The 60,948-nt window shown below is 38.0% G+C and overlaps 2 protein-coding genes across 4 annotated transcripts; one reads left to right on the forward strand and one right to left on the reverse strand.

Moving 5' to 3' along the window:
* Positions 1-14,156: 14,156 nt before the first annotated feature.
* LOC579804 (bifunctional coenzyme A synthase) lies at positions 14,157-32,219 on the reverse strand. The gene is made up of 10 exons (XM_030990857.1): positions 32,158-32,219; positions 30,214-30,533; positions 26,262-26,669; positions 25,426-25,646; positions 24,784-24,915; positions 23,743-23,929; positions 23,079-23,228; positions 16,950-17,047; positions 16,350-16,496; positions 14,157-14,469 (listed from the first exon to the last, which is right to left on the reverse strand). The coding sequence occupies exons 2-10, from the start codon at positions 30,500-30,502 to the stop codon at positions 14,398-14,400; spliced, it is 1,704 nt and encodes a 567-aa protein (XP_030846717.1). The 5' UTR covers positions 30,503-30,533; positions 32,158-32,219; the 3' UTR covers positions 14,157-14,397.
* Positions 32,220-34,835: 2,616 nt separating this feature from the next.
* On the forward strand, positions 34,836-60,689 carry LOC105438074 (sterol regulatory element-binding protein cleavage-activating protein). 3 transcript variants are annotated; one of them, XM_030990859.1, is made up of 24 exons: positions 34,836-34,937; positions 36,084-36,342; positions 37,309-37,462; positions 38,962-39,119; positions 39,756-39,949; positions 40,674-40,788; positions 46,337-46,442; positions 46,984-47,062; positions 47,851-47,977; positions 48,524-48,636; positions 49,037-49,131; positions 49,595-49,693; positions 50,229-50,435; positions 50,996-51,483; positions 52,460-52,615; positions 53,168-53,366; positions 54,035-54,150; positions 54,489-55,206; positions 55,610-55,775; positions 56,185-56,333; positions 57,029-57,109; positions 57,811-58,023; positions 58,473-58,535; positions 59,419-60,689. In XM_030990859.1, exons 2-24 carry the CDS (start codon positions 36,194-36,196, stop codon positions 59,596-59,598), a joined length of 4,125 nt encoding a protein of 1,374 aa, XP_030846719.1. In that variant the 5' UTR covers positions 34,836-34,937; positions 36,084-36,193; the 3' UTR covers positions 59,599-60,689. The 3 variants fall into 3 exon arrangements, with proteins under 3 accessions (XP_030846719.1, XP_030846720.1, XP_011663729.2); XM_030990860.1 differs by having other exon boundaries at positions 56,191-56,333; XM_011665427.2 differs by lacking the exons at positions 56,185-56,333; positions 57,029-57,109; positions 57,811-58,023; positions 58,473-58,535; positions 59,419-60,689 and adding an exon at positions 55,990-56,066.
* The last annotated feature ends 259 nt before the right edge of the window (positions 60,690-60,948 follow it).

A 60,948-nucleotide genomic window follows, 5' to 3' on the forward strand; every position in this document is an offset into this window, starting at 1 on the left:
GCCTACACTCAACTCGCTTCGATCTACCTGATCCCCCTCGCCCCCCCCCCCCCCCCCACACTTTGAAAAATGTTTTGTGGGGTCTGCATGTAACATGTAAGATGCAGATTTTTTTTGTAACATGTAAGATGCAAACAAAAATATTTTGCCCCCCCCCCCCCCCCCCAACGATCTTATGGCACTTCGGCCTGCCCGCTGTTGTGTTCACGTGTAGGCCTACTTCAATGAATGGATAGACATAAATAGTCGCATGGATGGATACATAATATAGCGTATAGTTGTCGAATATTGGCATGTTTGGCCCTTCATAGTCTCTTCGACTCTGAATAGCTAGCTCACTCACTCACTCAGCTCAGTCGAGCAGCCAGCGCAGCTGCACTGCACTACACACTGTATGCGTACGGCAGAGCTCTTGAAACTGAACGATGTTTTTCTCTGATTTTCTTGTGAAAACTTTCCTTTAATAAATGATAATCAAAACTGAGTAAACATGGCCAGAATAATCACAAAATAAGCTTTGATTTCATACCTCCACTCACGAAAACTATATAAAAATCCCGGCAATAATGATGGAAATAGGTCTCTAAGTTTGGACGTGGATATGGGAAGACATCTGTTGCGCTGATCATGAAATAAGCTAATAGTCTAGATTCTAAATATCAAATAAAGACTCAACTCATTTAAATTTTAAATATGAGGTCTACATTTTAATTAAAATTAAAAAAATGGTAAAGATTACAACATCTAAAATATACAAAACAAACACGGGGAAGAAAAAAAAACTTGCGACGGAGGCGGGATCGAACCCGTGCGTGCAAAAAGTGCAAGAGCTGCCGGCGAATCGAACGCAACCGGCGCCTCAGACCGCTCGTCCACTTCCGTTTCATGCTAAAGCATGAAATTCGTGACGGATAAGTAGGACGTGCGGACGCATCGACGACGTCGACGACGACCGGGACGTCGCACCGGGCCGGGACGTGGCCAATTCTGTAGATTGAAACCCCGTCCGTCCGCGGGACCGCCCGGCGGCGCCCGGGGGCGGGCGGGAGGGGAGATCTGGGCGCCGTAAAATGGAGCCCGGATACCCCCCTCGACGCCTTAGCGTATTATTATATGGATGTTTGAAAGTTAAAAAAATCAGTCCACTTCCCGAAAAGCACTTTTGGATTTAATCCTCGGTGAGAAAAAAGAAAAAAGCGATGAACGACGAAGGAAGGGGGGAATTTTTTTTATTCCTAAGTTGTAAATAAAAAATGATTACAAAATGTAAAGGAGGGCTAACATAATTAAGTATGTTGTGATACCCTTACATTACAAGGCTGTACCAATTAGAATTACGGTTCACCAGCTCATTCGTTACTATGAATATCGTTATACTTTTTTTTATTCAATCATTATCCATTTTACAAACCTGGTTTGTAAAAACGCGTCATATGACGCACGAAAACCAAGGTTTGTCGACAAACCTCCTTTGTGAATTCGGGCCTTAGACTTTGATCACTTATTGCTTTTTTAGCGTTCCTCATTTTCGTAAATTACCTTTTACAACATTGCATTATTCAGCTATATGTATAAAGAGCTACGGTCAAGGCTTAAGGGCACACTTCCTGTCACATACAAAAGAAGCTTACTCTGAATGTGGCCTGCCATTGACCCTCGCCGGGGACAAAGGCCGTTGCCCTAGCTACAGGCAGAGATCCTTACATAATACCTATTGTTCAGGGGGTTTCCCTTGAACATAGGATCCCCCTGAACAATAGGTATTACATGTACGTAAGTATGTAAGCCACTGGCTACAGAGTGTAGGGAACAGTTGCAAGCCGAGAATGAATAGAATAAGTGAATGGCCAACTGTCTTTGAGTTACGTTTAGCTAGCGGCACAGTGTCCCCCCACTTTTTCAAGTTCCCCCAAAGTGCCCCTTTGTATGTAGGAAAAGTACCTATTTTACTTTGACAAGTGTCCCTATTAATTTGTAAAAGTGCCCCTTCCCCTTTTCAACTCTGATAAGTGCTCCTTTTCTTTTGACACACACCCCTTTTCCTTCGACGAGTTCCTATTTTCCTTTACAATAAGTGTCCATTTTCCATTCTCATTAGTGTCCTTTTAATCTCTAGTAAGTATCCCTCTTTAAGTACGAGAAGTGCCCCTCTTCACTTTTGATAAATGCCCCCATCAACTCCGATAAATGCCCCTATTAAAATCTCATCGGTGCCCCTTTTCTTTCAACTAAAGCTTTTTTTTTTATCTCTCTCTCTCTCTCACTCTCTCTCTTTCTTTCAATATCTTTCCATTCCCCCATATCTTTCTCGCCTCTCTTCCCCTCATTATGTTCCCCTCTAACCTTATTAATTTGTCTCTTTTCCTCTCCGTTTCATAGCCTTCTCATTTCTGTTAATTTTACTAGGTTTCGCCCTTCTTTCTTTTTATCACTCTATTTCACTCTTTCTTTTCTTCCGGTCAACTTTTTAGTTTTCCCTTTTTTCTCTCTTTTTTTCTGTTTATCTTTATCGTCACGGTGCCTTTCAACCCTCATTTTCCTTTTATATGTTCCCTTCTCCTCGTAGCTATCTTTTTTCCTTTACTATTTCATCTATCATGTCTTCCTGTTTCTGACGTTTTCCTACCTTGTCTCACGGATTAGTATACGATACATGTTAGTGGAAAGTGCTGAGCTTTATACACGAATATAAAGTACAGTAATTAACTGATGTACACTGAAGGTAAGTTGTGTATAAAGCAATTGGTGTAAGCAGGATAAGATTTAACGATTGTTGCAGCTTGTCGCATCGTTCTACCAATGCCCTTATAACCCTAATAACTATTTACACGATTACACGATTCAAAGCGACATTCTTCAATCGTGTAAATTTACACGATTACACAGTTACACGATTGTTACATCTGGTCGAATCATCCGACCAATGCACTTAACTATTTACACGATTACACGATTCAGAGCGACATTCTTCAATCGTGTAAATTTACACGATTACACAGTTACACGATTCAGGTGAATCGTGTAAACCGTGTAATCCTAAAAATAAATCGTGTAATCGTGTTGCGGAGATTTTCGGCGTGTACTGTATGTCCCCTCCCCCCCTCCCCCCCCCCCCCCCCCCCCCCCCCCCCCCCCCCCCATCCCTCCTCTCCCCCAGGTACGAATATTGACAATGCTATCAGCTTTCGTTTACCATAAATGTTATTGTTTGCTTTAGAGTCATAGATTATTCATTCGAGGATATGAGACATGTTAGATATGAATCGCTCGTGGACGCATCAATTTGAGATGGGGACGCCGGTACGGAACTGTCATATGAATTATTGGATAACAAACATAGAGCTATGCCGTAGCCTATGACACAGAATAAGTTAATCAAAATGACAAGGTATTGTGTCTGTTATTCCCTTCCCACGTATATGTTTTGCTGGCATTCTTCTCCTTCTTCTTCTTCTCGTCCTACTGTTTTACTACTACTACTACTACTACTACTACTACTACTACTACTACTACTACTACTACTACTACTACTACTACTACTCCTACTACCACCACTACTACTCCTACTACTACTTCTACTACTACTACTAGGCTACTACTACTACTACTACTACTACTACTACTACTACTACTACTACCACTTCTTCTTCTTCTTCTTCTTCTTCTTCTTCTTCTTCTTCTTCTCCTTCTTCTTTTTCTTCTTCTTCTTCTCCTTCTTCTTCTTCTTCTTCTTCTCCTTCTCCTTCTCCTTCTTCTCCTTCTCCTCATTCTCCTTCCTCTACTTTATACTACTACTACTATTACTACTTCTACTACTACTACTACTACTACTACTACTACTACTACTCCTACTACTACTACGACTACTTCTTCTTCTACTCTTCGTCCATTTCTTCTTATTATTCTTTTTCTTTTTCTTCTTCTTCTTCTTTCGATCTGTATCTAGAATAATTGAGATTGATACGAAACGTTACAAGATACGAAATTGAGTACGCCGAATGTTCAACATTTTTCTCATTTCGTAAACCTCTTGTTTCAGAATGGCCAGTGGCTACGAAGAATATTCCTATTGTAGTAAGCTAAGACGAGATAACATCAAATTTCAAATTTATATTTGAAAATGTTGTATTTCATTTCCGTCCCCCTTCCATCAACTTTTTACATTTATAATAAAGTGATTTTATTACAAGAAAAGTGATCGGACAGTGACTTCAAATCAGGACAGATTGAGAAAGGAGACGAACAAAACTGGGGAAGATTTTTTTTTTAAAGAAAGAAGAAGAACAATATTTGTTTTAAGAAAGAAAGAAAAAGGCATAATGATGATGATGATGATGATTATGATAAAGAAGAAGGACAAGAAGGAGAGGAGAAGTAGAAGAAACAAGGTATCGAAGAAAGGAAGAACAAAAACACAATTGCTTTTCATTTGTAAAATTGTTTTATTTGTAAACCTGCTTTCCATCCTTAATGGCGAAAATAAAATATAAAGAATATTAGGATGGACCGAATAACAAAGGTAATCATGTATTAAGCGACTAAACATTCTGTTCAAATGATACATCTATATTGCATGACATAAGGTAAATGCGAGAAAAAAGGAATAAATAAGAATGAATAATAATAATAATAATAATAATAATAATAGGCATTTCTATAGCGCCGTCTATCTAGATAATTCTATTCCGAGACGCATGAATACTGGTCATCGTTACTGAAGACCAGTGCACCCCTCCCCCCTTGAAGCATGTGCCCCTTAATGGATCTACACTACGCCATTTGCTCAACGCTGAAATATGACCATGATGACGCTTCGAGTCAATGCGAGAAAAAATAATAAATAGAGAGAATGATGGTCATCCACAAATTAAGAGCAGGAACGTCCCTAGCTGCTCCCCCTCCTCCATTCCCCACCCCTCCATGACGCCCAAACCTCGCAATGGTTTGACCCACCCTATATCACCTGCCCACTGGACACAGCTGAGTTTGGCGTTTCGAGTCAATGCGAAGATAATGCTTGAATAAAGTGAATGCTGGTCACGGAATAAACCAATAAATATCAGCCTGGTCTGGATTAAATTGATTGATCTATATGATGATGGGTCCAGCGGACAGCCTACATTCAGTCATTGTCACCCCTGGGGGGATCAAGATGGTGGTGGGGTACGGGAGTGCGGAGTGGGGGGGGGGGGGGAGGGGGGCTCTCCTGTACCATTGCGGTGTATACTCTCTAAGAATGGGAAAGAGACAATTTCTCTGACGCTGGTCACAATACATGTACCACTGGCCTGGTTTCAATTGATTGATCCAATGTGATGCTGGGTCCTACAACCTACTTTCAGTCATTGTCACCCCCTGAGGGATCAAGATGGTGGTGGGATGCAGTGGGGGATCTCTTCTTTACCCTTGGGGTGTATTGGAGAATAAACTATAGAGGGACTTATATACTCTCTAATAATCCGGAAAGAGAACATTTCTCTGACGCTGGTCACGGAATTAACCAATGAAGTACCACTGGCCTGGTTTAAAATGATCGATCTAAAATGAGGATTCAAGCGGACAACCCACTTTCAGTCATTGTCAAGCCTGGGGGATCGAGATGATGGTGGGGGTGCGGTGGGGGATGGGACCTCTCCTGTACCATTGGGGTGTATTGGAGAATAAACTTAAAGGGGCTTATGTACTCTCTAAGAATCAGGAAAGAGACAATTTCTCTGACGATGGTCACGGATTAAAACCAATGAAGTACAACTGGCCTGGTTTAGAATGATTGATCGATGATTCAAGCGGACAAACCACTTTCAGTCATGATCACCCCCTGGGGGATCAAGATGGTGGTGGGGGCGCGAGGGGACCTTTCCTGTACCCCTGCATTCGTACGCATGGTAGGGGTTCCTCGGATAATAAACTAGAGGGACCTTTTATAAGATTTAAGAAAATACGTAACATTAATGGACTCTTTGAAAAAGTAAACCCAGGTCACGGAATAAACCAATAAAATACCATTGGCCTGCTTAAAATATTGATTGATCTAGTCTGCCGGGTCCGGTATATACTACCTGCTTTAATGCATCAGCTATACTGTCAGTGTCAACCCTGGGGGCGGGGGGGGGGGGGGGTGATATAAGGTGGTGGTCTGGTTAGGGGGATGCGGTGGGGTGCAAGTGGTGGTGGGATGCGGGGGGGGGGGATAATGGGGAATCGTACGGTTACAATGACGTGACAAGTTGCACCATCATGCACTCTCTAACGGCGCGTTCTATACAAGATATAAAAACATCGTTACTTTACCGTGTCCTGTGGAAACATGGCGTAAGAAAGTGACCATTTGGGTATACTCTCAATGACATGTAGTGACTTAAGTGTTAAACCGCTTATAGTCTTATTTTAGGTAATTTATTGCGTTTGTTCACGGAAAATGTATCATTTTCTTTCAACACCCTCAACCAAATGAAGAATACTCTGATAGAATATTGGAAGATATTCATTATAATTATTACAAAAGAAAACATAAAATCATAACTCAATTTCGCTCAATATAGCAAATCCCATAATATTCGGCATGCTTGAAATAGAAAACATTAACAAGTTTGAGGCATCTTCTTAAGATACAAATGTAAATCACTTTGCAAAATGATTTTTTTTTTGTATTTCAAGCGTTTAAGCGATAAATCAATCGGTGAAAAGTTATCAAGACACCTGATTGATTGATTGATTGATTTTTATTCGACAAGCTTCCAACATACAACAATATACAATAATAACAGATCAAAAATAAGTCAGCTAGAACAGGATAACCCACGAAAGCTCGAGAGCTTATTTCCAGTGGGGTCCCTTACAGACATGTATAAAAATTAATAAGTTAAAATAGTAATATTTACAGACAGATAAGAAAATTAAAAGAACTACTTATTAAAGATAATAATAATAATAACAACATTAAACTGATGATAGAAATGATATTAAGTACAAGATATTAAGTATTTCAATCGCTTTTTGAAAAATGTCGCCACAAAAGGCACTGTTATGTATTACGCCGGCATGATGTTTCTCAAATTCTGAGCAATGATGACGTTATCATTCCTTCTTCTTCTTCTCCTTCTTCTTCTTCTTTTATTATTGTTTATGTTATGTAGATCTCTAGATGTAGATCTAGCCGAGGTGTATAGACTAAACATTTTATGTGAACTTGAAGGTGGCACACAGAGAGCGCAAGCGCAATAAACATGTGACGCAACAAAGACGATGCCAGGCGCGGCAAGTGTATTTCGCGCACTGCATTGTGACGTAAGTGGTCACCCGCGTAACATGGATTTATACCAAAGATAAACATAATCAACTTGACTCGTCATAATAACACAGACGGCAGCAGCGGCTCAAAAAGCATCGCATTATAACATTTACTGGTTGAAACAGGGGTCGAATTAGCAATTTGTCAAGATGGCCTACCCCGGGGAAGGGCAGGGTATGTCAAACTATGGACCCAGCCAACAAACCTCCCAGCAACAAAAACTCCTTTGGGTTGAAATTGTGGGGGTGAGTCATCATTCATTTTTCTTTACCACCTTTGAAGATGTATTATACCCTCTCCTCTCCTTTTCTCTCGTTTCTCTTGGATCTTGGATTCTTTTCCTCCTAAATACTCCGAAGAAGACTGGAGGTGGTAGAGGGTGGACGATTACATTTTGGAAAACAAGTTCTTTCTGTATCAATTCTATCTCTTTTTATGTTCACACAAAGACGGCTCAAGAAAGCGGAGGAGGGATAGTTGTTTTGTTGTTTTGCTTTTTTTTTTTTGCTTTCTGTGTTCACTTTTTCGTATGAAATGTGTAAGAAATCAAATTTGAATTTAAAAATGGATAAGGCATGGTACGACAAATGAAGCAAATAAAGCACATGCACAACACTAAAAAGATAAGGAAGAGGTGGGAGGGAGTGTGCGAGCTAGAGAGGATGGGCGTCTTTTAAAGTATTATAATCTAAACTGATTTTGAGTCAATGGTATAGTTTCTATGAAATACTCTTTTGGGATTTGCCTCATGTTAGTTACGAGCCCCCTGAATGGACCTTAAACATAATCTACACCATACTAGTACTAGCAAAAATATAATTAAAATGTTTAATAAAACAAGAAACAACGTATAGGCATGTCTAACATCTATATTGATTTGATCGTCATAACAGAGGGAGCAGCGAATCAAGAAGTGTCATCTAGCGGTCAAGGGTGGTCTATCTGGGATATACAAAGAGAGCGAGGAGCAGCAAACATCCCAGAAGACAGGAGAGATGAAGGAAACCACTTACTTCAACAATAACAAAAAGGTTTTAATAAACTTTATGTTGCACATAATTCATAACTTTCACCACTTAAATTAATATCATGATCAGAACCCCCCCCCCCCCCCCCCCCCCCCACTCCGGGGTCGAAGGGACCGCATTCGTGTTCCCAAAATCTCCGGTTTGGGGGTTACTTTTCACGCAACAAAGTCCGGCCCGTATTGACTTATAGACACCGGAGATAGGGGGTGCTTTCAAAACTCCGGCCCGTATTGACTTTACACACCAGAGATAAGTGGGGTGCTTTCAAAGGGAGGGAACATGCATACGCGTACCCTAAATAACACTGATTGGGAGTGGGCCGGGATCTGAACATGATCGCTTACTAATTTCAAGGGAGAGGTGCTGTTTATAGTCTCTTGTCCGAAAATCAAGTTTTAGGGTCCAAACCCTTAGCTTAGTGAACGAACAATTTGTTTTGATAAGAAAATACAGCATATCATTAAAATATCAGATGCATCTGTCGTTCAAAATCAGTAAGATAATCATTAAAATCTTAAAGAGACCCTCGAGTTGAGGTGAAGATTGTGAAATTATTAATAATTCTTTCAGAATTATCAGGGTGCAGTAATGTATTTATACAGAAGTAGACCAAAAAAGAATTAAACACATGCGATTTCGACAGCGTTGATCTAGACGAGTTAGTGTGTCTTCATTTATCAGCAACTCTTGTTTATCGTCAGTAATAACCTTTTGTTCATTCTTTCCTTTTCATCAGCACGAGACGAACTCGACTTATGACCGACTCTTTCACGTCAAACATGGCTACCAGAATAAGTTACACCGGGATGATCGCGAACACACACGGGGGCTCAAAGTTTATGAGGAGGTAAGTGGTGATGATGGTAGTGGTGATGGTGGTGGTGGTTACGATGATGAAGATGGTGATGATAAAGGTTGCAAGGTAGTGATGGTGACGAACTGACGATGACGGCGATGAGGACGGTAGTGTTCGTGGTGATGATGATAGTGGTGGTGGTGATGATGATGATGATAGTGTTGATGGTGGTGGTGATGATGATGATGATGATGATGATTATGATGTTGATGGTAGTAATGATGATGACAACATTAATGATTAAAGGTGATGTTGACAATGATGTCGATAATGAGGATTACGATTATTGTGTTTCTACCCACAACAATAAAGATGACATTGGTTATGATCTTATTAATGACATGCTTAGGCCAGCCGGTCTACCATTTAATGAAGATGATTGCCGTCGGTCAATGATGACCAAAGTTAAGATTGCATTCATTTATTCTTTCCCAACATATCAATAATATCATTAATCTTTGTCAACTGATATAAAACCGACAACTATCTTCATCTAATCCTTTTTCTTAGGAATCGTCCAAAGCCGTCCCAGCTCTTTCCTCATCAGCCTACGGTCATCGCCCTCCGTTAGAGAAGACGACACGCGAGCACGCCCGCATCGAGCATGTCATGAAAGGTTTTTATCGTCATCGGGGAACTAATCTACCGGAGTACGGCACGGAGACCGATCTCGGCACCCATCATTAAAAACATTCTCAGTGACACCAGGATAAGAAGGATCAAAAAAAAATATCCTCTCCATGAAAGGAAACATGACAATGATACAAAGTTTTATATTTACAAAATGGATAACACTTCATTTCTTTTAAGTGAGAGGATAGAGCATGATGCATCCAAGAACTCTCAAGGGAAAAAAAGGATGATCTAAAGATTACTCAAATACATACGGGATGGTAATGATTCGATTAAAAATATGATATTGTTAAACGTGATTGAAAAGCTCAATTTAAAGAGTAAACGCACATGCCAAATTTTACGACGAATAATTTAGCTCAATGCCCATCAAGACTCTCCAGATGACGATTATTTAAACAAATAACTTCAGTGGCAGACTTGGCCGTAATGAATCAAGATTCTAGATGAGATACTAGACGACGATGTAAAAAATAACTTTCATCTCGAATTGATAACAATTCCTAGTACTTTATTTTATTTTTCTTCTGTTATGACAATATTATTATTTATAGTTGTCATAATCCAAGACTGTCATCGTCAAATTATTGTAAAACAAATTATCGATGGTTTTTCAAAGTGAGACGGAGCTTTGAATAATGAAAGCACATTTTCCCCAAAATAAACTTATCTGCGATCAAGAATGCTCTCTCTTGGGTAAAACAATCGGCTAGACAGCAAGGCACTTCCTACTGAGATTGAGTATGATGATATATTTGTCCAATTCTGTTTCAGTATCACATAACTGCAAATAAAAACGCTAGGCTAAAGTGACTTGATGGATGTGTTCTTTTTTACAAACAATACATAAGATTTTTCAAGATTGAAAAAAACTGTATGACGAGCAGGCTGTATCGTAACATGAAAATAATTTTCCTTGAGTTAATTAAATGTATGTGGCTTGAGAGAAAATGTTTGAGAATAAACATAAAAACGTGATTGAACTATTAGTTTGTCTATATGTTTATGTTTATGTTTATGTTTAAGTACAGGTACTAAATTAATTAAATATGCAGAGGAAAGGGTAAAGAGAAAATCGAGAAAGTACACAAACACAAACATATAAAACAGTATTATATATATATATATTTTATTTAATCATTTTAACACAATAATTTTTATCTAATAAAAATGCAATATCAAATTACATGAATTTAACTTTGTTCTTTGAGAACAAAATTCAAACTTTTACAAAAATTCAAAATTTATGAATACTACAATAATGTTGGTACCAGGCCTTGAATGACACCAAGATTCACATTTATTTTATTATAATGTCCCTTCTACAATGACAAAGTTAAAGGTAAATATATTTAGCCATGTCGATTTGATAACAATATATTGATTACTGTTTTCTAACTCTGTATAATACTGACAAATCAGAGACATGAAGTACTATACAATGTGGGCTGAATTTGGTATTCTCTCAGTGTTCATCAACACAAATAAAAATAGACCAGCAGGAAACATAAAGGTGAAACTTTACCTTGTTTGAAGCAGATTACATCTGATATGGATTATCAAGTTGTTGAAATCATATTGCACATTTTTTTGAAAAACCATTATCAATATCATGACAGATAAAATGAAAGGCAATGAATTACATTGTGCTGCGGCGATACTTGTGCTGTCTTAAAAGAAAAAAACCTGAATTTCATAAAAGATGCATTTTGTTCTCACAGAGGACAAAATACGAAATGTAGAATAAAGATGACGATGATGATGATTGTTTTACCCGACTGCTAAGAAAGCATGTATACATTTAAGTAAGTAACCAGGGGACCAATGGCAGTAAGTCCTCTCTGAGGGACTTGGTAATGGGGGTAAATGCAAAGAATGAGAAGAGAACTTTGTATTCTTAAGACAAAGTGAAGGAGCGAAAAATAGTTGGAGATGTATAGCATATTTGCCTGACATACAGTACAGTGTAGTACGAAGTTGAACAATTCCCAACACTAACAGACTACAAGTACGTAAATTATTAGGAATGCATAGGTATTAGGTACGATAATAATTATTCTATTGACAGCTTTTCATTGCTTTGTTTGTTTAAAAAAACGCATTCCACTGTGCATCAGGGCCCTGTTCCATAAAACTTGTTATCTATAACAAATGCTAAATATCTATGACAAATTTGCTCTCAGCCAATCAAATGCCACCATTTCAGTAACTTATAACAGGTATTGATAACAAGCTTATGAAATAGGGTCCAGATATTTGCAATCTTGCACAGGTCATTTTGAATAAAAAACAAATCAATTTGCAGGTATCAGTATGTAACACTTTCTAATAGTGATTATTTATGGATAACAATACAAAAATAACAAAGTACAAACAACCACCACCAGTACTAGAGTATAACTGACTTGTCAGCTTGGCCCTAATTAATTCATCTCTCCATCCATAACAGACAACATTAATATCATTGCATCATTGAATATACAATAATTACTTCCACCAGTCTCAACACAATCAGAGCAATTGCTTACATTTTGTGTATTGACAACAAATCTTCTGATTTACAACCCTAAAGAAAAATATCAAGGGCATGAGAAGACAAACCAGAAGTTTCTACATACCCTGTGTCTACTTTTTTTGTGTTACAATGAGGGTTGATACCAGTGATTTTAAACTTAAAATCAGTATGAAATTCCATTTAATTGGCAATGTGTGTATAGTGAGAAGTTCGAAATCATTTTTGTTCATACAAATTGTGATTTTTTTTTTTTTTCGCCACTGAAATGCAGCTGAAATTCTTCAAAATCTTAATATGAGTTAAGGGATTGCTCTGACATATGCTCCAGCTAAGAATGCTCAGGGCTTTGGTTCATAAAAAATACAGGCTTACAGGTAAGTATGGTGTTTAATCCAAGGTTAAAGTTGAGCATTAGTTTATTGTAGGATGACAGCATAGCAATAGGCCAATTTCGTAACGTAACCAAATTCATACTTAAGTGCCTCGATTCTAATTATTTCATTCACCTGTAACAGATAATTGTGTTTCAATATTCAAAATGCAAACTGCATATATATCACATGTTGTGAAGTAGGGCACCCCTACATAGCAGCGACTAATGTATGTAATTTGAATGTCATACAACAGTTAAGGCACATCACAGTAAAATACTATTTTCCATCACCATAAATATACATTTCTAATTCAATCAATATAACAGTAAAATAAAACACCAACCATTATACCTACAACATATGTCATTTTCATACATGTCAATGCGTTTACCGTAAGAGTGCACTGATTATATTCCCGATCATACTCATTACCGGTATCCAGAACTTATTGCATTTGTTCTAAATGCAGCTCTATAAAATTTGCATGAATTTTTTAAAAGCACCATATAATAATTTCAACATATTTACACATTCATTTAGAGTACTGGCAGTGCAGTTTCTTTTTGAGAAAACAAAATTCTACAGAAAATGTACCAAGAGCAGATGGGAAATCCTCAATGGGTCTGGCAATCAGGATAAGTAAAATTATAACTAGATTAGAAAATATTGCAGAAAAAAAAAATCATATTCATCAATAATCACAAACACAGTTATACCTATCTGGGACTAGCAGACAACATGATGGCCTTTTCATTTTTGTCAAAGGTGAATGATTTGTCATATGAGAAACCAAATGATAGATAATCTGCTGAGAGGTAGTAGGGTGTTACAGAGAAGGGTGAATTCTGATGTCAGATGAAAAATAATTTGTGAGCTTTCTCGTTATCTGTACATCAGTTGGAAGAACATCCTAAACAAACATCCCCTACAAAGGATTACCCTTCCTATCCTCTCATATTTGAAATATGACAAGGAATAGATTTTTTAAAAAGGGTTTCGACCAAATTCCCATGCCACATGAATGTGTAGTCCCAACTCATCCATTTCTGTGTGCGGAGCATGGGATTTTCAGCAAGATTGCACGAACGTCATTTTGATCATTCCTAACAGTATACATCAATTCTTATGCACTATATAATCAACCTTTTCCAAATGACTTCCAGACAGTTTCATTTAAAATGTATTTGCATGAGGAGTACTGAACTTAAAGAGAAGGTTGAGTTCTGGGAAGAGGTGACAAATAATTTATTAGCATTAATCATTGTATTATACAAGTGTGGAAGAACATCAGATAAAACATGTTCTCTGAAAAGCATGGCTTTTTACACCGCATGTTCGTGTAGTCCCATATACATCTTTCTGTGTACAGTGCTTGTAACTTTACCAAGATTGGGCCAAATTTCTTATCATTTTGATGATTCCAGAACCTTGCAGTACACACCAATACTTATATGCTAGATGATCAACCCTTTCTGATCGATTCAACAACGTTTCTTTCACAATGCAATCGCATGACCAGAACTCAACTTTATCTTTAAAGTTTGATCCTACCTAAATTCAAGTGAATTAATGCCCTTCTGGCCCTCAGCATCTTTGGTTTTGAGACATTACAGATTCAGTCTTATCTGAATAATCACTTTGTAGAACTTTCCATCATCTCAACTTAGATCAGACTGCAGGTGCTGGATAACAGTCTCCTTTCATAGCTTGGGTTGTTCAGGTTTACCAATGTTCTGGAGACGCCCCTGGAGACCAGACCACGCCTTCTCAACCTGAAAGAACAATCATAGCCTTACAATTATATCTTGGCTTTGAACAACATAAAGATTGGGTGTAGTAGAGACAGAGAATGCATGGTGTTTTTATCATAACAAACATATATGTGCCCCCCCCTCCCCCTAATCTGGCAATCCTTATGTACAAAATAATAATTTTATTGGGCTCTTCAGATATTTTTTTTTATTGTGCTCTACCCCCACCTTACAGAATCATGGAATACCTCAATGTTAAAGCTTATCTGCCATAGTTTACAGGAGGGATTACACCGGCCTGCAAGGTCACTGGACAGGTGGTTATCTCATCAACTCAGCTTTCAGTTAACATAAGAAAAAGAGGATCATGGGAGACCAATGGTCACCGATTAGGCATTGTTTGTTATATAGAGGGCGCAAGTAGCTACAAGTAGTGCAGTGGGCCTTTAAGCGATACAAATTTAATAATGCCCTTCTGGTTCTCAACAGATGATAAAAGACTAAAACCTACATCAAACCATTCTCAGTATATAGGAGATCTGGGGAGTGTTTCACAAAGACTAAGATTGACTTTAAGTTGGACTTAAGTACGGCAGGCTGTTCATGCCACTGTTTGCTCTTACCATTTACTGGCATTGGTCTCTCCAAGTGCCATACGAATCATGGTCACAAATTTATAGAATTTACATTTATTTGATAATTCATTATTAAGGAAAAAATATTATCTAAAGATCATAATGGTGAGAGCAAACAGTGGCATGAGTCCAACTTAAAGTTGATCAGAGTCTTTGTAAAACACTCCCCAGGTGCTCTGAAAATTGCTCCAGCGACCATTGCTAATGATTGTGATAATAATAATAATAATAACAATAATATTCAATTTTTATATAACGCTTAATACAAATGTCTCTAAGCGCTTTACAAATATACTATTACTCCGGTCATTGGATTCAGTGCATACCTGCCAACCTGAGACAAGAGAAATTAGGAGTAAATTTTTCTGGATGGACTACGAGGTCGCGAACCACCGAAGGATTGGGGTAGTAGCCCGTAGATTGGGGGGGGGGGGGGGGGGGTACACAGGACTTTAGGGTCTATTTTTTTTTCTCTCCATTTTAATGGTGCAAATGGGCCTTTTCCTTCAACCTTTTCGCCCCACACATAAACAATTTTTGAAATGTGAACACTCACAAAACTACATGTTTCACTACCCACCTCATTTAGGAGCCCTATTTTGCAAAGGTATATAGTAGTAGTAATCCAAAATAAATCCGAGGAAGTCCGGTAAATAACAAGCTTCCACTATCGCAGTCATCGCACAAGCATTGAAGAAAACACGCCAATGTATACAGTGTTTATGCACGGCGTATCAACTGCACATGTAATATAAATACACGTGGGCTGTACGCAGGTATGAATAAACATCCCCAAATTGCTGATGTGAGATGCTTGTAGGATACTTTACAGGACAGAATGGACATTTTTCCATTGAAAATGGCGGACGCACACATAACATATTAATTTTAAAAAAATTATTTAAAAAAAAAAAAAAAAAAAAAAAAAATTAAAATTAAAAAAAATCGGAGTTTTGAGGCATGCACTCGGAATTCGGAGTTGGTATGAAAAATGCGGAGAAACTCCGCCTAAATCGGGGTGGTTGGCAGGTATGTCAGTGCTTGGCCGCACACAATGTGTGCACAATCTCCACTCCCTGGGGAACATTCCAGCCGGGCGTTATCACATCAAAATTATAGGGTTAGTGTTAGGGTTGCAATAAGGTTTAAGTGAGGTTTAGTGCTGGGTCCTGGGTTAAAGTTAGGAATACAGTAAGGGTAGGAGATTATAAGCAAAGCAGTTCTTGAAGGAGTAACTGTTGTTGTATTACTAGCTGGTCAGCATACCTGTTTCTGTGTGATTTCTGGTTCCCATTTAGTACATAGAACCACATTACTCCTAGCAACCCTCTCCTCGTTGGTCATCTGGGATTCAATCCTCTGTAGAGCTCTCTCCTCTACTAATCCGTCTCTCTCCATGATGCGCTGTACTGCCTGCCAGACATAGCAACAATACAGAAATAAAATCTTGACATGTATTTCCATTTACAGAACTCAAGATAATTTTTACTGATAGAAATGACAAGCTCAGCTAGACTAAATGTTATTTCGGCAGCTGATTTGGTCTTTGACCAACAAAAGTTAATGCATCAAGAAAGAATTATTACAAGCACATTCATGACCTCGCCTACCGGTATTCTGAATTACCTGAAGGTATTATAATCTGAGTTATGACCCCTGTAGACATAGTAAAATGAACCTCTCACTTGCTTTCTCTCTTTCTTTCTCTTTCTCTCTCCCTTTCTTTCATTCTCTCTCTTTATCTCTTTCTGTCTCCGTCTCTCTGGGTCTCTCTCTCTCTCTCTGTCTCTCTTTCTCTCTCTCTCTCTCTCTCTCTCCCTTTCCCTCTCTCTGAATACACATTGAGATATTGTGTGAAAACTATACCTCTTTCTTTGGAATAATGCATGTCCATACTTCATGGGTGAACTGATCCCAGTTAGCTTCTAATAGAACTGCAGCATCTAGAATGCAGATTGTTTTACCTGCAGTAAGATATAAACAAATATTGAAACCCAATTCTAACCATATTATCCACACTGTATCTGTTATGCTTTCCATGGAAAGGGACATGACTGTGTGTATAGAAACTAAAATGAATCCGAATCCGACTGATATTTTTGTTGGTTTCCAGATACCTTAACCCTTACTGTACTGGGCTATTTTGAGCACTCTCTGACTGGGGGGGTCCTGGGAGGCCCCCCCCCCCTATGATCTCGGCCGTCAAATGTCCAATGAGCGCGAAAATTTGCACGTTTGTAGATATTTACATAAGGAACAAGATGGTATAATTAGTTTTTTCCTAATATGCAAATTTTTGTCGTTATAGCCTAATTAATTATGCAAAATGCTAATTTTATGCATTTTACAGAAAACTCTACATATTTGTCCGTAGACTTGTGAAGAATCTTGCAAATGTATTGAATAAATGTTTCCTTCATCTCAAATTCATGAGGTTTCATTATTTTTATGATATTTGAAAATGCATAGGTTAATTTGCATAAATTATGAATACGCATTCATGAATATCAAATCTGGTAATATATACAGGGAACTAGAATCATTACAAAAATTGTCAGACTCCACTATTTTAATGTTGAAACTCATTATTCATATGAAACTTCTGTTTTAACACAAAATAGTTAGTTGATGTAATTAATAATGATAATTTATGCAAATTTGATGCAATTTTCAACTATTTATTTTCTTATGTATTTTATTGATTTTTTTTTCTTATTAGGTGGTCTGTCAACGACAGATCACCTATTGTTTTCGTCAGAATTTTCTTTCTTCTTTATTATTATTCTTTATTTTTATTTATTGTTCCCACTTTTTTGTTCCGACGATAACTCACGATCAGTTTAGTCAATTTCGTTCAATTTTGGCACAGTCATAGGTCATTGTCATAAGACGTGACAGGAACATTTTCAAGGTCATCAAGTCTTCATGACGTCATCCAGGCGCCATTTTGTGTTTTTTGGGGTACTTTTTACTCATGATCATATCTTCATAACGGAAAGGCATTTCTCATTTATATTTATCATGATTAGGGTCAATATTCGTCCGGTCAGTTTCAGGTCAGAAAACGCGCGCGCATGCGTACGTCCGCGCGTTAGCGCGCGTGCAAAAAATAAAAATGCTTTAAATCGTCTCAAATTAATTTTGCATACGTTTCAGGCCATTTTAAGCATTTTAAGCAAAAACGCGCACACGCGCATGCGCGCGCATTTTTGTGCGTACTGGCATTTAGCAACATAAAATTGCCAATTTTTTTCAGTCATCATAATTGAATCATTTTTCCAAGCATTTTGATACCTTGTTCACCTTTTTCTGCCCATTAATAACGGAATGAGCATCCGTTAAGATACATGTCCGTGCGTGCGAGCTCTTGTAATACATAGCATATATGGGCAAAAACATCCCATTTTAAAAATCGAAATAGCTCTTCAGATATTCCATTGACCCCCAATTTGTATATCATGGTTGGAAAAAGCATGAGTTGGAGATATGATTTCATACCACCCTGACTCGTACAAAGTGAAACAAAGTCTTAATATTGGCATCTAAACTCCAAAAAATGTATTTTGTTGATGACGTCATTTTTGTCTTTGTTTAATTGAGATTATCTCACTTATCGGTGATCGATTTTCTTCCAGATTTTGATATGTTGTAGCTGAGATAATTCTCTATCACAAATATTCTTTTATTTTTTATTTAAATGACGTCATCATACTTTAATATTCGATTAAAGACGACAATGCATAATTTGTTATATTTGCGTGTTATGTCTATGGGAGGTCACTTTTTTCAAAACATGAATCTGCATGACAAGGTGTTTTGACCAGTATCTCGGTTGTTATTCAACAGTTTTCTCCCAAATTTTAGTATGTTGTAGCTGAGACTATTTGCTATCTAAATATTTTCTCATTTTTTTAATCAGTTGTCAGGATCATGCTTATGCTCATCATCATCATTAACATTATCGTTTTTATCGTCATATAACATTATCATTATCATCATCATCATCATCACCTTTACTATCATGATCATCACCATGTTCATCATGATCATCATTGTTTACATGTCTATATAACTTCTCCCATTCTCAAATCTATCATAAGACATAGACAGACCACCTTATTCGTCTTCGTGACGAATTAAATTCTAGTATTTTAATTGAATTTGTACAAAAACACAATTCAATTAAAATAAATTTGTGACCACTTTTTTGTGTGCACGATTACTCAAAATTGAACCGTCCAATTTCTTTCAAATTTAATACAGTCATAGGTCATCATCTTAAGACGTGACAGGAACATTTTCAAGTTCATCAAAATATCATGACGTCATCTAGGCGCCATTTTGTGAAGTGCTCTGAGAATCAACTCATGATCATATCTTTATAACCGTAAATCATTTCTCATTCATATTTATAACGATTATGGTCAATATCCGTCCAGTCAACTTAGGTAAATAAACGCGCGCGTACGTGTCCGTCCGCGTGTCGGTGCGCGCAAAAACAAAAAATGCTCATAATCACTTTTTGATCAAATTAGAGTACGTTTTAGGCCATTTCAAGCATTTCGAGAATTTTGCGTGCGCACACCTTTCCGCGCGCATAAATTTGCGCGCACGTTTTTGTTCGTAATGGTCGAACGCAACCTTAAATGGTCATTTTTTGTCTATCATAGTATTTCCCATTTTTTTCCGATCAATTCGATACCATGTTTTTCTCATTATGACCATTAATAAGGAAATGACCGTCCGTTTAAGGTAAATGTCTGTGCGTGCGAGGTCTTATAATACATAGCATATATGGTCAAAACATGCCTATACAAAATACATTATAGCTCTTTAGGATGCAAGTTGACCCCACAATTTTTTGCGTGTCAAACTCGTGAGAAATAATCGAGCCAGTTGTAAATAACATCGCGCACCAGCTGCTGGTGACAATGACAATGTATATTACGCGTATAACAAAATGCGCACCATACACAAACTCTATTGTGACGTCACAATCAGACCCATATCTCCGTCGTTTTATCTTTGTTTACGCTGAGCGTTGAGTATGTTGTAGCTGAGAAAATAAGCTATCGCAAGTGCGCCTTTTATTTTTCGATCAGATGCCGGGATCATGCTCATATATTTCACTTACAAAGTGGGATTTGATAATTCCATTTTACGTTTACGTGTAATCTCTAAGGGAAATGTTTTGGTATATCGGTAACGCACTTGACTTCCGACCTCGAGGTCCCTGGTTCGAGTCCGGGCGTCTCCAACAATTTTTTTTCTTCACTTTTTTTTCTTTTTGACCTTTCACTCTTCCATCTCCTTTGAATATTAAAACACGTACAATCGCAAATAATGTAATAAACAACCATATTTACTTTATTATTACCCTATTATCACTAGATCCATTACTTTTTGCATGTAATCCTTATGGAAGATGACTTTTTCCTCAAATCTGGATTCTACATTCTTGTCTTTTGCGAGCAATATCGCCGTTATTTCGGCTTGATTTTTGTTGATTTTTGAGTATGTTGTAGCTGAGACTATATACTATCTAAATGTTCTCTCATTTTTTTCAGTCTGTCATCGTAGTCTGTTGATGATAATCATCAACATCATCATAATCATCATGATAATCATCATCGTCATCACCATTACTACCAAGATCATCATCATCATGATCATCATGATGATCATCATTGTTTACATGTCTATATAACTTCTCCCATTCTCAAATCTATCATAAGACATAGACAGACCACCTTATTCGTCTTCGTGACGAATTAAATTTCTAGTTATATCTATTGTTTTATATCTAATGTATTCTTTTGTTCTGAAATACATCAAGTTACTTTGAGAAACATATAAAAGCAATTTGATATCAATTCATATCTTCACATTTCTGCTTGTACATGAATATATGCAATTATAGCACTTTTTTGATGACATGCGCATACTAATTGTTATGTAACACCTTACAGGTATATCCGATTTTGACGAAAATGGTATCAAAATGTGCGTAAGACTTGAGGGAAAAAAGTCATGAAACGACAATTCAAAATTTTGAGCGGTTGCGGCGCGATCTCTGAAAATGTCGAGGGGGGGGGGCCTCCCAGGCCCCCCCCCCCCCCCAGTACAGTAAGGGTTAACTCTTGTTATGTCAATGGAAAGTGACTCTCCTTCACACAGGCCCTCAAATCAATGCATTATCAAAATATGAATGTACTACAATCTTATGAAATAACATTTACTGCATGAACACATCTTAAATCTTTGCAAACTATTACAGGAAATAAATTTTGCATATTTGGTCTCTCACTGTACTTTTGCCGCATGTGTATAGACAAAAATAGCTGACAAGCTAACATTTATCTTCCAAACCATTTTTCTAGGGTACCTAGGTGTCCATGAGATATTTTTGGCTGATTCTGTATCATATGATCCATTATTGATAAATATGTGTAGGTCCTTCTGCTCTTGATTTCGATGGTCCACATTCTGAACATAAAAGAAACTGCTTTAGTCGACTTTGTCACACATGCAGTGTCTACGGAACACTATGAACAGGACCTATTTGACAGTCTAGGGCTTCATTTCCCATCAGAGTTATATGAAAATAAGATTCTCAAGGCAATCCAGTCAAACAAAAACGAGGGTGCTGTGACATATGCTCCAGCAACTCCAGGCTTTATTTTGTCAAGAATTATAGGGTAAGAGTTGCCGATGGGTTCTGGTTTGGTTCTGGTTAGGTTTGGGGTAATGGGTTAGGGTTATGGTCTAGGGTCAAAGTTAAGAAATCAGTTAGTATAGCATTTCGACCGCAGAGCAATTGTCACCAAAGCAAAGGTCGTACAAGTGGAAGGGCTTATAATGATAATAATACATTTATAGAGCGCAGAAACATTAAAGGTAATACAAAGTTTTGGGAAATTTTGAAAATTTGGTGAATAGTGATTCTTTACAATTTTGATATATTTGGATGCCCCTGCGGATGTATTTTAGCACTAGAAAATTTAGCCCCTAAAACACTTCTATTTTCGCGAACAATTGAATATAAAAATTTACCGGTGCTCCCGGTAAATTTTGATAAATTTCAAATAGCGCCTTTGGCCGTACAATGGTAGCTGCGACCATGAAACTCTCAGTATATGTAGTTGTGATATATCCTTTCCAAACGGGAATAGCTAATCGGTCGATTTTAGTCAAGAAACATTGTTTTATAGCTTAATTAATATCTTGACCTTGAGAGGGAGCTATACAACATAAAGAGTTTATTAATTAAAATTTCATTACTTTAGACTCGATTTCAACTGCGACAACGATCACTGAATATTGTAGGATTGCATAAGCTTAAAATATGTTGATTTGAACCAAATTCATGACCCCATACCAAAACTTTGTATTACCTTTAAGTATATATTCTACTGCACTACAAGAGCTCCTGATAAGCTTAGATTTGCAGTTAATTGAAAAGATGTATTTTCAGTTTTATTTACAGATATTCACAAATGGTGATTACCTGACTTCAAATGGAAAGTTATTCCAGAGTTTTGGGGCTGCACAAGCAAATGCTCGATCACCAAATGTTATTTTTGTTTTGATAGATCATGGAATCTGCAGCAACAAAGTATCTCAGGAACTGCACAAGTTGTGATTGTGTTGATTAAGTTTGAGATTCGACTGTTCTTTGATATAAGAGGGAGCTTGACCGAGAAGTGCTTTATATACAATCAGCAAGATTTTGAATGTTATTCTCTGGCGTATTGGTAACCAATGTAGATTTCTTAAAATTGGGGTGATCAGTGTGAATTTGGAACACCCACAGATGAGCCTTGCACAGGTGTTTTGAACTCGTTTCAATCTCACTTCTTACCCTGTACAGTGTAGTCATCAATCTGAGATTGAGCTAGTCTTTGGACTGAGGGCCAGACTATCTTGTTAAGGGCCTGCAGTCTAGCTGGATTAGAGAACACTTTGGGTCCTAGTACGACCTTAAGCCCTTCTTACCTTGTGTAGTGTATTCATCAATCTGGGATTGAGCCAGCCTTTGGATTGAGGGCCAGACTATCTTGTTCAGGGCCTGCAGTCTGGCTGGATTAGAGAACACTTTGGGTCCAAGTACTGCTCTGTTTATCCTCTCATCTTCACCAAGAACATCTGAAAATTGGTTTTAGAGAGAGAGAAAAAAATCTTATGAATCCAAAAGAAAATAATTCAGCTTTACGCTACCTAACTATGAAAAGAACAAATCTGGAACCATATATTGCCCTGAGATATGATGACAAAGCAATAGATCACATATATGATACAAATAAAAGTAGACGAACAAGAATCAAATGAAAATATAAATATGAAATATATATATATATATATATATATATATATATAATATCCACAAGAAGACACAATGATAAAATAAAGCATAAAATGGATTTCATTGGATAAATGAATAATCACTCTATTTTGAAGCGAAAGTATTTGAATTTCGATTTCTTTTTGTATATCTATATATGGCTGCCATGTGTACCAGACAATACATAAAAAACAGAGGATGAAAAAAGACCCTGATGTAATTCAATAACTGCCTGGTGCAAGGGACTAAGCAAGGATCTGCGCAATCTTCAAGGCCTTGAAGCAGCACTTTCCTTGGAAGAAGAAGCAGAAGTTTTACCTTGTCCAAACTCTTCAATGATCTGTTGATGTGCCAGCGTGCCCGGTTCGTACGCCCTATGACCTAGCTTATCACAGTCTATGATAGCAGCACCTAACCCTTCAAGCCTTCTACATACCGATGACTTCCCGCTGGCTATTCCACCTGTCAGGCCGATGATGTAAGGGGTGGGTTTCTCTCCTACTATCTGCAAGGTGACAAGGATAGGATTAAAGATTGCTCTTGCTATTCTTTGAGTAATGATGATTAACTTTTCTCCAAGCCACTTTTTTTATTCCTGCATATATTGCTTTCTACAGTATTTGTGCTAGAGGCACTGAGTCAATTACAATTTAGCACCTGTAAACCCATTAGGCATTTCAGTTAGTCACCATTTTACAGAATAATTGCATATCATATTCAATTACTCTGTAAAATGGCCACAATAGATAATGTCACATATGATATGTGGCATTATCTGTCGGCAGTAGATGGAGTAGCAGAATAGCATACTCTTTTTAAAAAAATTTCTTCTCATTCTACTTGATTTTAATTTTTCTCATTACTTTCTGTTTTTCTAATTTTTCCCCATCTTCTTCATTCCTCTCCTTCTCTTTGCATTTTACCTCGCCCTCCTCCTCATTCCCTAACCCTACCCACCCCCCCCCCCCCTCTTCCTTCTCATTCGCTCTTCTCAATTCTCATTCGCTCTTCTCAATCCTCCTTCCTCTTCATCTCCTCCATCCTATTTCATTTCGTTTCATCTTTCTTGATCCATGTTAATACACAGGAATTATGTTTCCAAGGTACGATAATTTTGCAATTACAATGCATATAGAACATAAAAAGAATCACACTAACGTTTTACAATTTTTTATATGTTTGCCTACATGCATATGATTATTTATTTACATATACGCAATGCATTTTATGAATGCATTATCATCATTCTTTAATGTATTTAATATACATATTGGTTTCAGAATATTTAAATAATAATGATATTTGCCTGGTATAGCTCTTTTATCATGGATGAATTAGATGAGAAGATAGATAACAAACCTTGGGTGGTTGTAGTAGCTTCCCCAGAAGTCTAGCTCTTGTGGAAGATGAACTGACTTTAGCTTCCTCATGTTGAGCATGGTTCTGATCAGGTACAATGTCTATTGAATGGACAGAAAGCTCCGTCATATTCTGAAATGAAAGGCGAGACAACATTGTATTGCAGACATGAAATGAGGTAAACATTCAGTCATCTCATGGAAAATGCTTTCAAAAGAGAGTGTGGATTTATATCCTAAGATCAAGCAAATTATTGATTTGAAATACACCAGGTATGAAAATGATATCAGTTGAATATCTTTTCTGTCTTATCAGTATTTTATGTAATCTGTTGGATTCTATACAAACAGCTCTATTCTATCATTCTATATAGAATTGTTCTTTTTTGTTTAAATCCACATCAGACAAAACATTTGCCTTTCTGCCTGCATACATCTCCCCACCTACAACGTTATATAGGTCGTATTGTTGCTCTGGTTGACAAATTTTACACAGATAAAAATAAAATTATTCCCAAAAGAACAAAACCTAAAAGGGCAAGGTTAGGGCAGTCAATAAAGCAAACTGTACACAGTCCTTTTGATACACTCCAGAAATTTACCAATTTCACTTCAAGGATGAAAATACAGAGAAGAATCCTACCTTTTCAAGCCTCCGCTTGTTGACGCTGTCACCTCCCTTCCTGGTCTCCTCGCTGACGACGATGCAATCTATATCAGGAACCACAATACTTGGTCCAAACGGATCAGTGATGGGTACGACTGCTTCGCTGTGCAGGAGGCAGGGCTTTACGTCCTGGATGAACTGAGTGACGCCTTCCAAGCGCTCTGCGAGAGGCAGGATCAGCTCCATCAAAGTCTTATCTAAGATTAAAACAAAGATGTGTCATTTGTGAATAACTTTTACTTTTTGATGAAATCTGCTAAAAGTTTGATTCATGATATTACGATCAGTAGAAAATCACTCGTTTTCAAGGCAATTAATAGTTAACTATCTAGTAGAGGCTATTTTTTTTTTACTACAACTTACAAGAGGGATTTCAAATGTAGGCTGCTCATTGCCGATTACCTGATTACCATGTAACACAATGAATTTTCATTGTTAAATGGATAATAAAGATGAGCCTTTCCTTATAAACCTTAAGTAATGAAGTTGATCTGAAGTGCATGCCATCTTATGTCACAACTGCACTTCTATTCTTGTCACTGTTTGGCGCTATAATCTCTCTGTAAATGTCCATGGCGCTAAATTTGTGTTCAATCATCATTCATCCTTGGATAAAAATCTAAATTGATTTTCATCACATTGTCGCTAATGTCATTTATTCTCTAGCATTTGGCCGATGAAATTATATTCCTAATGTTCATAGTACCATACAGCACAGTATATGGGTAAGTAAAGTGATAATTTATGACAGCAAAAAATGTTCTCTTTATCAAACATGCGCAAGTACTGCGAAAAAAAGAAACATTACTTACTTTCAAGCATGGGGCCATCAGTGACACCCACTGTGATCTTTTCCGTTGCTCTCAACGCTGAATCTGACAGCAGTATCTTGTGTCCTGCATGCAGCCTGTCAAAGGTCCCTCCGAGACAAACATGTCTGTATGTCTTCAAGACCCTGTCTCCTTGACCTTGCGTTGCTGCCGTTGATCCTGTTGCTGCTGCTGACTCTGTTCCTTTAGACGCTGTAGGTCCTGCAGTTGATCCTGCTGTGTTAGACCTTGTTTCATCCGTGGCAGGTGTGGTAAAGAGTTTCTCTACCCTTGGTTCCCGCTGGATGACTATCCACTGGGAGAGATGGCTTAGGATCTGATCTGAGGGCAGCAGACTGTCTGTCATCACCAGCTGAGGGGAGGAGCTCAAGATTTGGGGACGGCTGGGTACTGTATATGAACAAATGAGACGTGTCACACACAAACAAATCCTGGACAATGTCACAAGATATAATTTTCCCCTTTTTTGCATAATGTGTTATTTCTCAGCTTTATGTAAATACATGTATATGATATGTTTATGTTTGGAATGTACCTACCCTTATTTACCCTTATAAAGGTATGCGTATGCGGAGAGAGGAGGTTATTTGGAGAAAAAAATGGATCAATTAGGGAAGCAAAAATTATGACTCACAAACAATATGCCCTCCCTCAAAAAAACTAAGGTATCCACAACTGAGAAATGAAATCTTGAAAACCGTACTGTTTGGGTCGTATGTTATTTTTTACAGCCGGTCGGAACGCACCTGGCAATCACAATATCACTTGGGAGTGTAAGTGGTTTAACTACTTTGTATGACTTGCAATAGCGAGGCCTCTTTCTCTCCCTCTCCCTCTTTCTCTCTCTCTCTTCCTTTCCCTCTTTCTTTCTTTCTCTCTCTTCCCCTCTCTCTCTCTCTCTCTCTCTCTCTCTATCTCCCCCTCTCTCTATGGGGACAGGTTCTCGTGGTTTGATTACGCATGCTACTATATTGACAGATATGATGACGGTACCTGAATGTAAGGTGTGGCATAATTATGTAATTGGGAAAAGTAATATTTCAAAAGTATATTCTGTGGGTTTATATTGTTTTTTACAGCCTATCTGAACTCACTTGGAATCACTACAACACTTGGCGGTGTAATTGCTTTAAATTAGGATACGTATATAAATTGTTATAACGGGAACTCCCTCTCTATCTCTCCCTCTCTCTCTCTCTCTCTCTCTCTCCCCTTCTCTCTCTCTCTCTCTCTCTCTCTTTCGCTCTCTCCCCTTCTTCAACTCTCTCTCTCTCTCTCTCTCTCTATGGAGATAGGTTCCCGTGGTTCGTTCGTTCGTGTCTCCTTAGATCAAGATTACTGTAATCTTTGATCTTCGAACGGTATGTAAATGTATTATGAGGCATTGCTAACTAAGAAAGTAATAATTATTTTTGTTTTCGTTATTTTGTTAGGAATTATTAATGTTTTCATTTAAAACACTGACGTTATAATGTTCTCTTTTCCGTTTTGTTTTTGTGTATTGTAATTGTTCAACCCTGCATGAGATGCATTTAATGTAATACAAATCTCTGTCCTGGGTTTTATGTCACATCTTTATTATTATGTTACATGTTTGGAAAACTACATGGGGTATGGACTATGTTGCGTGTTAACTAGTAATCCCACATAATTCCCTTTTTTAATTAAACTACTAAAAAGCAGTATCCCTCCAGACAAGAAAACACTTAATAAATGATCACATCCAGACAAATTGATTATGGTTAAAAACTGGTTCTATATTCTATCATTTCACATAAGATACAATGATTACAGAATTATCAGAAACCTCTTCTGTCTATCTCAACAGTGACAGACAATTAAACTATCACTAGGCCCTTGGTAGTTACTATTAATAATCAAACATAGATAACTTCCAACAGCACATTAATGTAAAGGAGACTCAACTTAGTCACTATGGTATTAATGATTACCGCTGAATACAAGTCTCGAAATATCAGGAGTCTAGCTGTTCAGTACAACTTAAAACAGTACTAAAACAAGTCAGTTAAATATCATTCCCACTGCATGAATAATAACAGTCAAGAAAATACTACTCAAATCTAAGCTAGACAGCGTTTAGATTTACTTACATAGGCACGAAATATTGTGGTTCAAGAAACCGCTAAACAAATCTCTACTTGTGTATGTGTACGGAATGCACAACACGAGAATACAACAATATATCGGTGGATCTAGACTATAGCAGATCTAGATCAGTAGACCAGGCATAGGCCTAGAACTAGTGCAATTATAAACATGTAAAATATGTGTTAGTAAGCGTACGCACTCAACAACAGGCACTCAGTCAGTCAAAATAAGGCCTCACAATGATAAACAATGCAAAGCATAAATCACAATATAATTAACGTTACGTGAGTCATTGGAGTTGAATTCAAAGTAGATCTTCTTCAAGTTCTAGGTAGATGTAGAAACTAGCTAGTCGAAAACAGTGGTCGATGAGCTGGTTGTCGATCGCGTAGAAAATGCAGACGATGATCGACGCTAGATGAACGATAACGATGATGCATGAAGACGATGACTACGTCTACAGTGATGAAGACAATGATGGTGCAGATGATGATGAAGACAACGATGATGAAGACAACGATGATGAAGACAACGATGATGAAGACGATGATGATGAATCAGTATAAACAGATGAATACAATGATGATGCAGTCAATGTCAATAGATCAACTTCAGTGACTTGCGATGCAGGTAGAAGAATCAAATGTCGAGACAATATCATATGAAGTCGATGATAAAAGGTTGTCAAACAATAATACAGGTGAGAAAAACGTTAGATCATATTAAATGTTCTATTCTCACTGCTGGTGAATTAAAGTGTCGTCAATGCTGAACATCGAGAGAGTCAAAATATATCTTGCAAAACGTACAAGAAGTAAATAGGTGAGCACGTCCACCGGGAATGGTCCGGGGACGTAGCAGTTCAATCCTCGTTGGATACAATTTTCTAGGTACAAATATCAACACAATAACAGCATGTGTGTATACCAATATTAAAACAGCTCACTGATTCCCGCACAGGAAAATCAGAAGAGCGCCAATCAACTACAGCGCGATTGGTTCAAAACAAGCGCACATGTATGTTAATAAGGCACGTGATCTAAATACTTATGAATAAATACGCGTACATCTATGTTAATTGGCCATGTGATCAAAATACTAATGAATAAACATCGTTATATAATAAATCGAGTTAAAACCAGTTCTGAGGACATGGCGTAATACCAAATCCTCGAACTCTCAATGACTTCTAAAGCGGCCATTTTGGATTAAAAACACAATATGTATACCAGTGAATTATAAATGAATGCACTGTAACATTTGTCGCTACACATGTATACTTTCTTGAATAAAGATGAACAAACAACAGGAATGTACCTACCCTTATTTACCCTTATAAAGGTATGCGTATGCGGAGAGAGGAGCTTATTTGGAGAAAAAAATGGATCAATTAGGGAAGCAAAAATTATGACTCACAAACAATATGCCCTCCCTCAAAAAAACTGTGACACAAACTTACAAGGCCAAATAACAAAAATGAAGTGTTTCTCGTCCCCCCCCCCCCCCCCAAAAAAAAAAGAAGCCAATTTAAAATTTTTAAAAAAGCCTGTGATATATAAAACATTTGTTTTGTCATACTTTGCACCAGTATACTCACATAGCACAATATCTGTGAATAAATAGGCTTAGCCAGCTATAATTAGCATGGCAGCCATCTTGGAAAAAAATAGCTAAAAATTGCAAAATAGTAAAGAGTAATGCCCTGCCTCCTCCTTTTGTTATAAAAGTCCGGACCAGAAACACAACATTTTTGTTATTTGGACTGATATATTAGCAGATACAAGGATCATATTATTCATTGAACATGTCAGTATAGATCACTCACCTGTGGAAGGGATGGCCAAGTTGCATGTGATATTACTCAGAAGAATCCTGACATCTAGAGAATGGTGAGAGTTCCCAGAGTAGGAGTACACCTGTGTGATGAAGCTGGCAAGCTCACTCGACACTGGGAACGGCAAGCAAGAACCAGTCTTTGCCAGGTCCAGGCCGGGTTGGATCTGGACATAGAGGACCCGTCGTATGCTCTTAGCTGCACTAGAGAGGATGACTTGGATGTGCTGACGGAGATGATTTAACGGAGCAGTGAGTAGGAGAACCCCCGTCTGAGCCATTGTCGCGACTTGATACAGCCACCAAGAGAACCTTAATACAAAAAAAAAATGCACTCAATTTCTGTACAGAAAAATGTACAATCGATCGTCATGTTGTTCTTGCTATTCACTTCCTGATTTTAATTCATATAAATATTGTTTGAATGAAATTTAAGATCACTAATATGTTCCTGCAATTCTTTAGCATGTCAGTTATCATAACACAGCATAATGGTTTATCAACAATAACTATACAATATCATACACAATAATAAATTACAGAAGTTTCTTTTCTTTCCTCTTTTCAGGCTATTATGTATTGTTACAAACCCTTCGTGTCCCTTGGCCTTGTTGGCTCTAATCCTTCAATTTATTGTAAATGTCTGTATCAATCGACCAAATTTATCTTGAGTGCCAAGCTAAAAAATTAGGCAAATGTGAATATATGGCATACAAGGGCATCGTTAGACCTTTTTCAGTGGGGGGGGGGGGGGGGGGGGGGCATAGAGGCCAATGATTACTGACAAAACATCTCACAGGTTTCAAACTTCTGCATTGATTGATATACTACACGCGGATCGAGTGAGAATACAAACACAGCTGACCCGACACAGCAACATATCTATGCGATTCTTTCTTGCTCCCTCGACAAGACGACTCCACCCAATAACCCCTCTCTCTTACTCCCACCCCTCCTCTCTCTCTCTCTCTCTCAGGCTCTTATCCCTCCCCCTTCTCTCCTCTCTTTCAGCCCCCGTTTCATTCCTTTCTTTTTCTCTTTTTTCTTCTTTTTTTCCTTTTCTCCTTTTCTTTCTTTCCTCTCCTTCCTCTTTCTTTCTTTCTTTCTTTCTTTCTTTCTTTCTTTTTTTCTTTCTTCTCTTCTCTTCTCTTTCCTTTCTTTTCCATTTTTTTCTTCTTCTTTTCCCTCTCATTTTTTACCTCCCCCTTTTCTCATTTTTCCCCAACAGCTCTACAAAAGCCTCTAGCAATCTAGCTAAAGTAGCAGCGCCCTTTTAGGCGCTAGTGTAGCAAGGTATCCAAAATATAGCCTACTAAAACAGACCCCAAATTTTGTGGTCATCATTACCCTAACCCTAACCCTAACCCTAACCCTAACCCTAGAACCCTAACCCTAACCCTAACCCTAACCCTAACCCTAGAGATAATGATAAACACGAAATTTGGGGTCTAAAATTTGAGGTCTGTTTTAGTAGGCTATATTTTGGATACCTTGCTACACTAGCGCCCGCTACACTAGCGCCCAATTTTACAGACAATATCCTGACTGATGGGTTGGGGGGGGGGGGGGTGTCGCACCTCCCACACCCTCCCTTTAGCGACGCCCCTGATGGCATATTGATTCAACTTTCTATTGTCAACGAGAAACAACAATTGCGATTACCGAGTGCGCGAGTGTGGGGTTGGCGGAGCCCTTGCCGAGTGCCGACCCTGGACCTGCGGCAGGCGCGGCTACTTCGCTCTCGTTATACTAGCCCTTCTGCTCTGAAAAGTTCACTCACAAAATAAAAAGCGGTCACCCGTTCAACTCTCCCTAAAACACTAAACTACTAATTCCTAACTTAGCCTATGGAGTCTGAAATATCTTAATCATATATGATCATTCGCCAGTATTTTCAGGATTAAAAAATGAGATAAATTAAGGGAATTTTACTTACAACGGCTCGGAGCTGAGATGATTTTGTTGAAATAATGGCTCGCCCAAACTTTATGGTGTCTTACAACCATCAAACGAAAAATGAAAGAAATCCTATAAAACTCCCCGTGTTTTTTTTTAGTTACCATTTATCTTTGCACAAATTCTCCTTCTATGATACGGTGAGGTTGCGCCATGTTTCTTGATTTTATCCACAGTTCTCTACAAAAGAGGATTTTTTGCATTCCTTTTCTCTATAATCGCCTCTTATGCCCGCTCTATTTTTCTTTCCTTTTTTTGCCGTGACTCCCAGTCCCACTCCCAGTGGCGCAAACACTTTTGGGGGTCCGCATCACCACCAAGTAGCAGAATGCAAGGGCGGCGGAGCGTCTTCCAAAATAGGGGGGGGGGGGCACCAACAAAAAAGGGCACTTTTTGGAAGAAAAAATGGGGCAACTACAAGGGGAAACATCACTAAAAACACAAGCACCATTTTAGACATTGGTAGGCCTATATAATATATATATATACCCCTACATCGTCATGATTGTGATTACACTATAGCAGGGATGACATCAATATTTGTTTCTTTCTGTATGTGGTAATGTTACAAGATACTGCTTAAGCAACATACTTCACAGATGGATGCGATGGTCTGAATATTAATTTTCGAGCGAGCGAAGGGAACATTATTCAAGCAAATGCAGTTTGAAAAATTACATCTTATAAGGAAGACAAAAAACAAACCCTGATGAGTATTAAACACAATCTAATGAAGAAAGACTGAAAAGTTCTTTTATTAGTAACATAATTATAACTGTTAATGCGAGTGAGCGTACCGATCGAGCTATAGTGAAAATTAAAGAAAAGGGGGCTCTTCGCCTTGAATTAGGGGTGCAGGTCACGGGGAAAGGAAACTAGGCACTTATCAGAAGGGAAAAGGACAGTTATTAGAGAAGAAAAGGTGCTCGTGTCAAAGAAAAATGGGAAATTATCAGAGGTGAAAATGGCACTTATTGCACCTGAAAAGGGACACTCAACAGAGATGAAAAATGGCACTTGTGAGAATAGAAATAGGGAATATGTTGATGGAACAGGGCACCGAGCAGATTTTTAAAAGGGGCATTTATCAGATATTTAAAAGGGGCATTTATCAGATATTTAAAATGGTCATTTTGAAAAAGGGGAGGGGCTCATATTAAAAAGGGAAAGGAGTTCTTATAACAAAGGAAAAAGTGCACTTATTAAAAAGGAAAAGGGGCACGAGTCAAAGTAAAAATGGGCAAAAATATCAGAGGTGAAAAGAGGAATTTCTCGCACCTGAAAAGAGGACAGTTACTACTGGTATCAGAAAGAAAAGGGGCACTTGTTCTATGTCAAAATGGACACTTTTGGGGTAACTCCCCCCCCCCCTCTCCATCGTGAATGCCACCTCTGGCATAATTGGCAAAAGTATTTTTAAAAAATCGGAAACACATGTCATTTCAGCAAACATTTGCAAATCACGGGTATCAAATTAGAAATAAACCACGTTTGACCCTCTTTTTCCGTCATCACGGTGAAGAAGATTCCATCTATAAGTGCTCCTTCTGGGGTAACATCGCTCCTTCTTTGGTACTTGATAGATGACCCTCCAAACTACTCCTTATGGAATTTTAACTGGATGTGGTGGTGGACACTGGACAGTGCATGACTTTATGGGAGGATTGAGAAAACAGGGCTGCCTGTATATAAGATCGTAGCAACCTTTTCTGAATGGTAATGCAATTTTACATTTGTAGGGGCTTATGAATTATATTGTTTTGAAATGTTATACATCGTACTAGCCTATTTACATTACCGTATCCAACACTGAAGGTGTTACGTTCAGCTTCTTAAAAAAAAAAAAAAAAAATCCTCGACCCTTTTATAACTTTTTAGTTTTTATATCTTTAAATTATGGATTTAAAAAAAAACATTATAATTAGGCTCATTTCTTTTTTCAAGTTTCCATGTTTGATAGTGCATTTTATTATTATTATTATTATTATGGTTTAGTTTTGTTTGCTTTTATTTTGTCCATCAGGAAAAAGATATTTCGCCAAATAAACAAGCTTTTAGCATACTCCAACGATTCTATAAAAAGTGCTCATAGTATAGTCCATTTTTTATAACCCCTTTCGCTAATTTAGGCCTATATATGAATAAATAAAAAGTAATTGCATTTGAATTTATATAATGCATGATGAAAAGAAAGAACTAATGTTTCCCCATCATAGCCCCGACTAAAGATATGAACATTCAGATACAAAAATTGTATCATTGTATGATGGCGGACTTTTTTTTCACCTAACATCAATGAGCATTTATGAAGAAGAAAAAAATTGTTCATGTACTTGGTCACAAAGGGTCCGTTCTACAAGTTGCCCTACAAACAAATGCTATATAAATGCTAACTCTTCTCCCACTTATACTTCCCCACCCCACTTGGGGGGGGGGGGGGCTCTGGGGCTGAATCCGACATTAAATCTACTGTCAGTCAAACAAACCTTTTTTGTCAGTGAGTTAGATGGTCTTAATAACTTAACTTTGAGGGGTCAAATTTTAATGGATAAGGGGTGACTATTTATTATATTACGCTACAGTCTCTACTAATAATTATTTAGCTAACTTTTAGAAGTGAGATATGTTTCGACTGTACCGATAGCTGGCGCTATTCCATTTCATGTTTCTGTTATGGCGGCTAATGGTTTCTTTTTCGGGAAAAAAAGGTGTGTCGCATGACTGAATTTACTGAAATTACTTCACTTTGGGATATATTTGGTGAGTGCATTATAAAGCAATGAAATACGGATTTATATCACATGAAAAATATCATTATCATCATTAGTTCACGGTTCGTTTTCAGACCTAACGGAGCTTGTAAACATTTGAATGTCCATTGATTGACTTTGTTACTTAGGGACGAAGCCAGAGCGGGATTGCGCGCCGGGAATCTCCCGGCTCGACGGTTTGTACTCTGGCGAGAGCGAGGGCTCCAATCTAAGTCTGGCAGAACAGAGTCAGCTCAGATTATTAATCAGTAACAATGTCTATGAAAGTGTAGAATTACCAGTGTGAGGTGGTGTTGTAAATTTCAAACTTCAACCTAGGGTCTATACTATAGTTGTAAAAAGTAAAGCCAGGAGAAGTTATTGGGGGAGCATATTGCAGATTCATTGCTTGACTTGTTTGATTTGAGAATCTTGATTTCATGTAACCCTTTTTGTGCTGAGAACCAAGCCTTTAAGACTGTCGATTGGTGAAATGTGTAGTGATCCAAAGGGATTGTATGTGTGAAAAATGTTAATTAAGCTATGTTCTGAATAAATGAATAAATGCAGTGAATAAATTAAGCTTACGACAAAGTAGAAATGACGTCAAAGTCCAATGGAAATGATGGCGGGTGCCGGGTGATGACAAGTAAAGGGGCACGCCTCACACCATGATGAAGCGGAGGCTTGAAGGCGGAAACTCGACTTTGTTGAAGTGGCTGAAGAAGAGCCGTGAAGAAAGCGATGTCGTAGCGGACGCTCGTGAAGATGATGATGCTCTCGGACTAGAAGAGTTGAAGTGCGGCGCTCGAGGATGAAGCAGTGAATTGCTTGATGTTGGAGGCCAAGGAAGAAATGATGAAATCAAAGTCTGTGCCGATGCAAATTTTATGAAATTAAAAACCATCATTCACTCCACACAGTAGCGCTTTATTGCATCACAGCATTTGTCCAACCCCAGAGAACTAGAACTCTTCTCAGAAAGTAATTGTAGAAATCAAAGATGATAATATATGAAAGTATGGATATTATACAAATTGTTCAAACTTCGAAGAATTTCTTCCTTGTGTATTTATAGTAGACCCAAATCTTTATTTTAATTTTCTATTCTTACATTTTACTTCAACATGAGTTCTTTCTGACATTTGCTTGACAGGGACCAGTAAGAAAGTGATCAACAGTTGTCACTTTGCGAGGAAACGTTCGGACCCATTTGTCCCTCAGGACCCCCCTCAAGTCCTCACCACTGAGTAGGGAGATCTACACATGGTTGAGATGGGGGAGGCTGCTGAGTATGGGATGGTCAGCAAGATGCGGGAGATGGTGTCCAGAATGTTCTACAACTATGGCCTCTTCTGTTCCAACTACCCGATAGCTCTCATCGTCTTCTCAGTGGTCATCGCTGTGCTGTGCAGGTCAGTTTAAAGATAAAGTTGAGTTCTGGTCATGCGATTGGATTGTGAAAGAAACGTTGTGGAATCGATCAGAAAAGGTCGATCATCTAGTATTGGTGTGTACTACAAGGTTCTGGAATCATCAAAATGATAAGAAATTTGGCCCAGTCTTGGGAATGTTACAAGCACTGTACACAGAAATATCTATATGGGACTACACAAACATGTGGCATAAAAATCCATCCCGATGTTTATGCTGTTACATGCCATATTTAGAATTTTAAGTCATTTGAAGAGCCATGCTTTTCAGGGAACATTTTTTATCTGATGTTCTTCCACACTTGCTTAATAACAATGATAACTCTCACAAATTATTTTTTACCTCTTCCCAGAACTCAACCTTCAAGAAAATGGGTACACGCCGTAATAGGAATAATTTTCATATTTCTTGGCATAGATATTCAGTCCCTCTTTATGCTTTCAGGAAGTATTTAAGATTAGAGTATTGTATTACTTTGCTATATTGATTTGATTCAAGTGTAAACAGACTTTTATTAATTTGAATGGTTTGCTTTGTTATGCATATATTGTAGCACTGATCAAATAAGGTCTGTGTGCACTTTGAGAAGAACCTGGCTTTATCAGGTCAACTAGCAGTTATATTCAAGGGATTCCCATTAGCTGGACCTCATCTACTGTACATGTCTCTACAGAGTTTGAGAGAGGCAAATACTTTTGTTACCCCCCCCCCCCTCTTTTTATAGAGGGGGGGGGGGGGAGTTGTGTTCAAGTTATTGATTATATTAGACAGAAGTAAGGTGAGCTTGATCTTTGTCAAGAATCGAGTTCTCAACTGTAAGGAATTAATAACCATGCACATGTACATGTAGGTTCCTTTCTTTCTTTCTATTTAACAAATATAAAATACAACCAATTTTCCCTGCACATTTCACAGTCTATCTCAATTCTTTGTATATTTGTATGCAGTCTTCCATGCTTTTTCGCTGTTCCCCTGACACTGACGGCACCCTATCAGTACACTACACCTCTGAAAGGCTTCCCGGACACAGCGAGAAAGTTCTACACCAAACAGCTGCCTGATAATAAGACTGCCATTGACCACAGTAAAAGACCACAATGGGTGAGCATTCTAACAAAATAGTCTTTTTTCAATTTCAATAGTGGTCACTTCTCTATACAGGACACCTGTCTGTATCAGTTACGTTAAATATCACCCTCTATGAAAAAGATAGAAGCTTTGGTATCTAAATTTGCCTATAGTCACAACTCTTATCTTTTTTACCCTTTTGTTTTGGTTGTCTTTTAAACAGGTTTTAGAGTAGAATTTATTATCTGTTTCCTTTTAGATTGTAGTGGTGCATGGACAATCCACTTTCATTACTAAGGTTTTTAAATGTGATTGAGTTGTTATAAACAGCAACAAGAATGTAAATGTGTATTCTTCACTTTCACTGTTTGTTTGTCTTTTTTTTCTCTGTATTTCTATCGTGTATTTCTTATTTGTTTGCTAGATAAGACACCCTTTAAAAAAAAAAAAAATGTTTAAAGTAAAACAAAGTATAGATGTTTGTATTTGATGAATGAAGTAATAGCATTTAGACAGAGAGAGAGAGAGAGAGAGAGAGATAAAGAGAAAGGGTGGGTGGGGGAGGGGGGAAGTGAGGCATGGTACCACTGTTTCACCTATGTGTAGATGTACTTCTTTTTTATCTGCATGTTTCTATCATTTTACTATCTATTCTCAGTGCATAAATGTTTATGATATAGAACAGGAAATAGATGACCTTTGATCTTCTCATATTGGTAATTCTTGCCCTTCAGAAGGGGACACTTACACAGTGGACTTTGCTTTGTACACATTCATTTAGATGTAGTTGAATTGTGTCTACAGTAGTTACTCTAGTTTGGTAAAGTGATATTCAAATATTAATTGTTACTATGATTACTGTATGACTGGAATGATTCATTGTTGATTCATCGACTAGTTTGTTATTAGAAATTCACTCTAAGAAGAGAGAGAGAGGAACCCATACACAGTCTGAAGACTAACGTCACTGTCCTTCCTAATAAGTTTAACAACCAAATGTATGTCTTCAAGTTATGCAAAATTTTTCTCAGTGAACAATTTCTCTCATTGCTGAGGTGGTTACTGGAAAAAAAGCAAAACAAAAAAGCAAAAAAAGCAAAACAAACAAGCAAAAAAAGCTCAGCATATCTCAAAATAGATTCAAGAGTAAAGTTTTATTGTCCATAATAAACTAATAATACAAAAATATGTTACCCATTGGTATTAGATATAAACACAGGTATAAACATGATATTGTATGCTGAGAGCCAGAAGCGTGTAAAGTTAATATTGAACAAGAATGAGTCAACACCATTCCATTCATAACAAGTACATTATTATGACTCACATCATAAATACATTCCTACTTAAATAGCAAACTGATATCAGGTGTACTTTGACTTTTTTTTCTTCATAATAGTGTGTGGGAAAATGGATAATGGATATTATAATAATAGAAACTGTTTGTTGATTTTTTTTTTCTTTGCTAATTTGAATATAGTGTCAGCATCATCCTCAAAATTCACGTTCAGTATTTGCTTTTCTCATCCCAGTTTTCCCGACCACCAGTGGGCTATGTGTTGCAGGTTGTTATAAATGCATCTGTATCACCATGGCAACCAGGTTTAACATATGGAGATGATGTGAGAGGTCCACTCTCTAAGGCCTTTGAGCTGGACAAAGAAATCAAGAGTTTCAGCTCAAAATCAAAGTAAGTTTTTAGTAACACTCAAGAGTTTCTTTGGTGATGAATTTGCCAAGTGAATTTTATGCTTTATTTTAAAAGTATCATGTATTTGCACTTTGAGAAATTGAATGAAAAAGAAATTGAAAAAAAAAGTGAAGCAGGAGGGATTATATTTGTATTTCCTGTGGTAGTATTTTAAACTATGTTATCCTTTAAGTATGTTAATTGTCATTATAAAGTCCAATTAGCACAAGTGTTTGGCTATTTAAATTTCTGTTCACAGCTATGCAGGGGTAGCATACATATTATAGAAAGATATTTGCACAAGCAATTTCAGTCTGTTACGATGATCAACACCCTTTCCACTTTTCATATAACACAACATAGTTTTCAGAATATGGCCCAAGGTTATTAGACAGTGTCTTGAAAACCAGTTTCCATAGAAAATCTGAAGTTCTTCAGATTTCTAAATAACAAATCTTTCTCCTTCATATTCAAAATATAATTTACAAATCTGTTATGAATTTGTAACAACTTCTAGCCTTGATGTACAGGTAGTTCCACCCTGTTCTCCTTGTATGTTTATAGTTTATGCCTACAGTGTATATAAATATTTAAAACCTCAAGTTTAAATTGTCCGCTCTCTTCTTATATTTCTAGCGTATTACTGCGCTCATCATGCCTGTATGTATCTGATGTAGCTGACCATGTGAAGGGTGTAATGCCTGAGCATAGCTGCCTCGTAGTATCACCAGCTAACGTATGGCAAGGCAGCTTTGATCGCTTTCAAGAAGACCCTTATCCTGGTAGATCAGTGTTCATGGGAAACTTCTATGATAAACCTGCCCTACATGGTAAGTCGAAACTCAACACATCTTTTATTTATTCGCATTTTAAAGCAGAACTGGGCCCGTTGCACAAAACTTTAATACCATTGATGGTAACTACCATGGAAACCTTGATTTTGATTGGTAGTTGCCATTGATGGCACAGTTACCATCAATGGTATGTTTTATGCAACGGGCCTTGCACTGCTTGTAGCCACATGTACTTGGGCCCTCTATACATCCAACAATTCCTTAGCGGTACCCGTTGATCCCCATGGTCCCCTTTTTTGTCTCGCCTGCGTAGCAAAAAGCAAGACATACTGTAGGCGCTGCTTAATTGAGAGCTGATTTGATGAGATAACCACCTGCCAGTGACCATGCGGGGAGGTCTAATCCCTTCTGGCCAAACTAGTGCAGATAGGCTTTAATACTTTTCTTGTTATTACTATTTGAGCTCTTTATCTTCTTGTTCAGTTCCATTTTCTTTTCTATTATTTTCTTGTGCTTCTCTCTCTCCTCTTCTAATTCTGCTTTGCGGCACTAATGTCCTTTGGCAAGACATTGATCTACATTTGCCACACTCAACCCAGGTGATGTAAATGGGTACCTGGCAGGAATTAATTCCTTGAAATGCTAGAGCATGACAAGTCTGACAGACATGAACACCGTATACAAGAACCCACTATTATTATTATTATTAAATGGTAATGTGGCCTTCTTCTGAATTGATATCGTTGCTCCCTTTTTTCAGATCTTCTGCTAGGTGTGCAAGCCAAATACACTGGACTACAGAAATACAACATTCATTCTGTGTCTCCTCAGATCTCCTTTGCTGTAACGGTCGTGTTCCATACCTACAATGACAGGTGAGTCTTCAAAGATACCATAATCATTATAATCATATCCTTCTTTGTGATGTTAGTCTTCAAAGATACCATCATTATTATCATCATTTTTTTTCTTTGTTGTGTTCACTGATTTAATGATATTTAAATTCTGAGACTGGCGACTGTCACATTTGTTATGCTTTCCCGTAATACACTATGTAGTTCTAAGAACCAGGTATGGCCATTTTTCTGATACGGAATGAGACGTGGCTATTCCATGGCATTTACAGCTTCTACATGGCAGTTACGGGGTATACATGGCACTTACTGCTAGGGAGATCAAGAAATTTCACTATGTAAAATCAGCCCTGTCTACCAACATGCGGCCTAAGTGGCACATCATATGGCCTATGTTTTGAAATTATGTGGCATTATCCTGGTCGTATGAACCGAGTGGCCAAATCAGTAGAGTTCTGGCAAATAGAGTATCCTTTAAACCTGGGTGGAAAGTAGCAATCATGAATTAATGTCTCACCAAAGGATGAGTATTGGGCATGGCTTTGACCCCTCAACCTTTTGATTCAAAGTCAAATGATTGAACCACTGCACCGCAACCCTTCACCTCCTTTTTAAATACTCAAGAAGGAACTACAACACAATATTGACCTTGTGTGACCTGCTTATCGCTTAGAATCCGCATTCGTAGATCAGAGTCAACTTGTCTGCATATAGTCTGTTTATTCATCTTACTTATCTTCTTTGTGTATTGACTCATGATCAGACAGTTGGTAAATAATGAATCTACTCTTTTTATAAGGGATTTCTGCAAGGGATTGAAGAGAAGAATTGATTTAATTTTTGCAAGGGACCAAAGAGAAGAATTGATTTAATTATGCCAGGAAACGATGAGAAGAATTGATTTAATTTATGCAAGGAATCAAAGAAAAGAATTTATTTAATTCAGGGAACCATATAGGGCTCCATGCTAATGTTTTGTATCATGCCATATTAAATGTCAATGAATACCCTTAGAAACATTCAGATATATTATATGATTTAACACTGCATGTTGCATCAATAGTAAATGTGTATACAGATGTTCCTGTGTACCTGTTTAGTAATCAGCATCTCATATTGCTCTTCAGTGTATGCATCTGTGCTATTAATAAACCTGTTGTAATCACACTCCCTTATTGGGGAAGTGGTTTGTGGTTAGATGATTGAGATGATAAAAGGGTTGTTAGGTTTATGATTGATGGGAACTGTAATAAAACCACAATCAGCTTGTTTTTCAAGCTTTCTATATTTGGAAATGATCATTAGGAAGCTATTTGAGCGTAACTTCTATTGTAAAGTAAATCTGCTTCAATTCTCCACTTTGCTTTAACAGTATTTTTATGCCTCCGTTACGAAGTAGCCGGAGGCATTATGTTTTTGGGTTGTCCGTCCGTCCGTCCGTCTGTACGTACGTACGTCTGTACGTACGTACGTCTGTACGTACGTACGTACGTACGTCCCGTTCTCGTGATCGCGTTATCTGAAGAACCGATTGATGGATTCCTGCCAAACTTTGGTCATGTATGTATCTTGCAGAGCCGATGAACCGATTAGATTTTGGGGTTACGAGGTCAAAGGTCAAAGGTCACAGGGCTCATTATGTATGCAAAAACAGTTCGTGATCGCGTTATCTGAAGAACCGATTGATGGATTCCTGCCAAACTTTAGTCATGTATGTATCTTGCAGAGTCAAAGAACTGATTAGATTTTGGGGTCATGAGGTTAAAGGTCAAAGGTCACAGGGCTCATTATGTATGCAAAAACAGCTCGTGATCGCGTTATCTCAAGAACCGAGTGATGGATTGCTGCCAAACTTAGGTCATGTATGTTACTTGCAGAACTGATGATGTGATTAGATTTTGGGGTCACGAGGTCAAAGGTCAAAGGCCACAGCACACATTATGTATGCAAAAACAGCTCATCATTGCGTTATCTCAAGAACCGATTGATCGATTGCTGCTAAACTTAGGTCATGTATGTTACTTGCAGAGCAAATGAACTGATTAGATTTTGGGGTCACGAGGTCAAAGGTCAAAGGCCACAACGCACATTATGTATGCAAAAACAGCTCGTGATCGCGTTCTCAAGAACCGATTGATGGATTCCTGCCAAAATTAGGTCATGTATGTTACTTGCAGAGCCAATGAACTGAGTAGATTCTTGGTTCATAAGGTCAAAGGTCAAAGGTCATGGGCTCATTATGTATGCATAAATAGCTTGTGAACACATTCTCATTAGAACTGACAGATGGATTACTATTTAACTCAGGACATCTTGCAGAGCCAATGAACTGAGTAGATTTTAGGGTCATGAGGTCAAAGATCAAAGGGTCATATATGTATATGAGAAATCGCTTGTAATCACGATATTCTGAGAACCTGTTAATGGATTACAATTGAACTTGAATTCGAAAAATGTGTTCTGTTTTGGTTTGTAAAATTGCTCTATGACGGAGGCATCATTTTCAACTGCGCGCAGTCGAATTCCATCTAGTTTTTAATATTATGAACAAATCTTTGTTCTTCATTTTGGTAAAAATAAGTGTAAACTTAAATATCACATCTGTTCTGCATTATCTTCATCTGCAAAACAATCAATTCACTACCTTATCTACATGTACATGTACACATCTTCAAAGCTCACCTTGATAATAATAAATAGTATTTTGAACACTCTCCATAATAAACTATATCACTGCGTTTACACGAAATATTCACACATAACATACATGTACAACTGAATTTCATCAGAATAAGTACATGTACAGTGTACACCTTTACATTATTTCAGCTAAATAATAGTTTAAAAAATCTCTAACTTGGGCACATACCAAATAATAAACAAAGATTTGTTCATTTTGAAAAGAATTTACTGTTTATATTAAAGATTGTATGCTAATCATACATTACATGTACATGAATGTGTCAGAAACTGCAGTGTATCCTACATACAGTAAATAAAATTATACCCTACAGCATTACATGTAGCTGTGATTGCACTGTCTTTAAAAAGAAAGAAAAATACTTCAAGCATGAACTTTAAGATCAAAATTATTTTTATTTGAGGACTACAAAACACTGAAACTTTACTTTTGAGTAAGATCATATTTGCTTTCGCACATGAAAAGTAAACAGTGATTATTGTAGATTAGGTACACAGAGGTATATACTGCTCATTTTAACTTCAGTGAACTTTATGAACTTTTGCTTTGATTTGAGAAGAAGAAGACAACCATTTAGACAAACTTCCTGCATCATTGTTTCAGCTTTATTTGAATATGAATATCTTAAGTAGTTACAGTAAGTTCTAAATAAGTACACTTAAGTTAAAGCTAACCTTTAGCTCTGGTATGGGAGTCATATTTTGAAAGAAAATTGCTATAATTTATTCTGGATTTTTTATTCTGCAGTAGATTGGTTGTTTGAACCAGTGAAATGAAAACAAATGCACAGAAACTTACTGGGCATCATCTTCAATAAAAACCACAACTCCCATTTGCACATACCGGTAGTGACCGGTGTTAAGCACATGGTGTCGAGCCTGTATGTACTTACCCGGATTACCTTATCTTTCTATGCTCATTACTCAGCCAGTATACATTTTCTACCAAAATTGTTTGGCACATGTCATTTATTTGTAATCTTGAACATTCACTGTAAGTTTTGTTGGATTCTGTGAGAATTTATTTTTTATATTTACTAGAACTCAAGTTCATCTATAATGTAACATACCATGTACTTTTGATATTTCACCCTTGCAGATAATACATAAACACTCACTATCATACATGGCAGACAATGAACGCGGACAAAATATACAGTTCCTCAGGTAGACAAGGAGACATCCCTTCACTGCTATTATGTAAAAATGTGTAGAACAGGTGTCACATGCATATTCACCTGTTCTACTGCAAACTGATTCTATTTGCCAAGTTCGCATGGTCACGCACAACAAGCTCACATTTCAATTGTGCAGGTCATACAGCACTTCTTTATTTGTAGTATTTGCAGAATTGTTTTCCATTTGACTGATCAGCTGTGTTTGTCATGGAATGTTAGATCTGGCCGGTTATTTTTAGCTTTTCCTACGGGGAATAAAGTACTGGCAAAATCCCAGGAATGTGTATTTAAGCAAATGTGTGGGAGACCAAATATTCAATGGTCTCCCTCCAGAAACAGAGAGAGAGAGAGAGAGGGGAGGGGGAAGGAGGAGGGGAGAGAGAGAGGGAGAGAGGGAGGAATAGATGGGAAGAGAGCGTGAGAGAGGGAGAGAGAGAGAGAGAGAGAGAGAGAAAGAGAGAAAGAGAGAGACTGCATTTATAGGGAAAAGAGTTGCATTTTGCACAATTCATCTATACAAAATCTTAAAGAAAAAAATTGTGCGCATAAATCATTTACTAGGAATCCACAAGTCTGGCATAATTCATATTCTGACCTAATGTCAAACATGATACATGTACATAAAACATTTGTCATTCACATATCATTCATGAATGATTTGTGAATGACATGAATGTCATTGTTCCTGTACCTTTGTGAAGTATTCAGCTAATCTAAACAAACATTAAGAGTAAAGCTTGATTACAATCTACATTCAGTCTTTGTTTGAGGTAAAGATAAGCTCTGACATAGTAATATTTGTTCATGTCTGCTAATAGTTCTTTCATACAATATCAGATTTTTTTTGGTATGAGATTTGGTTTTATAATATATTTCATTGTAGACTTTATGAACTCTTCAATAATGTTTTTTTTTTTCTCTCATTCATTAGTGATTGTCTAGATGTAAGCTTTTTTCCTTCCATTTTTTTTTGTTGCTCTTTCTTAATGTTCATCTGTGTGATCTCAATGAATTCAGGTTAATTCTGCAGCAAGGCAAAGTTTGCCGGGAGAGCTTGAAGATGTGGCAATTATGAGCTCAAATTTTTTATCAAGTACATTTTTTAGACTCATTTTTGAGGTTATGATATAGGAAGATGTGAAAGAATGATTACACTGTAAGGCGATAATGAGTAGAATAAAGATTTCAAGATTTGAATTTGACAAAAACATTAAATTTAGGGCACATGTACAAAATGTACCATTAAGCTTAAGAAAACAAAACTTGCGTAAACTAGTTAGAATGTATAAAATCAACCCTAAAAATCTTTACCTTGCAACTTTTAAATTGTTGGCACAGGTAAAAGGAGTATGAACAAAATGAAGGATAACATTAAACCTGCCTATTGGGCTTGCAAAAAAACCCACGACTAACCTTGGTTCCATGCGAGCAATATTCTATTGTGAGTGAGTACACGTCTACTCAACAGGACGTTCCACTGTTCACTGAGAATGTATTTAAGATTGCATTATCTCTTTGTAGAAGTAATATTTGAAACTCATATTTTGAATAGATAGTTTAGATACATACATTAGCAACATGGAACCCATCACATCAAGAGCAGAAACATGCTTCATTGATTGCTACACTTTATTAAACCACTTGAAAGTGAATTGACACCCCTCTGACTATTCTTGTTTTTGTCTTTGTAGTTTCATTGAGGAGCTGAAGTCTCATCTTGAAGAGAGGTTTAACATGGGATCACCCTCTCTAGATTGGAACACAGGAGAGTTTCTCATTCTTCACATCTACTACAAGGTAGGTCACATTAAAGCCCCACTGCACTAATTATAGCAGAGGGATTGGACCTCCCTGCAAGGTCACTGACAGGTGGTTATCTCATCAAATCCGCTCTCAATTAACATAAGAAAAAGAGGACCATGGGGGACCAATGGTCACCGATTAGGCTTTGTTTGCTTTATAGAGGGCGCAAGTAGCTGTAAGTAGTGCAGTGGGGCTTTAAGTTGGTTTGTTTGGTTGGTTTGGTTTTACCTGACTGCTATTAAAGAAAGTATGCATGTGCTTGCACGTAAGCAACCAGGGGAATGACGGCTTTAAGTCCTCTCTGAGGGACTTGGTAATGAGGATTAATGCCTTACCAAAGGGCACTAGCGCATTGACTCCTACTTGGAATTAATCATAATTCTGTACTTTAAAAGAAAAAGTAGTTTGTAAATTGATTACTGGACGTGCAGTCAATCTGGAGCAATGCCAACTCTTTTATAAGACATGGCTCTGAAATGTTTGTATGTTGATAGTGAAATGCTAACTTTGATTGTCATTTTGTCTTCTCTTTCAGAGTCTGATCAACTCTGATGATTTCATGCCTGCTGCCATCATCTATGCCCTGCTAATGTTCTACATCTACTTCTCAGTTCGTAAGTACAAGTCTACTAGTCTTACTTACTTACTTGGTATACTTGGTTGATTAGCCCTTTTGTCCTATGGGAAGGGTTCTCAGTTTTCTCTTAAAGGCACTCTGTCCTACTTGTAGCTACTTGCTCCCTCTATATAGAAAACTTCTCAAATCGGTGCTGTTGGTCCCCCATGATCCTCTTTTTCTTATGTTAAATGAGAGCTGAGTTAATGAGATAGCCACCTGTCACAGTGACCTCGCTGGCTCGCTGTGTGGTCTAATCCCTTCTGGCTGAAGTAGTAAAGCCTGCCTTTAAAAGTAGCCACAGTAGGGCAGACACTGTAAGGTAAGCTGTTCCAGGGCTGGACCACTCGATTTGAAAAAATGTGGCCAGCTAATTTCATTTGAGTACGTCTTTGGTAAAGCTTTTTAGTATGACCTCTTAGATATTTGTTTGGAGCAGAGAAGAACTTTTCTGAACTATTCCTATATACTGCTTGTAAGTGTCGGCTTGCATGGTGATGTAGATATACAGTAGGTTTGCGGGTGCACCATGTGTGAGAGAGAGAGTGAGGTTGAGGAGTCCTGAAAAGGAATCTGACTCGGTAATCTTTCTTGGGGGTGTGGTAGTCCTGAAAAGGACTGTTTGTTATCTTTCTTAGCATATAGTTCTAAGGAGAACTATAGCGCTTGGAGAGGATGAGTGGGTCTCTAAAAGCAGGTTTGACTATGAATGCTTTCTTAGCAGTTAGGTAAAACAATCATCAACCAACCAACATTTACTTGATCATTGACTTTTCTCTCTTGCAGGTAAGATTGAGATGGTGAAGTCTAAGTGGGGTTTAGCGTTGAGTGCTACTGTCATGTTAGTACTATCCTGTACCATGTCAGCTGGTCTTTGTATCCAGTATGGGGTTGAACCAACGTTGAATGAAGGGTGAGCGACACTTCTTTAGAATAAATCCCTCAATTATTTCTTATCATTTTGGCTTCTGACGACCATCCTCAGATGGTTTATCATATCAAATAAAGTTGAATAATCTTATTTCCTCATTTTGGGAATATTAGATGAAAAAGTTTGTAGTATAGTGTTAGTCATTTACCTCTTCCCTCTTGTCATCAAGATCAGTGATGTGTAAATTTTGTTGTGATCCTATGAGTCATGACCGTGACCCTTTGTGACCCTGTTGACGATTGTTCCCCAGAGCGTTCAGTTTTCGGCTATACAATGGGCTGAGATGAGCGATAGACCTCATAAACTTAAAATTACCAAATGTAAGAAATACAAAATATATAAATTTGTAGAAATTCATCATCAGAAAAAATTCCTTTGATAAATGTACATAATGTTTACAATCCCTTCAGACAGTCTTATGACCCCTTCAAACACTTTTATGTTGTAAATGTAAGCTAGAAAACATATCGTTATCTTGCAATATTTCCTGAAGTTTTAATTTTTGTTTCTCCCAAACTGTTGTTACAGAGAGGTGTTTCCATACATCATCATCTTGATTGGACTGGAAAATATTCTAGTTCTGATCAAATCCGTTACGTCTACGCCCATGGATCTACCAGTAGAGCTGAGAATAGCACAAGGTAAATAGAAGATAAATTGGTAGATATATGGATGGATGGATCGAATGATGGATAGATAGATAGATGGGTTGATGAATGGACAAACGGTGAGAAAGGCTGGAAAATATTCCAGTTCTGATCAAATCTGTGGGTGGGTGGATGGATGGATGGACAGTGAGGTCAGCAGATGAAAATTACTGTAGAAATTAATTGATCAAAAAGAAAAATCAGTCAGAAAATCATTCAGGAATTCAGAGCTTTGGAAGAATCATGAAGGTCCTACAGCATCATAGAGTGTTATTGATATGAATAATGAAGCAGAATTGATGTGTAAATAGCATATTATGCTTTCAACGCAAATTGGTTTTCACGTTATTTAAATATTTATTTGTCACGACACTGATGTTTTCTCTTTTTCTAGGTTTAAGCAAAGAAGGTTGGTCTATCTCAAAGAACATGTGGACTGAGATACTGATAGTGGTGATTGGGCTCTTTACATTCGTATCAGCCGTACAGGTGAGTCGGTTAAGAGTTAACATGATTTCTTGGTGGAATTTCATGTACTTACCAATGAATTTTCTGGGTCTTTTTGCATTTTGAGGATAATGATACTTCATAAAGCTTTTCTAAGTCCAATATAACATTGTCTAAGATGATGGTAGTGGGCATTGTTGCAGTTGTTGCAGTGATGATGATGATGATGATGGTGGTGGTGGTGGTGGTGGTGGTGATGATGATGAGGATGAAGATGGAGATGAGGATGATAGTGGGGGTGGTGATGATGATGATGGTGATGATGATGATGATGGTGGTGATGGTGGTGGTGGTGGTGATGATGACGATGATGGTGGTGATGGTGGTGGTGGTGGTGGTGGTGGTGGTGGTAGTAATGGATGGGAATGATTTAGATGATGAATTGTGGTAGCGATGAAGGCGAGGATATCTTATTAACATCTTTGATATCTCCCTATCTTTCTAGGAATTTTGTCTGCTCGCCCTGGTGGCAATGTTCTCAGATTTCTTCCTTCAGATGATGTTCTTTGTCTCCATCTTGGCTCTCGATTTCAGGAGACTCGAGGTATCTATTACTGTGGGGTTTTGGTGTGTTTTTTTCTTCAATCCCCAAAGTGTTAGTCGTACAAACTTTTCATCCCAATTATAAAGTGATTTACAAATTGCTTCACATCGTGTGAGCCTTTTTTGGGGTTCAATTTACCCAATACACATCTGTAACAATCCTTGTTCTGTAACAATATTAGTGGGTTTTTCAAAGTGTCATGAACAGGTCCACAGATATAGTATTTCAGGGTGCCGGGTCCTTTTTTGGTATTTCACTGCATTCACTATGAAACATGCCTGTCGGTAATATTGCCATTCTAAAATGAATCAGAAAATGATGTCTATCTTCAAAAGATTATGCTTACCTGAAGTCGCTTTTCAGAAAATGTATTGTCTAAAGATTACTATGTCTATTTCTTGTCACAGTGTAAAGTGTAGAAACCTAAAGGACTTAGTATAATCCCTGTATTTGAAGTACATAGAGAATTGTTGTGTTATTATGCAATTTATAAATCATCCTAGTCATAATCATTATGATTTGTCGTTCTTTCCAGATTTCCGACCTTTATAAATCAGGAATGATGCAGACCCTCCAAGATTCTCCTGACGGGGCGCGGCCTTCTCGCACCCACCACCGGTCCTTCCTCTCCCCCTTCTGGGGTCAACCCATCGAGGAGCCCGCCCCTACACCCAGGATCCCTCGCAGGCTCAGGGTCTTCAACTTCTTAGCTAGCATTAGGATTATCCAAAAGATTATTAAGGTGAGTAGAGACTTGACTTGTTAGGGTCATTTTGGAAATGACAGTTTTCTAAGTTGCTATAATAGTTAATAATGGTGGCTTCTTATATAGCTCACATGTTCGTCACATCATGACACTCCTGGCGCTGCCCCGATTTTCACCCTGGCTTTAGCAAGGCGGCCAGTACAACGCTCTAGCAGTCGGAATTACCCATTAACATCGCGTGGGTTGAGTGTGGCAAATGTAGATCAATGTCTTGCCAAAGGTCATTAGTGCTGTGGTGGGACTCAAAATCCCCAGAGTGTTAAATTATTTATGCCGGACCAAAATTATGGATTGTTTTTTCCCACCACATTATGACTTAAATTGAAGATGTTTCATTTTAACTTTTGTTAATGTATATATATTCATATAAATTGTACTTGTGTTTTTTTAAATCAGATGTGGAAATAAAACTTGAACTTGAACTTAAGAGGATCCTATGTCGCTTTCATTTTTGAACGTGATCTGCTTGTGCCTGTTCTTGTGTATACAGTGGCATTTCTTATACCATGTTTCATATGTTTTTCTGATAACTGCAGTTCACTCTTGCACTGTGGATCATAGTGACTTGTCTCTTCATCTACAAAGCGGGTATCATCAACTTCTTCCTCGTCAGCAACATCTACGGCAGTCCCCTGGAACCCTCCACCACCCATTCAGCCCCAACCCCTCTGGACCCCACACTGCCCCTTGTACCCCCTCTCAACGACCCCTACCACACCCTAGACAAAACCGGACAGGTGCCCGATCCCGACGCATCCGACAAGGTCAATGACCCGTCTCTTCCTGTTCTAAAAGCGGGGGATTCCCCAAAGGCAAGTGATCAGAAAGGGGACGATAAAGTCAAGGACAAGACCAAGAGCGGGAGCGATGGGAGTGATGGAAGCTTGTTGGACTTGAAGCCTTGCCACGGAAGCGATTGCAGCGATAAGCTATCCCTGTGGGTCAGACAGAGAGGACTGTGGAAGCTCTCTGCTTGGCACTGGCCTGCTCTCTTCAATATGTATAACATTAGCTTGGCAGACAGGTGAGAAACATGTAGCATATTCTATACTAATACTACTACTACTAGGTTGAGCGTACTCACACTGATTTGACAAGCTTTTTCCATTCAGTTCTATTCTCCATGATCGTTAGGAGCTCCTGCCTTGGTAGACAGGTGTCTTTTTCTAACTGGTCAATGTATTGTAAGTCATTGATGGGCGCCCTCTGGTGCATTTGCCCCTTGAGGGCTCCCAGAAGAGCATTTGTGAAATGATTTCACTCTTGCTCCTCCAGCAATGACCACCTTGAAACAGGCGGCGGTCTCTCAGTCTGTCTGAGATCAGTGTAATGTTCCTTTACAACTCTATACTATTAATAATTCCTTCAAAAACTGATTAATTTCACCCCATATGCTTATCTCAGACACCAGTTTTAAAATCTAGTTAAGATTAACTCTGAAATGTGATATGATTGCAGGGCCCTCAGGGAGAACAGTATGAATACTGATGAGGCTACTCTGGGTAAACAAGACATATTATCATTATTATTATTATTATAATGTTCTTAAAAGTAAAAAATGAAAGTGATTAGTTTAATATTTCACTCCTGTAGTATCGTGGCTTATTCTTTACGTCTGCAGAATGGCCTTTAATGCCACCACCCAAAATCAGTTTTTGAGCTGGGGACCTTCATGGTCAGTTTGTAGTTGAAAACACAGAGCTGATCGTACCACTGACAGTGCCGACAGACAAACTCCCATCTCCAGGGTATAGGGTCCTTGGAATAGTTTAGTGGTGGTTATGTTACCTGACTGCTAAGAAAGCATTTAGGTCCTCTCCGAGGGACCTGGTAATGAGGATTAATGCCTTACCAAAGGGCACTGGCGCATCGCCTTGGTTTCGAGCCCGGGTCAGCGGATTACGAGACGACTGCTCTACCAACTGAGCTATCGCTCCTAGTTAAAAAAATTCTGTATCTTACATCCTTCCATTTCTTTTTTCTTTTGTATGAAAATGCAGATACGTGAGCATCCTACCACCCATCAAGCTCAACATTCATATCAGTCCGGAGGAAGCCGTAGCTTTGAGGAAAGATTCAGAAACCAAGAGATATGGCTCATCTCCTGGGGTTGGTCAGATCATCGGTAGCTATGAAGGTCTTCATGAAGCCGACAGGTGGGTATATCTAGGATTTTCTCCTTCTAATGGTTAATTAAGAGAGTTTATCCTCTGCCACTCTCTGCTTATGGTTTTGTTTTGTTTCTACTCCCCCTCCTGTTTATATGTGTGGGTAATTTTGTTGTTTCTTTTATCTTATTGTTTTGTGCAATTTCTCTTTTTAACTTTTGTATGTTTGCATTGCTGTTCATCCTAAGGAATTCTGTGTTTTCCTGTATTTTAAGTGTTTGTGGTGTTCATCTTTCCCTTTAACTATCTTTGTTTATTGGGTGACAATCTGTCTCTTTTCATGTTGATTTTGAAAAGTATTGCATTATTTAAAGAAATTAAAAAATGGGCTATTAGATCTTTATTGTTTGTTGTATATCAAACCCTTGTCTAAAGAATTGTAGTATTGAGATCATTGTAATTATTACTTCTTGTGTCATTCATTTCGATCAAAGCAGCATTTCATTTCAGGTGGAACTTGACTACTATGTACTATGCAATTTTCATATGGAAACCTTGCATAACATTCGTGATAATCTAAACCATCATATTTCTCAACAGATGGGACTACTACGTCACGATGATGCTGGGAATCATTAGCGGTGCATCATCAGTAATCCTCATGATGCTGCTGTGTAAGTGCGCTACCCTGGTCCGTAGTCGTCAGGCGAGGTACAAACCAGGACGTAGGGCTGATATCGTCAAGAGGGTCCAGGGGCCATGTGAAGCTGTACCTCTGCATCTGACTGGACATGAACAGGTAGGATCTTGTCTTGTCTCTCTCAGTGCTTATATTCCATGCCTCAGTGTGAATCCATATTATCGGTAGCCATATTCTGTGAGAGTCAAGTAACTTGGTGATCACTTTATCACATATTAAAGCCTCACTGCACTAGTTTGACCAAAAGGGATTAGATCTCCCTGCATGGTCACTGACAGGTGGTTATCTCATCAAATCAGCTTTCAATGAACACTAGAAAAAGGGGATCATGGGGGACCAACATGCATTGTTTGCTATATAGAAGGCGCAAGTAGCTATAAGTAGTGCAGTGGGGCTTTAATCAAAGGCTGTATCATGCTGTTGCGCTCATATAATGGACCGAATTCTCATGTATTAGTCTGATTGAACTGTTTACTCTTCACCTGAATTATTAATGGTATTCAATATATGTTCTGTTGGTCTTTAAAAGTTTATTCAAGAACCATGACGAGTAGGTTAGCTGTATATTTTTTCAAGAACCGTGATAATAATAATAATACAAACGGTTCTAATAAAGCACTTACCACTGAAGTCTCTAAGCGCTATAACAAACAAAATACAATAATAAACAATTACATATTAAACGTGAGTAGGTGATGAGTAGGTTAGTTGTATACTTTCAAGATCTCAATATAAATGTCTCTGTAAATCTCTGTTTCTATAATCAGGAGGTGGAGTGTTTTGTGACTGGAGGGCGCTGGGTAGTGAGTGCGTGTATCCAGGGTGATATAAGGATCTGGGATCCAAATGAAGGAAGATGTGAGCATTTCATTCCAAGAACAAGGTAAGAGATACTTGAATACATCTCGTTTCTATGGTAACCGATAAGGTGATTTAAAGTTCCACATCAATGGGGCGTCTGTAATGTGTTTGTACTTTTAAGAGCCAACAGACTTTCTTTTTAATAATAATATGGGTCTATATAGTGCTTAATGCGAAATACCTTCTCTAAGCGCTTTACAGATATTATTTTCATGCCAATATTCTAGGTCAGACATTTGTTTTATCCTGTATATTCAATACTTCTGACATCTTCTTTATAGAATTCAAGTATCTTGGTGTAAGTGTGATTAAAAAGTATTTGCTAATTGGCTGCTTCCTTGTGTTTTCTTTTAATGAAAGATATCGCCTGAACAACAAAAGTAGCAGCCTGCCTCGTCAACCCATCTCACCTACGCAGCCCCTAAAGACTCCCAATCATTCCAGCGTCCCGTCCAGTCCCTTCAGTCCACTTTATACTGATCCTCCTCAAACAACAGAGGGCGCTGCTCCAAACAGCGCCAGGGATCTCAACACTCACTTCTGCTCCGAGGTGATCATGCCACGCCCCGGTAGCTCAAAGGACCTGTCGTCTCACTTCAGCGGGTCACACGAAGCTGGCATACCGCGGCCTGGAAGCTCGAAGGACCTGTCATCGCACTTCTGCGCGTCACAAGAAGGTGGCATGCCACGACCTGGAAGCTCAAAGGACCTAGCTGGGATGCACTTCAGCATGGACGGATACTATGCGAATGGAGAGCAGGTGTATTCAGCAGCGAGGCACCCATCGCAGTCGTCCAGCCGTAGCTCTGGGGTGGCTAGTTGCGATGATGACCCTTACCTACAGCAGCACACCAAGTCAAGGACTCATAGCACGGTATCCGCTGACTTCTCCCAGGTGGACATGTTTGGTAGTCCACAGGAGAGGGAGGGTGTGGTCGACCCAGCTGGTGTGGGAGGGGGGCATTGTGCACCCCATGGAGGGGGAGGGGGTGATGGTGCAGGTGTATGCTCTACGGTGTGGTGTCTTGCGTGTAAAGATGAGCTAGTAGCGGCAGGATGTAGTGATGGAAGTGTGGAGGTAAGTTCAGCTAGATTGCAGTTCACATGAATTGTTTTGGACAGAAGAACAGTTGGAGGATAAAAATGAAATGAAATTGAAGAAGAAAAAAACCTGAAATTAATTGTATGCTGAAGATGTAACCTCTGGTAAAGATTAATTCATGTTTAAATGAGTTATTGCAAGTTAGATTTATTTTAATAAAAACAGAAAAGTCTTGGTCTAATCTCTGTATTATCGATATCACTCCCAAGTATAACCAGACTGTGTATGTTTAGGTCTGGCTTATTTACCTTCATGGAGAAATACACATTAGAACCTTTCTTTGTATGGCTAAGACAACAAATTAGCTGTAAATTGCTCTTAAATGACAAATTTTGCAGCTGTTATAATGTCCTTTCTCTGTTTCATTCCTTTTCTTCAGCTATGGAGCAGTGAGAACGGTCAGCTGTTAGCCTGGTCACCTTACAAGGGTGACCAATCACAGCCTGGTATTACAGGGGTGTGCTTCTGTCGTAATCTCCTGGTTGTAGCCAGGCTCGGGGGCAGTCTGGACTTCTTGCAAATATCAGGCTTTAATGGTGTAGGAGGTGAGAACATTTTGATCATTCTTGATAAGGAATTAACAGTTTTTTTAAGGTGTATAGGATCACATAGTTAGAATATGAAGTCAAGTTTCATGTTTGGTTTGGTTTGGTTTTATTGATTAGTATTATCTGACCATTGGGATTATTCTGAAGTGCATATTTTTTGTAATTCTATACTAGTTGTTCTTTTAAATTATTATCTATTTTGTTCCCACAGTTACAGTGAGCTACGATTGTAGATTGTATCATTTGATGATAGGCTTTTTGTCTTGGTTGTGATATATCACAAATAATTCCATCCTTTTCTTATACTGAATTTAGGGCTAAGGCGTAGGAGACGCAGTTGCAGTTGTCTTGTTTTATTCTATACTTGTTGTTCTTAAAAATAACTTTCTATTTTGTTTTCCCATAGTTACAGTGAGCTACGACAGCTATTACCAATACCCTCCAGTGGTTCATTTGACTCTGCTGAAGACAGTACAGGCTCACCAGCAACCCATTAATACTATACAGGCTAATGAAGCACAACTCATCACTGCTAGTCAGGACTATACATTAAAGGTAGGATTCATATTTGAGGAGATTTAAATGATTTCAAGATACTCCATAGTTCTGTGGCCGCCTTGTTTCTTGTAGAGTGGAATTTAAGAAATCCCTTTTTGATTTTCTTTCTTTTGTTATCCGTGCCAAATTGTACACTGGATTTTTCCATTATTATGCTTCTTTAGAAATTGTCGTTATTATAAAGAATATAAAGACCATACCCTCAGTCAAAAAATTCTTTGAAATGAATAAGAGCCCTGATGGGCTAGGGAGCATTAACTCCTTGACTACTGAATTGTATACCGTAATTCCCATAGACTCAATACAGGATCCATCCGGTTCCCATAGACACAAAACAGGATCCAACTGGAGACAGAGAGAGAGAGAGAGAGAGAGAGAGAGAGAGATCGACTACTGAATTCTCTGATTCCCATAGACTCAATACCAGATCCAACCGGTTCCCATAGACACACTAGAGGATCCAACCGGTTCCCCCAGTCATTGGGTTAAACCATTGACTACTGAATTCTCTAATTCCCATAGACTCAATACCGGATCCAACTGGTTCCCACAGACACAATACAGGAGCCAACCGGCTCCCCTAAGCAATGTGTTAAGGGCTTTTTGGTTCTTCTAGATTCATTCAGTATACCCTGATCATCTTCAGAAGATCAACAGTCATTTCATTTATTTCTTTTCTTTTACTTGTGTAGGTTTATTCATTAGATGATCTTAGTTGTAGATTTACATTGAGAGGACACGCTGGCAGTGTCACATCACTCTATGTAGATAAGGTAAGATTTTGGTTCTCAACTTAAGTAAATATATTATTACTTGGACATTTCTTCATATACCACAATACATTTTAGTTGTTTCGATACATGAATGTAGTTGCCTTACATTTTATTGATTTTATGTGAAGTTGACAAACTGGAAAGCTCCCGATGCTCTCAGCAGTGCCGATATATATATATATATTTCTGTCTTATGAAGAAATGTGAATGTTTGAAACTTTATATATGGTATATATATAAATCTTATATGTATGAAGATAACTGTTTGGCAATACTATTTTTCAGTTCAGCTTATTAATGTTTGCAAAAATAAAACAAAATTTATTTTATTCTAACCTGAAATCCCTTTTTCTGGAAAATTGAGTTCATGGGCGAGTCATGATTATGAAAATTAATGCTTTTGTGTCCATCAGGTTTGCTATACTTCTCTTCCTGTTACAAGAGAGAGATTCTGTGATTATGTTTCTGGAACTGTCCAGTCAAAACTGATATAAATGCAAGCCTGATAGTTTCCTGATTTAAATCAATTTCCTGGGGGTTTTTCCCCAGTTTTTTTTTTTTTTTTTGGTGAGGTGCCATTTTTTTTAATGACTTGCACGAATGCCAGGATTTCTAAAGCCTTTTTTTAAAACTCTCACTATCACCCCTAACAAAAGTCATTCATGATTGCGCTTCACACTCCTCTCCCTTCTGATCATCAGGATCCATTCATCAGCATGGCAAGTGGTTCAACGGACGGTCTGGTGAGATTGTGGGACACGTCGCGGGGCGATATGTTAAAAGCTCTCAAAGGACCTACTAGTACAGTTCTTAGTATTACATGTACATCACAACACGTTCTGTGTGTTAGCTTAGACAATAAGCTGTGTGTATGGACGAGACTACAGGGATGGATGCTGCATGTTATACAACTGGTGAGTTAATGACAGTGATTGGATTAAGAGGGGTGTGGGAGGGTGTAGAAGGGGCTCGGGAGGGGTGTGGGAGGGTGTAGAAGGGGCTTGGGAGGGATGTTGGAGGGGGCTACATATACCCCTCTGAATGTATTGTGAGTTGGCTTAGACATTAATCTATGCATATGGCCAAGACTGTTGCATATTTTATAACTTTAGCTTTCAAATTTTGAATGAAAAGTGTGACAGAATACAGATTTTTCTATTATTCATCTGATTACTCTTGTGACGTGCTACAAGTTATCTGTGAAGTTACCTGAAAAAAGTCTCATCAAATGTAAACAAGAATGAGAAGATATGTACTACCGGTATATATTTTAATCTTTTTGAAATCCCCATGTTTCTTTTTCATATCTTTGTTGAGTGTCTATTTTTAAACTCATATTTACCTCTTTGTTTCTTTTTCCTAGGATGGTGGATGCAGTAGTAGCGTTGCTACCTTGAATGATAAACTCATGATCACTGGTGCTCAGGTAAGATGTGTTTCAGATTCTTGGGTCTGTGATTAAAGGGATAGTTGAGTTTTGCTGCAGAGGGCGCTATACAAAAAATTTGTTGTGAGATAATGAAAAACTGAGTCTCCAATTTGAAAGAACATAATTTAAATGACAAAATCATCTATGTTTGATCGAAATCGGTTCAGAGACAGCTGAAATATCCATAGATGTAACCATTTCTAATATTGTGGGCACTAGAAATGTCGTAAATAAGAATAAGAGATATAATTCCATGGACTTTGATGGCATTTGCGGTCTTAAACAAGAACTTGACTATCTCTTTTTGTTAAAGCACAGAACTGTGAGAAAATTGGAAAACACAGTGTCATACATGTATATCATTAAACTGTTTATGAATCTAGGCCCCAAGCAAATTTTTGAGAGTTTCTGTAATTTTGGCAAAAGGGACAAAGGTTCAATTAATCAATCGTATGAGAGATTCATTTGAATATTGAAATGAGAGAGCATATGATTTACATACTTTGAAATGCACTTCTTCAACATGGTCTGTCTCATGTGAGCATAAGTTTTGTTTATTTCTTATTATGTAGAAAACTAAATTCATGCATATTTGTTGAAGGTGATGGGTTTTTTTTTTCCAGTCCCTTGGATAGGACGTTAAATAGGGGCCCTGTGTAGAGGAGAGTCACCACCTGCACTATTTGTATAAGAGTAGGGGAAACCCCCAGAGTATTGATCCTACTGCACACCCCCAATCAGTTATACCGGGAAGAGAGACCCGAGGGTTACAATCATTCAGTTTGCTTTTCACCCCCCAGGCACAGGTGAAGCCAAATACTTAACAATATTTGAATCCATCAGTTTTCATGTATTATCTCTTTGCATTGATCTGTTACAGGGATACCTAGTTGTTTGGGACATTGTCAGTGGAGAACCTATCAGAGAACTCAACCTTGGTGACAAGCATGTTCGTGTGAAGAACATACTCCCCGTTGACAACTCACCAACGATCGTCTGTGACTTCGGCAGCGAGCTGAGACTCATCCAGTTCCCACCGAGTCTCGAGAAGATAGACTGAAGAACTGAAAAGAGGGAAAGGAAGAAGAAGAAGATGGATGAGAGTTCTTGATGACTCCGGTTCTATCTAGCTGTAGCAAGATTCACTGCAAAGTGGAAGGGAGAGAGAAGGAGCATGGTCAGCTGAGTTTCCTCCGAGACTTACAAAGTTTTCGCCAAGCCTCTAGAAGATAGACAGAAGAAGTGTTTGGAGAAGAGGAAGATGAAGAAGAAGATCTTTCAAACCCAGGTTCTTTTCCATTCAAACAAGATCGACTGAAGAAATGAGGAGTAGAAGAGAAAGCAAAGGAAGATCATCACCTGTCACCAAGCCAGTCTATATCTTGGTCTGGAACATCTGACGATGGGTGGAAGATGGCGTAGTCTCTGCTCCTGCCTCGCAGTCAAGAGGATGGACAGAAGAAATGAAAAGAGGAGGTGAAAGGTAGCGGGAAAAGAAACAAATTTTCTGTTCCAACTCCTTTGTTTCTATAGCAGTCAGAAGATAGAGTGAAAAAATTAGAAAGTTGTATTTCTATTATTTTTTTTTTATAGAAGAAGAGATGTAGAATTAGAAGATAGCTGTGAAAAGATCCAATGTAGAGAGAAAAGTCTCTGCCTCTAGTAGCAAAGAAGCTTGATGGGAGATGGGAGATGTGAGAGGAGAATTAAATGTTAGAGTTCAGAATGTTCTGTTCTAAATGATTCATGAGAATATAGAATGAAGAGGTTTATAAAGTACATGTAGAGCACAAGGAAGGAGCAGAGAAAGGAAGGTTAGATGGCATGTACGGTTTTCTCTGTCGTTGGGATTACGAGATGTAAAGAATGAAAGAAAAGGCAAATAATATGGACATATATGTTATGATAAATGATCCTTCCGACTATATGAAATGTTTGTATTCTTTGAATACATAATGGAGAGAAAGGAATGCCAGTATGTAAGATAAAAAGACAAAAGAAAGTAAACAAATCCAACCAGAGAAATGATGCAAATATTTTTCTTACTCTTTTGAGGATCTCCATACTCCAAAAGTGTTTAAAAGAAGCAGCCCACCATTAAATATTTATACCAAAAATAAAAAAAACTGCTTTGAAGCAAGGAACAATCTTTCTTTGCAATTATTTTTTGTTTCCTTCTTTACGTCATTATGGTGCTACTTATTTTTATTTACTGGAGACAAGTATTTTATATCATATACCAAATTGTTTAAACATTTTCTGTTTGTATACGGTAGTATGATTTAGAAGAATACACTGTGTAACAATGATAGGTTGGTGATTCGTTTTCATACCACTTAGAGGCGCTCATGGCGCTCCAATATTACCCTTGTTTTTATACCCTTCGACAATAGAATAAATAAAATTAATG

This window comes from Strongylocentrotus purpuratus, unplaced genomic scaffold (assembly GCF_000002235.5).
Source record: "Strongylocentrotus purpuratus isolate Spur 01 unplaced genomic scaffold, Spur_5.0 spur5_scaffold_19, whole genome shotgun sequence".
In the NCBI taxonomy this organism is placed as follows: domain Eukaryota; kingdom Metazoa; phylum Echinodermata; class Echinoidea; order Camarodonta; family Strongylocentrotidae; genus Strongylocentrotus; species Strongylocentrotus purpuratus.

Coding starts and splice junctions, on each gene's coding strand:
- LOC105438074 (XM_030990859.1), top strand. CDS start 36,194: ATGGTTGAGATGGGGGAGGCTGCTGAGTATGGGATGGTCAGCAAGATG. Junction 49,694..50,228: donor TCGATTTCAGGAGACTCGAG/GTATCTATTACT, acceptor CGTTCTTTCCAG/ATTTCCGACCTTTATAAATC. Junction 53,367..54,034: donor ATCTGACTGGACATGAACAG/GTAGGATCTTGT, acceptor TTCTATAATCAG/GAGGTGGAGTGTTTTGTGAC.
- LOC579804 (XM_030990857.1), bottom strand. CDS start 30,502: ATGGCTCAGACGGGGGTTCTCCTACTCACTGCTCCGTTAAATCATCTC. Junction 26,670..30,213: donor CTTGGCCATCCCTTCCACAG/GTGAGTGATCTA, acceptor GTTCATATACAG/TACCCAGCCGTCCCCAAATC. Junction 24,916..25,425: donor ACAAGCGGAGGCTTGAAAAG/GTAGGATTCTTC, acceptor CTTTCATTTCAG/AATATGACGGAGCTTTCTGT.